Here is a 72,089-nt window from a genome sequence, read left to right on the forward strand (position 1 = left end):
GAGGTGTGATGGTGAAACTGTGGTTTATGTGGAAATGCAGGGACAGCTATTTTACCTAGTTGATAACCTCTATCTCTTTTGACCTTCTTATAGAGATATAGCTCAGAGATGAATGCCTGCTATTATCCCAGGGGAAGTTTAGATAATTGTCAAGATTTCCATCCCTAGCTGAAATTCGCAATACCCATACACATTTAATCCTTAAAGTATAATCCAAATGTCCTCTACAATTATTATATTTGGATCAGGATATCTAGGTGTTCCTCATATTACAGTTTTCAGGTATAACATGTCAGTACAGTTAAAAAGGAAAATATTAGTGCTATGGTTCTTCAGACATTTCAGTTTCTAATGGTGATGTAATGAGGTGCAATTACACTTCATTTGAATATATCATATAAGTTGTAAATGTGAACGATAATGTTTAAAATAGCAGATGTACTGTATGTACATATTAGTTACAGTAATGTGTCCACCTGCAACCTGACTCCACATTTTTGTTTTCAGAAAGGCTTGCTTTCAGACATATGTTAATTTATATCAATGTCACTTTACTGCCCCTGAATTAAAAAGTGATTTTAGAATTTATACCTGAAATGTATTTGTGGGGTTGATGGTCATAAAATTGGTTCTAAGATGCTGCCGGCTATAGTGGAACCTGCTCTTAAGGTTCTCAAAACTGTAAAAGATAACAATTATATATCATCCTGACATCCAAGTTTATTTGTGGCAACTACATATTTTTCCCACCTCCACTAATAGTGACAAATTACCGGAAAGTAATTGCTAATGATAACTGACAACCAGTAAATGATCCTGGACATCTCTCTATTTCAATATTGATATGATATACTTAAAACTGAGAGTCTGACTAGTGTTTATTATCTACCACCTGTTGGTCATTTGCACTTGACTGTTACCCAAATAGCTTTTATCTACCTGTCTAAAAATGACACAGTCACAATGATGGTAAGATTTACCTCGTTCTGAACTGAACAAAGGCACAGTCTGCTGAAATATCCAAATGAAACAGACTGAGGTTTCTTTAAGAAAACATCTTTGATCAAGCCCAAATAGACACCTTGCACAGAACACACCAACCAGGCAATGAGCTGTGGTGGGCTAAAGATGAGAAAAATTATTTAAATACATTTAAAAGCCGTACTGCAAGAGTTGGCATAGCAATTGATAATTCACAGCCAGTCCTGCTTAATGGGAATTATAACAGACATAACACATCTTTGACCAATGAGCCAGCTAAAAACTAAAACTTCATGTAGTGCAAAACTGTAGTGCTATCTGTGATTTTTGGTTTTGAATAACCCTGTCTCTACCCCATTGACCTTAGGTTAACTTAAAAGAACTGTTTAACTCATTAAAGTTTGATTTCCTTTTAAGATTCACATCGCTCATGTTCGCTTTAACAGAATGCATATATTATCTAATTCAATGCTGACTTTTGCTTGGCTTTTTGACACTGATGAGTGTTTAAATTTTAAAGACTGTGGCCAAAGTTCAGTCACTTTAATCATAGATTTATATAACTGTAGCTTAGAAACAAGCATATTACATTTAAGTTTTTCTCCATCATTAGAATTCTGGTCCTTAAAACCTTGTTTCTGAATTCTCTAAAATATTATTGGATCTGGAAATAATTAGTTTTGTCCTTACGTATATAAACAGACTCTATATATCTAATTAGTGTTCTTTTCAATTTTGTTGTCTAATTTATCAAACTTTGTATGATGATAACAATTTAGGACAAATGTTTCCATTAGATGTTAGTTACATCCATGGGTCTGCTCCCCTGTGCCATCTCTACATCTACTAGTGCTGAACAGCTAAGGGGAAAGCTACAGGAGAATGGTGAGAGACAGTCAGGATCCTGTCTCACCATCATGTCGTGATGAAGCAACATGGGAGAGAGAAAGGGATGGCTTTTGATTCGGGAATTAAAGCGAGCTTAGCTTGAGTGGAACAGCAGTCAAGGTTGGCTCAAGGGCAACATTTCCCAGCCAGGCAGTGAATGTGTTAGTGTACAAGCACACACATTTACGCACACACGTATACACCATCATATGTGGATTCACCCTCCTGACCTGGCGGCTCTGTTTCCCTCCAGTGGGAGATGGGGAATATCTTTCCTGGTGATGTGTTGCTTCTTAGCATCCGATAGATTGTATTCCTTCCTCCTGGAGGGAACAGTGATGGTGTCTCCATCACTCCAACCCCACCTGTCTCCTTCTGGATGTTTCTTTTCTCCTCTTTTTCTCTCCTCCCTCCTCCCTTCTTCCTGAGTGTGTGTGTGTGTCTCTCTCTCTCCATCTGCTACCCTTCCTGAGCTGACATTTGCTGTCAGGCAGCCTTATTATTTTGTTCTTCAGATTTCTGATTAGGATTCTCTCATTCCCTTTCTTTCTCTCCGTCTTCGTCCCCCTCTTTGTCTCTCTGTTCTTTCTCTGGCCCCACAAACAACACAGTCCAATAATGTTTCCTTCCCCACTCGTTCTCTCACTTTTTTTTGTTCTTTCTTTGTCGCATTCAATTGAGCATAATCTAATTCAGTCTATCTCCCACTACCCCATCTTCCATTACACCTCTCTCATCTCTCACCGTTTCTCTCTGTCTCACTCTGTTTTTAAAGGTCAGTTCTCCTTTTTTTCTCCCTTCTCCCCATAAAGTTCTTGCTGCAGTCGCTCCCAAGGACTCTGTGTCTCTGGCTTTTAATTATACTCTGTGGGCCCTCTACCCTGTCCCTGTAGAAACATGCACACATGCAGGTTTATGCACCCGCCCACATGCACGGACGTGGAGCAGACTTCCGCAGAGTAAATAAAGTAAGCTCAACCATGATTGTCCAGCTGTTAATGAAAGTAAAGTTTGCATATTCACCTTGTTCCTTCTAACACCCCTCTAGTTTGGAATTAGTTATTAAAAGGATGTTGGAGCTTGTTACCGCCAATTACTTAACCACAGATTGATCATCGGTCTGTGTTAGTAAGTGGATATTTGGTCCACACTTAGGTCCACTAAAGTAGCAGGAGTTCATCATGCATCTGGACAGCAAAGGAGACAGGAGAGGGTTGTCATGGTGATAAGAATCCCTTGAGGGCATATTTTCCCCCTCATTCTCTCCACAAGTCTGCATCCTGTCCACTTGCTGTATTTTTCTTTTTCTCTCTGGCTCTCTCTCTCATTGCATCTTTCTGTCTTTGTCTTCCTATCCCTCTTCTTTCTCTGCCCGTCACACTCTGCTCTCTGTTTGTTTCTTTGTTTCCATGTCTATCTTAGGCTTCTTCCTCTTTCTCTTAATGTCTTCTTTTGTTCCCATCTTTCTTTCTTGTTTCTCGTTCTCTCTCTCTCTCTCTCTCTCTCTCTCTCTCTCTCTCTCCTTTTCTTCGTCCCTGTGGTCCTCACCTCTTGTCCAGCCGTCGAGGGAGGGAGAAGCAGAGGAGGGAAAGGAATGCTAATTTTATCACCACAGCGACGGAGTGCAGAAGGAGAGACGCAAAGAGAGAGAGAGAAAATGTCACTCGTCTAAGGAAATGAGATGGCCATTGCAATGTGTGTGTGCGTGTGCGTGCGTGCGTGCCCATGTATCTCAACAGAAAAGATCAGGGTGACAGTCTGAGTGACATTTCGTGTATTTTTCCTCCGCTTTGCCTTGGTCCCCTGCCGAGTAAATGATATATACTGTATTTATATATAGGTGTGCGTTTTTGTGTGCAGGGGGCAAATGCTAATGTATGTATTTGTGTGTCTATGCATTTGTTTTGGGTTTTTTCTTTCCATCCAATGCAAGAGCTGTTTTCTACCCTCTCTTTGTTTTTCAAGTCAATCATCTGTCTCTCTCACTTTTTCTTCATTCCACTGCTCGCTCTCTTCACCCCTCACTCATGTCGGAAATGTAATCACGTTCGGGGGCTGCGGTGAGGGAAAGAGGGGGATCATGGTGGGAGGAAAAGGTGGGGAGGGGGGGGGGGACTTTGAAGAGAACGTGGGGAAGAGGAAGAAAAAGGCATTTGTATGTGTACCCAATTACCACTCCAGCCAGCCCAAAGTCACCTTCGAAGGGAACGGACGCACGCGCTCTCAAAATAGCTACTTCCATCCCGTCTCTCTCTCTCTCTCTCTCTGTGTGTGTGTGTGTGTGTGTGTGTGTGTGTGTGTGTTACAGTGGTGATGAGGTAGACTGAATAATGTGATGGCCTTCCTCTCGTCCGTGAGCTCAGGGCTTATTACGTGTGTGTCGTCCCTGTGTGTATGAATGAATGTGGGTGAGTGTGTGTTTGTGTGTGTCCTCTGTCTGATTGCACAAGCTGATTGAGTCCTAGCCCAGCAGATTTCAACCCAGGTCCTCAGCCTCTGATTAGGTGTTGTGATGTGTGAAAGTAGAGGAAATCGCGTGTGTGTGTGTGTATGTGGGACCGGAGCACAATGTTCACAATGTTTTTCTCTGCTGCTCCGTTTCTTTGTGAGCATGCACTGAGTGCCTGTTTACATGTGTGCATATTTTTGAGCTTTAGACCTTATGAGTCACGACATTGAGGCTCCTTCTCCGTTGTTTCAAGGTGCAGGTCAAGGGTTAGGACTTGGATTTAAGGTTTGAATCCGGTCTAGATCAGTGTCGGAGAGAATAGACTGATGTCCAGCATGTGGTGTTGATAGTTAACTTTAGTGCTGAGACCTGTAGATAATGCAGGCTTTACAAGTAAAGCAATGCAAATGTCTGTACCTGTGTGTCCTTGTTAACTGTGGCCTCGTTCCGCCTTGCTTCTTAATTAAGAGACCATAGGCCTCCCAGCACTGCCTGCTATCCCACACTCCACTGGGGCAGAAAAGGACAGGAACAGAAAGAGAGCAGTAGAAAAACAGGAGAGAGAGAGAGAACAAGGAAATGAAAAAGCTATGCGTCAAAAAATATTGAACGAAAGAGTGATAGATTTAGAAAGGAGAGGAAGGGAAACTAAAAGAAGGATTGTTTGTGAAGGAGTGAGAAGCCAGAGCTGATGAGGGAGAAAGTAATAGAAAGTGTGGAACTGTGGATTTAGAGAGGGAGGGATAGTGTAGACTAATAGGACGCAAGGCGCATACACATCCTCCGATTCCCCTGCTGAATTGATGCCACTCATTTCCACAGCCATCTATGCATCAGATGATGCATGCATCAGATGTGTGTGTGTGTGTGTGTGTGTGTGTGTGTGTGTGTGTGTGTGTGTGTGTGTGTGTGTCGTGTGTGTGTGTGTGTGTGTGTGTGTGTGTGTGTGTGTGTACGTGTGTGTGTACGTGTGTGTGTGTGTGTGTGTGTAGTGTGTGTGTGTGTGTACGTGTGTGTGTGTGTGTGTGTCGTACGTGTGGGTATGTGTGGTTTTTAAGCGGTAATCTGTTCCATCTTATTCTTTACTTTCCATCTGTATGGGATCTTTCGCTCCGCCGCTCCCCATCTCTTGCTATCACATCTAACTCACTCCTTGGGAATGAGCGTGTGTGCGTGCGTGCGTGCGTGCGTGTGTGTGTTGTGTGTGGTTGTGTATGTGCATATCTGTGGTTAGATACATGCCTGTATATCCTTGTATGCCTGCCTGGCTATCTCTGCCATTCTCTCTCTCTCTCTCTCTCTCTCTCTCTCTCTCTCGTCAGTGTGTGGTGAGTGGCGAGATAGTGGGTTAAATTTTAATGGTGCTGCCATCTCTCAGTAGCTTCTGAAAGAGGGCCGATGCAGACTGACGTACTCACTGAGCCGTGAGAAGAGACAAGACAGAGAGAGAAGTAATAGCTCGCTAGACATACACACACACACACATTAGGTCACAGGTCCACAGTGCAAACAACAGGTATAATAAAGAAAATACCACACAGTCTTGTGTGAGAGATTTTATTGACTTGCTGTCCAACCTGAAAGGCAAATTCTGGGATTTTTAAACTTCTCTTATTGTTGGGGTTTTGGCTAAGCATAACATGGCATTGAGCACTGTCTTATTGTTTTTAATAATAAAAGAAAAACAAGTCACATCCAGGTCCGCCTGCAGGTTGAACTACTTGGAAGTAGCTCTTCAGTGCAAAAGGTGATCCTTACATTACATTTTTTAATATTATTATTTTTTTTTTTTACGCTTTCATCCAAAGATACATGCACAGGATGTATGAGCAGTGCATTTTGCTGTGAATATGCCTTACCATCAATCATTTTTATTTACAGAAGACCCAGAAAATCTCTCCACACACAGTCACTCTAGGAATGCATTGAGCACAGAGGCTGATCTCCGGATGGCATTATGTGTGTATGAATCTGTGAACTCAATCACACAGGCACGCACACACATACACACCGTCAGTCACAGAAACACGTGCCAGTCTCGTAGCTATATTGTGTGTTGTTCCTTGATTGTTTTCATTCGCCCAACCTCACATAGCTGTCTGATTGGCAACACGTCCCCTGATGGCTCACTAAGCACATGGTGGGATTAGGTGTGTACCTCTGAATTTGTGTTTTTGTTTGTGTCTTTGTGTGCATGCATGTGTGTCTTTTTGTCTAGCCCCAGCTACAGCCAATTCCAGAGAGAGGCCAGCAGACAGATGTTCTAGGAGAGGATTTGCACGTCTGTCTCTTTGTTTAAATATCTATTTCTCTTGTTTAGTTTATTTTTTGGGGGTTGGGGGATTATTTTCTCTCATGGGGAGGGGGGAAAACTGATTTCACAAACTGGAAATCCTGCAGCACCCCCAATGGATCTTTGATGAGAGAGAGTTTTCCCCAGGTTCCCACGTAGAGGTGGAGGGTGCCAGATCATGGTTGTCATCCCCCTGCAGCTACTTAGTTTGACTATGATCCAGTGTTATTGATGTATTTCAAACACCTGCAGTAGTTCTCCCAAAGCATTTGCAACAAAGACAAAGGTTCACATACACAAATGAAAAATGTTCGCCGTGTTCTCGGTAGTATGGATTCTAGAATCATTATACTTGCTGGTTTTCCATTGATTCAAAGCTTTAAATAAAATACACTAAATTCTAGTACATATGTATGTTTGTATGTATGTATGTTTGTATGTATGTATGTATGTGGAGATGACGGTGTATCTGACGAGTGTGTTAATCATAACTGAGTCTTTCTGGAATTGGAATCTCATTTCCCTTTTCTTTTTTTCTTTCTTACTCTGTTGCATGTTCACACTGTCTTTCTCCTCATTCTTATCTCATCCTTTTTGCTCCACAGTGTCTTCCCCACAATACTGCCTCCACTCGCAATTGCTCCACTTTGTTACTCATCCCTTTTATCTCTCCTCCAGCATTGCTCTCAACATATCTCTTTTTCCCTTTTCCTTTTTTCCTGTCCTCTCTAGTTTCCTTGGCTTGGTCGTATTATCAAGTTGGCTGAGAAAAACCATTGTGACAAGCACCAGCAAACAGCCCAATATTTTTGCCTCCAGTCAGACACACTTTTTCAAGTGTATGTGTGTGTCCTGCGAGCGATGGCTGACATTAGAAAAGGCAAAACTCCCTCCTCCTCTCCAGCCCCCTCGTTGTCTCTGGGCTTTGCTCAAGGGGTAATTAGACCTAGCAAAACTGGTCCTTGCCTCCTCTTTGCCACATATGTGTGTGTACATGCTCCTGTGTGTGTTTGTGCATGTGTGCCAATCTTTCCACCATGCGGTCAAGTCACAATTGCTAATCAGGCCTGCGAGCCTTGCCTGAAGAGACCAAGAGAAGGAGAAAGAAGGGTGGGGGAACTGGGGAGGGGAGGGAGCAAATGAGTGAGTGCTTTCCTTTGTCCTCATCACTGAAGCAGAGATAAAGACGAGTGAAGGGATGGATGGTTGGAGACGAGAGGACAGAAACTGAGGGATTAACAGAGGATGAGTGTGTGCTCTAGCCCTGCGATGAGCTTTTAACTGTCCTCCATGGCATGACACCGTGTAGACCTCCATTTCTCTCTGTCCTCCTTTCATCTATTTTGCTTTGCATAAGTCAGAACTGCTTGTATTCATAAAGTGCTTCTCTATCACTTACTCATGCTCATTTTTTTGCACTCTCCCTTATTCTGGCTCCTTCTTGCTCCCATTTGCTCTCTGTCTGCTATCTTTCCATAAGGTAATAATGAATATTTGAGGGCTGGCAGGAGCGCAGCACCTAATCCTTTTTGCCCAGGGCAAAATGTGCCTCATGGGGTCCATGTGGGTTACAGTTCATCTAACTTTTTAATTGAGATAGAAACCCAATTTATAAGTTTTCATTTCTACCTCTGTGCTCATGTAAATGAGACTTTCTGCATGGTTGTGCATATGTCATAGAAGCTGTCAGGATGGACCGTACACTTCACATGCAGGAAAATGTCAGTACATTTAGCTGGCAGCGGCCACTGTACATAGAGAGAGTAATATTTAACTGCACAACCAAGACCAAGAGCTTGTGAACCCACACCCCGGTGAGTGAAGGTTAGGTGCGTGTGCAAACTGTATTTCCCTAATGGGAATGATGAAGTATCAAGTTTATTTGCAGTTCCCAATTGCTTATCTTAAAGGCTGTATTTGAATATGAGAAAGACCTTCTCAGAGAGCTGTCTGTATGAACTCTAATCTCCTTTGTCAGTCTCATACACACACACACACACACACACACACAGTATGTTAAGTGTCTCAAATGTTACTGCATGTCCATCCACAGCACTAGGAACAAGGATGAGGGTTGATTGATACCCAGCATAACAGTGAGCGAGCCTGCTTAATGATGTAATTCACTCTCCTCCCCGTAGAGGGAGCACTGTGCTGTGAAGGCCAGTTCAGCGTCAAGGACATTCACACTGTGAATAACAAACACCAAAGCACCACACAGACTACCAGAGTACCACAGAAAAACTACTTACATACTCAGTGAGTCACTCAGTTAGTCACTCAGTCATGCACACACATACACATACACAAACACAAACACACACAGCTGGTTTGTGAGTTTGAACACTGAACCTTTTGTGTTTTTCTGTTGTCTCCATGTACCTCATTCAAGGCGCAGGTGTTGTAGCTGGCTCAAGGTCACATCCTCATTGTCTTTGTCCTTTAAACCAACTTCTCTCTATCTCTCTCCCCTTTATTTGCTCTCTCATCGTCTCAGTTTTCACACCTTTATTTGCTCTCGCTTCTTTTGATTTGATTTCCTTCTCTCCTTTACACTCTGTAGCTCTCTCTCACTCCCTCTATCTCTCCTCCTTGTAATTAGCCAGTGTAATTGCTGTAGTAAATCTTTTCTGCTGTCCCAAGGAGACTGGCTGATATAGGACTGATTTAATAAGCACACCATAGCAGCTCACCTCTCCCCCTGTGTGTGTGTGTGTGTGTGTGTGTGTGTGTGTGTGTGTGTGTGTGTGTGTGTGTGTGTGTGTGTGTGTGTGTGTGTGTGTGTGTGTGTGTGTGTGTGTGTGTGTGTGTGTGTGTGTGTGTGTGTGTGTGTGTGTGGCAGGTGGGTGGGGGTCTGTCTCTGTCCTCTGTTATTTGCTATGGGGATTTATGGGCTGTTTGTGTGGTTTCAGCAAGTGCGAATTCGAGTTCAAGGTAGTGCTGTGTCGGTGTGTCGACTGTAGTGCACCTTATCAGCAATGCAGGCAGCATACTCCGTGTGTGTATGTGTGCCTCATCAGTGATGCCGTTACATGCCGTGTGTGCGTCATCGCTGAAGACCTTCATGGCCAGAAGAGCAGAGAGAGGTCAGAATGGCCCTGAGAGAACAACACTGGCACACACACACACACACACACACACACACACACACACAGTTTCCAAACGCGAAACACTTTCTTTCCAACTCTGTCTCTCCCCTTTCGTACCCTCCATACTGTCTATCTCACTCTCTCTCTCTCTCTCACTCTCTCACACACACACACACACACACACACACACACACACACAAAAAAAAAATCTAAAAGTCAGTTGGATGGTGAGTGAGATGGAGTGTGAAGGTAATAAACAGTGTATCCAGGTGTAGGGGTTTGCTTGCCACCTAGCAGCAGTACACCAGAATCACCAGTGGAGGGCACTGTGACTCCACACATAAACAGTAACCTCACTGAGGACCCACACTTTCTGCCTCCTATAGTCAATACATTTAAATAAAAAAGCTGTGTAACTCTATGGACACTATAATACCTTTTAACATATGGCAATGTAAAAATAACTCAAATTGTGATTTGACATATTTTTGAGTTCAATACAAATATAGAACATTTACTTTTCAAGGATTTAACATTGAAGGTCTATGGTAGGTTATTGTAAGACTAGAGTTTTTCAAGTTTAAAGTATATTGAAGTTGTAAACAAAATCATCAAAATTCAGAACACCACAAGATTAATTAACAAGCAATTTGATACAAAGGCAAAGAGGTAGGTCAAAATCCTCAAACATACCTATAATTTATATATTTAAACATTACTGATTCTCATTAAATTTAGGCAACATCTACTACTTGTTTAAGGTAAGGTTAAGACTAATGAATTTAATCGACTATAATATAAGTTACAAAACTTATTCCTATAGGCTTTATATTAAAAGAAATGTATTTGAAACCTCCTTGAAAAACAATATATTGTGGTGCCCTACAGTCTTTGTTGAAAGTGTGTTAGAGCCTAAAGTCTAATGAGAAGATGGTAAAGTAACATTTCAGATTCTTTATAAATGTCAAGCTATGAATGTTATATTTTTATGTTTATAAAGCAAATGTAGTGTGATAATATCCAACTTAGTTCAGTGCAGAAAATCTAAGTTGCAGTTACACTGTTCATGCACCAGGGGAGCGCAAGTGAGCACAGTCTTAACCCCTCCCACAATCCCTCCCACTGCATCCTGGCCCTCCCACATCCTGCCCCCGTCCCCCCTCCTCACTGCCCCACCCTGCCATCTGGTCCTTTTCACACAATCACACACTCTCTCACACACACACACACACACACACACACACACACACACACACACACACACAGTCAGGAATTTTTTCTCCTCATTTCCTTTCAGTGAAAAACAGGATGAAGGGGCTCTTTCAGACTCGAGGTTACCGTGGAAACCCCCTTATTCTTCTTCTGTCAAACTTGCTTACATTGTAACACACTCGCACGCACACACTCACACGCCACACACACACACACACACACACACACACACACACACACACACACACACACACACTTATACAGAGAGTGACAGAATGTTGGACATTTAAAGTTTAAAGGGACCAAGGCTACAGCTGTCCTTCTGTCTGCCATAGTTTTGCCCTTCTGTTGAGACAAAGACCTTTATGCCCCCCTCTTTTTCTTTTTCTTCTTTGTCTCATTCTGCTTTTAGTGCTAATGTTTTAGAATTCTTAAAGTAAATTATCTTAAACAAAAAACAAAATGTTCCTATTAAGTTTCCTTGAAATGTATTTAGTCTTTGTTCAACTGGCAAACGATTTGTTTGTGTCTCTGTGTGGTTCTTTCTCTTGTGCAACCTTAGCAACTTTTTCCAAAGAACTGCTCACCCCATAGATATTGATGTTGAAACTAGAAACCCTCTCCTCCATTCCAGTTTAGGCAATCTCCAGCCCTGGAATGCTGAATGGAAAAAAGTTAGTTTGAAGTTACATAAAGTTAATGTTATGCTTTTCTCTTCTCTTGCCGCCAGAGGGCCCATGAAAAACACTTTTGGGGCCACAGCTATACAATAGGGCACATCATCTGAAAGCTTTTAGTGGGTTAAAAATAAACTGCCACACTCCACAAGCAGGGAGTGGTGATGAGAGGATGAATAGGCCGCATAAAAGGAAGATATAGAAAAGAGGAGAGGCAATGCTTTCTGGGAGAGGGCTTAAACTGCTCTTTGTGTTGAGACTATAGAGTGGTCAGGCATGAAAGTGTACTATACATTTTTTCTTCTCTTTGTATTCTTTTTGCTTTCTTTCCATCCATCTTTTTCCATGTTTTTTTTTTCTTTCTCCAAGCCTGGCTACCCATCACCTTCTCCACCACACATTTTCTCCTTTTATGGAATGAGGGAACTAGAGAGGAAGGGAATAAGAGAAAGGAGGGGGGAGTGAAGGACACACTCAGGTCTGCTGACTGATAAACAGACTCCTCTTTGTGCAGATGGAGACAGACAGACACACACACACACACACACACACAGTTACATATTGACAGAGACCTCTGCATGACTTGGCTCCTCATGATTCTGTGCACCCCTCCTTTGTCTCCTCTCCCCCTCCATTGCTCTGTTTTTTCTCTCTTTCCACTTAATTGAAAACAGAAGTCAGAAATGGAAGAATTTAGTTTTTCTTTCACAACGCAAACATGCATGTCTGCGTGCACAGGCGCACACACACAGACATAACCCCCCCCCCCCCCCCCTTTTCTCATCATCTTGCCAAGCAGCTGTTGGTTAGACGAGGGGGAGGTGTTCCAGGAAAAGAGAGTGTGTGGTAGTAGTGGTGGTAGTGATTTGTTTCCACAAAAGGGGCCTTCTTTGTCTTACGGTATAACAAAAAAGGCAGCTGGGATGATAAAACATGTGGATGTTAAGATGTCAGCAACTCCACGAGTGTGTTCTAATGTGCTTGTGTGCGTGTGTGTGTGTCTAGCCACACATGTGTTCTGCCTCTGTCATCTCCTCTCCTCCCCCACAATGACTAAGTGTAACATGGTGCAGTGCTACATAACCACCACTAGAGGTGCCATTGACTCATAAATGAAACAAGCTCTCCATGTGGAAACCACACAGCAGCCATTTTACAATCTGCACACCAGACCCCATTTTATGAATCAGCCATGATGTCAACATAGCTAAGCCTGATTCCATTGGCTAGAGCAGCAGCTGGCACTGTAGCTATTAAAGCACGGATGCACACACACACAAATGCATGCTCCCTCACCGGCTCTCCATCTCTCTGAGATACACACACAGGCACACACTGACCTAGTGACATGATGCTGTCACTAGGTCACTACTCTTGTCCCAGACTAACTGGATTGTCGCTCCTTGAGATTATATGCGATCCAGATTAGATGTTCATCTGTGCTGTAACTTTGTACTTTATACAGGTCTGCTTGTGTTTAGAGGTATAATTCCGCCCCCCTTTCCCCTTCTAGCTGATATTTTAAGTCATTATCAGTCTTCCTCTGTGTGTGTGTGTTGTGTGTGTGTGTGTGTGTGTGTGTGTGTGTGTCTGTTCAAAGATGTTTATTTGTAGATTCTTGTCTCTTCCTTTGAGTTTCTTCCTAACCTTTCAGCTGTGACTTGCTGTGTTTATGTGTTTGTGCAGAGATATTTATGTTGTTTCCTGACAGATGTCCTGATGGATTTTCCTACCCTGTATTTGTGTAATGGTTGACTTCCTGCTATGGTTTCCTGTTCTCAGCAGGGACTATGGCTGGAGTGTTGGATACACAATAGTATCATTGATTCATGGTAGTGATACACACCCACGATTATAGTGATATAACGCAAAGTATATGCAAACAATAGAAGTACAGAGTTCAAACAAGTTTGAGTCAAACTTTAGTGCAATCTGTGAGTGATGGTTGATTCTTAGAGTGGAGTTTCAAAAAGCTGAAGCTGGTGCTGACTGAAACAATGGGACTTATTGAGGCCACAGTCCACTGACTGACTGTTTTGTGTGTTTTCTAAGTGGAGAGATGAGGAGCTCATTAAGAGCCTGGATTTGTTAACAGATTGTCTTTCACATAGAGACAAAGCACAGTTTGACAGGACATATGGAAGGATGGACAGATGGATGAATAAGTTGTTATGCTGTAGTAACTATCTCTGTGTCTGTGTGAAGAATACTTACAGTGTTGCTGGTTGAATGAGAGAGACAGTGTGGACAGATTGTGTAAAAAGATGGTGGAATGACTGTGAGGAAGTAAAGAAATTAGGCCACATATGCAGCACAGAGAGCTTGGGGGTTAGATAAACCTAAATTACAATGGATAATAAATATTACTAAGGTAAGGTAATTAAGCAGCTGTAAGTAGCTTTGTCTCCACAACATCTAGTCATTATTTTATAGTGGTTTCAGTAGTTTCAGTCCAGATAGCCTTGCCTGTTGTAGTGAAACCTAATTTTAGCTTCTGATGACATTACATGAGGTCATCACTGGGCAGTGGAAGCAGGTGGGCTACTCAGCACACCGGGCGGAATTTGATTTGTATTGTTTGTATGTGTGTTTCAGACTGAAAGAGAGACAACAGAGTCTCACTGTACATGCTATACCAGCTCTCTTGCTGGCTGTTTTCCAGACAGTGACTCTTGTTTCCTGTCACTGTCTGGTCTTTACACAGATACAAGGCCACATAGATAATTAGACCAAACCTAAAGAGAGGCTGGAACAAAAAGTGGGTGGTAGAAATGTTCCAGTTTTTACCAGATTTTAAACAAACTAAACTTTTTGGGGATTTTTTTCCTGTATTGGACAGAAAGAGGGAGGGAGGGGATGACACGCAGCAAAGAGCCTCAGGTCAGACTCGACCCATGGCCTTTGCAGCAAGGCTTTGTTTCAACTGGCGCTTGCTCTGACAGGTGAGCTACCAGGGAGCCCAGTTTCTTAGAATTTTAAAAGAATACTGGATGAAGAGGAATAGACGTGGTTTTGAGACTGAGACGTACTCCAAGACCTTTCCCATGACTTGTTCTGATACCTATTCCATTGTTATTTATAATACTAATGGCCTTACTTGTTTTAATCATCCATTCATGAGCTGAAAAGGCATTTAATTTATGAATGAGAATGACTAAACCGCTATTATCAATTATCAATGACAATTTTTTGTTGATCAGCTAATGATTTCAGCACAAATCATGCCATACAGTATTTGTGTTGCGCTTGCAGATGAATGTTAATTTGAGTATGAGTGGTAATACTGGCAGGAACAAGTGAACAGCTGTGACATCCATCACTCTGATGTACGCTGACCTTAGATCTGATGTGCCTGCGTACAGTGGGCTGTAATGTGGTCAAACACATGTGCTTGTTCATCTTTCACTCCTAATTCTCATCCAGAGCACATTCACCCCCACACTCTGACACATCCTTACAGTCACAATCCTGACCTTGTCAGAACATGTTAATGTTAAGTGTTTCTGTCGTCTGTGTGTGTGTGTGTGTGTGTGTGTGTGTGTGTGTGTGTGTGTGTGTGTGTGTGTGTGTGTGTGAGTGTGTGAGAGAGAGTGTGTGTGATAGAATGTACTGTATATGCATGTGTGTAAGCTGATTGCAAACTTTAAATCCCTTACAGCTAACAAATGTCCGACCATATTTACCAGGCCAACACACTTCCAGGGACATCTTTCCCCCAGTGTTACAGCCATTTCATAGCAGTTCCATTTCACCCAAGGCCATTGATACAATAATCCTAACACCTCCGTGACACCATGCAGTTGGGAGAGAGTGAAAAAAGTGAAGGCAGTGCAAAGTCTGTCAGTTTTTATAGCCATCACATAGGCCCTCTATTCATCCCTCATATCCACTTTTCTCCATTACCCACTAATTTTGTCCTGATGGACTTTCTTTCTTTCCAACATTATTTCTGTTCATATCCAGCTGTAAATAGTCAATAAATCTGATTTCTAACGGTCTGCTTTTTCTTCTGCCCATCTCTGAATATTACCACTACCGTCCCCGTCTTTCTATCCCCCCTCTCCAGCCAAAAAGAGCAGGATGGAGGAGACGAAAAGAAGCAGCTGCAAAAGAAGAAGGTGAAGGAGCTGAAGATTCTTGATGGAAAGTCTGCACAAAACCTTTGTAAGTCCACACATGCCCATGTTGGTTAATGTGCAATACACTGGCTTATTCTGCCATACTGTAATATTGCAATCTTTAAAGCTCACTACTATTACTCATTTAATTTCTGTCTGTCACATACTGTGGCATTTACTTCTGTCTATATTGTCATGTATTGTATATATAGTATTATAAGGTGCATACTCTTATTCTATTTCTACATACATATATATATATATATATATACTTTCTATTTCCATATATATTGTGTTAGATATTGTAATATAATTATTATTTCTATTCTTTAATGTTGTGTGAGCAGCTTGAGCAACTGTAACAAATAAATTTCCCCCCTGGGGGGATCAGTTAAGTATTTCTGATTCTGATCTGTTCATTGAAATGTCAACAATGAAGTGTTCAACTGAGTCATTACTGGATTTTCATGAATGCTGTTAATTGTGTTTACTCATACAGCCATTTTCCTGGGATCGTTCCGTCTCCCATATGAAGAGATCAAGAACGCCATCCTGGAGGTTAATGAGAAGATCCTCACAGATGCCATGGTTCAGGTACTGAGTTCAGATCTCCCCCAGTGTTGAAAATAAAAGGCTCTGTGTATTCATCCATTCATGTTCTAACAGTATAGTGCAGTGCGAACAGTTTTTGTTTTTTATTGTTCACTACTGCCTTCATTGGCTTCTAATAAAATTGAGAATCAATTATAAGATCTTACTGATTACATATAAGGCACTTCATGACCTTGCCCCCAGTTATATTTCAGATCTCCTTGTTCTCATTCCACTCCTCAGTCACTTCGCTCCTCAAATCTCTCCCTTGTATCCGTTCCACGCTCTAACTGTACATCTAAAGGTGACCGTGCCTTTGCAGTTTTAGCCCCAACATTGTGGAATAGTCTTCCCCATTCACTCAGATTCACTGAATCTGTGGACTGTTTTAAGCAGCTGCTCAAAACCCACCTCTACAGGCCTTCATATAGATCTCCTTGTTTGTTTTCTCTTCTGTCGTTTCTCTTTCAATCTATCCTTCCCTCTTGTTTTATCTTCCTTTGTTTTTATTTACATGCTCCCTATGTTTGTGTTTTTGTGTGTTGTTTGTAAAGCACTTTGGACCTCTGTGTCAAAAAGGTGCTATATAAAAACAGTTTTACATACTTACTGTGCCTTTCAGAGCAGTGTCCTTTAGTAAGATATTTTATTTAACATTTATTTAACCAGGAAGTCTCTTGAGATCCATTATCTCCAAAGTGGCAGCATTAGATGGGTATCACATTGTAACATAAGAACACAACATCTTAATCTTCAAGATTATTCACACATTGAATCTTCAAGGTTACTGCTCATTAGCTGTTTGTACTTTACAGTGGAATAACCCACAGGAGAATTTGCTTTCTGTCTTGTTGTGTGTACACCCATGTCTTGCTCAAGGAGTGGTTTTGGAGGCGGCACAGTCTCCAGATCATGTTAATTGTATATTTTTCTCTTATTGCCACATAGAACCTGATCAAACAACTGCCAGCACCAGAGCAACTGAGTGTCCTGGGAGAGATGAAGGATGAATACGATGACCTGGCTGAGTGTGAGCAGTTTGGAGTAGTGGTGAGGAAAAACACACAAAACAGACTATTTTGTTTTTGTAAAAACGGTGTAACTTCACTTCCCAGCTGACTTGGACATGACTAACCACAAACATAGCTGGGAAATTGGTGTAAATGCAAATGAGGCATAGAAATGTGCAAATACTGAGATAGAGTCATACCTCTACCAAAATCCTCATGCGGCCAAACACAGATTGCTTTGTTCAACTGTGGAAGATGTGAGTAATGGATCAAATCGCCTTCGGTCAGTCACAATTGTACGCATACACACACACTATGTGGCGACAAACATACTTGAAATGAGGTCTCAAATCTCTTTACCCTTTTTTTTCACTCCAGATGTCCAGTGTGAAGCGGCTGACACCACGGCTTCAGGCCATCGTGTTCAAGCTGCAGTTTGAGGAGCAGCTTAATAACATCAAGCCAGATGTGGTGTCTGTGACGGCAGCCTGCGAGGAGCTCAGGAAAAGCGAGTCCTTCTCCAAGCTGCTAGAGATCATTCTCCTTGTTGGGAACTATATGAATGCTGGCTCCCGCAATGGAAAGGCATTTGGCTTCTCCATATCATACCTGTGCAAGGTAAAATGATGTATAGACATAGTATACACACACACACACACACACTAAAAACTGAATTAACACAATGGCCTTCAGTCTTACCTGTTGTGCACTTCCTGGAGATCAAGTGTGGACATGGAGACGTACAGTAAATAACATGAAAACTGGGCCCCATAACAGAAAAACTTTCAACAGTTCTGCCTGCAGCATAATCACAGTGATCAATTCACTGCCCATGTCTTTCTTTATTTTTGCCACTGAATTTGAATCTCTTACTCAACAAAAACAAAAACAGAATCTATTCCCATTCCATATTATCCCATTTTATATAGTTGAGTGATGAGAGGGGTCTACATAATAACAGATGTAGATAGACAGTAACATGCAAAGGTTTCCAAGATTAAAACATGTCTTGATGGCCCTTATCAGAACAGTGGTGTCTTTTTTCATTTTATTGTATTTTTATCTGATTTTATGATGTGGAATTGGTGCACAGACAGAAGTGCATAAATGTTGGAATTTTGGAAACTCATAATCTGCACATACTTACTACTTGCACATATACACATGTAAGCACAAAGAGTGTGTAACACTGACTGCACATGCTGACATTAAATAACTTTCAGTTGATTTCACTGTTCCCTTTTAAATCAATCCTTTTTCTCGTCAGCTGCGTGACACCAAATCAGCTGATCTGAAGCAGACACTGCTCCATTTCCTGGCTGATGTGTGCCAGGAGCAGTATCCTGAGGTCATGACCTTTGCAGATGAACTTATCCATGTGGAAAAAGCCAGCAGAGGTACATCATGGGACATCTATCTGACCTCTACATCTCTGACCCTACATAGTGTCATCCTTATATTCCTTACATTCATCTTATTGATAGAGCGTGATCTCTTTATCATAGTCATATAAAAAACAACAGCAGTCCATCATAAGATATCTATGTAGGTGTTTGTATTTAGGTGCTCTGCATTATTAATGGTTCCCCTATGTCCCCCTGCAGTTTCTGCAGAGACTCTTCAGAAGAACCTTGAACTCATGGGCCGTCAGATCAAGAGCATGGAAAAAGATCTGGAGACCTTCCCTCCTCCACAAAATGACAAGGACCTGTTTGTGGAAAAGATGTCCATATCCTCTTTGTTCAGTCACATATTTAATAATATTAATATTATTCAGAAATTGCCTAAAACAGCCTGTTTCTATAAAATGTCTAACCATAGATCTTGTCATCATAAATTATAATTTTTATGTCTTGATAAAATCAAGAGGTACTTTTTCTGTTTTCCTTAACACAATGTCTTCACAGTTTCGTGGGTAGTGCCCATGAGCAATATGAGAAGCTGGATCTGTTGCATAAAAATATGGAGAAGCAATATAGCGACCTGGGAGACTACTTTGTCTTTGACCCAAGAAAAATCTCTGTAGAGGAATTCTTTGGCGACCTCAACACCTTTAAAAACATGTTCCAGGTGTGTTCTTGTGCATGTGAATTAGCTAACTCAAGTCCGATCTGTTTCAAAGGGCGCAGCTGTGGTTTTCAGTCTTTACTTACTACCCTCAAATAAAATGTGTACACATACAGTACAAAGACATGCACACAAGTGGAGTTGAAAAAGTTGAAAAAAATCAAGTAGATGAAAGATAAATATCAAACTAAGAGGAGAAAAATGGCTGTGCACCTGTTCATATTGACATAATAATGAATGAGAGTGACTTCATTATATTTTCCGTTTATACATCAACTGTAAATCTGCTGTTTGGGAGGGTTCCCACAGGAGGTAACTTGTTTTACCAGTTTCTTTGGGTAACCGCCATCCACTGGTTTTGAACTGATGTTTATATACACAGACATCCGTCAGATCCATCATACATCTGTCTGCTTGAATTTTGGTTTGGTTATCTGAAATTTAATTTGCCTGCATGCACTGTCTGATAAATAGTTTCTCCTTTTTTCTGTCTTCCCCCACCAGCAAGCGGTGAAGGAGAATCAGAAGAGGAAGGAGGCTGAAGAAAAGATCAAGAGGGCCAAGCTGGCCAGGGAAAAGGCAGAGAAAGAGAAGGAGGAGAAACTGAAGAAGAACCAGCTCCTTGACATCAACGCAGGTCACAATTTGATCATATCTGTTTACCTGCATGTGACTGAAAGAGGGAGAAACACTTCACATCTCTCAGTTTGTTGTTCCTTCACATTCCAGTTGGGGGCAGTCAGAGTCCACGCATCTGTGGGATATTTGTGTGTGTGTGTGTCTGTGTGAAAGAACAACCCATCAGTATTTATAGACCAGACTTAATCTAATGTTGATGACATGTGTTTTAAAGTAAGCAAATAACAATAAGCTCCAAAGAAAGTGAGGAGAAGGAAAACGTATACAAGGAACCACTTAACCTCTTTTCATTCCTTTGGTGAACAGGAGATTTGCCTCTATAAAAGAGAACCCAAAGAATGTCTCAATCTCTTTATCACCAAAACCATGTTCCAACTCTTTTATGACGCACTTTTATATATGCTGCTAGTATATTGTCCCGTGTAACACACACAGACACACACACACATTCTCACTCTCTCATCCTCACACTGAAATCATGCCTTGCAGACACATATTTATGCACAGGCACTTTTTCCCCCTTCTCTCAGACTGACCTAGTTTCAGTACATTCCTCCTCTCTCTGGCTCCAGTTGGGTTCTCCTGGGACTCCTCAGTTCCACAGTCAAAATTTGCTACAGCCTCAGTGCCCTCTGTGTATATGTGTATGTATGTGTGTTACACAATTACTGTGTCTTTTCTTTGTGAATGTTTCTGTTTTGCTGTTGCCTGTGTTTTGGAGAACCCTTGTTTTGGCCAAAGATTTTCTCAACTGTGTGTTTCTGAACTCTGTCTGTGTGGGTGTGTGTATAAGAATGTGTATCTGTGTGTCCTCTTTTACAAAAAGTCTTTCTGGCCTTTCTCCTCTTTCTCCATGTTCCAGCTGGCTTCTCCTCTCCTCGCTTTCTTGCTTTTGTTACATCACTCCCTCTTCTTTTTCCCTTTCCCTCCCCCTGTGTCTGCCGTTCATTTAAAGGGGCACTTAAAGACCCAGCAAGCACTGAGGCTCTACTTAGAATATTTTGTCTCTGTGTTAAAAGCATGGAGCAGACATTTTGTGGTAGAAAATAAGGTCAAATTTCATTATCAGCCTCTAAAGGCATGCGCGACTGGAACATAATAGTGCTTCAAAGACGACTGTGTGTATGTGCATTAGTGGGCTGGAGATCATTTACATACAGGTGGCATATTTGACTGCCCCTGAAACCAGGAGTCATTCAACACCCCCCTATTTAAATGCAACCACACACAAATCTGGCATACACACACCTGGTCTTTGTTCTGTATTTGTTTATAACCCTCATACTGGATGGATTTTAAACAAAGCTTGTTTTCAGCAACTACACTTTTGCACGCTCTCACTTTCTTGTTCCCTTTTTTCTTCTGGCATCTCACACCCACATAGGGTATGTGTGTACTATCTTTGAATGTTCTTCTTTCTCATGAATTCTCTGAATGTTCTTCTTTCTCAGTCTCTCTGTAAACATAATTTCCCAGTTATTGGTTAAACCCTAGAAGGTCAGTATGTGTTTGCAGTTTGTGGCCTTGCATTCCTATCTGAGTCAGACAGACAGCTCACTCAGTGGAGCTTCACATGTGCTCTGCATGTGATGCTAGTTATTGTGAGTGACTGATTGTCCTCACACTCTTATTAGATTGTTACTTATTTAATATTTTGATAATCTAATCATTTAGTGCTTTGACTTGGCTTTTATTTTGGCTCTAAGAAACCTGTAACTTCAGGATTCAGAGCACAAGACTGAAGAGTACTTTGCCACACCCAATAGTTCACATTCACCATCTGGGCTATAAGTAAGATCTTTGCTCTAATTTTATCTGCTAAATATTGTCCACTACTGTAATGAAATTTCCATCCCTGGCTGTCATTCACTCATCTTTGGACAAAAGCCAGACTACTTGGAAACAGATTTTTTCTTATTTCTACAGCTAGGTGTCAGTGCTGTCTATAAAAGATTGTGCGAGGGTGCTTTTTATGGATGTGGCCAAGGGTGTGTGCATGTGTGGTTTACACACCCACACTGATGCTGGTATGGGAACAGCCACTAGGAGTGCTCGTGCTCTACACAGAGAGTAAGTGAGGCAGTAGTGTGGGGGAGGGAGAGGGAAGGAGGAAGGTAGGGCAGCAGATGCTCTCTTGGGGATTAGACTGTGTTGTTGTCTCTTAGAAAAAAGGGCTAAGAGGAGGAGTGGAGAAAAGCACAGGGTGAGAGGGAGATGAGATGGGATGAGCCTGGGTAGCCTGATGTCTCACCCCAGGCAGCTGTGAAAGAAGTGCAGGATCAGGGCACATTATGAAAATATATATTATGTCTCCAAACTACTTAAACACTGTATTTCTTCCCATACTTATTTCCCATTTCTCTATTCATCCACTTCTTTTTCTGTTGTTACTGCTCTCTTCTTTGTAAATGTTTCCATTCATGTCCTCATCTGTCATTGTGTGAACATCCGTTAGGGGTGCTATTGCTCCACACAAGATAGTGTGTGTGTGTGTGTGTGTGTCTGTGTGTCTGTGTGTGTGTGTCCGTGTGTGCGCACGTCCGTGTGTGCGCGTGTCCGTGTGTGTGAGTGAGTGATCCAATATAGATCAGATCCGATACAGATCAGATCCAAAGAGACATCTTTAAGAGCTCATGATAAAATGCTATTATACTAATTTATCCGTCTTATGTTCTTACCCGCTTTAGGCAGTACCTTGCTCTTTGTGTGTGTGTGTGTGTGTGTGTGTTTTTGAGGCCATTTCAGAACTGATTTTGTATTGATTGTCAATAATAACACCATTATCAGATACCTCTTCCACAGACTCATGTACATTAACAAGAGCACATGATAATCAACAAGTCAATCAACCTGAGAAGTGTGTTTTCCCCAATTATCTTTCCTACTAATTGAACAAACAAACATTAGAGTCCCTTTGATGAAGAAGACTCATATATGGCTTTATTAAATAGTGCTGCCTTAGGCCAGACTCGCACAAAAACATTATAGAGCTATTTGTATAATGCTATACAGTGCACTGGCCCTAGGATGTTCTAGTTTTAGTTGGGAGATCACTCGGTCAACAATAAGCCTGTTTTATATACAGCTGGGTCATTGTGTGGTCCCTCTATTGCCTCCAGTATATACTCACAAATAGGTTTGTGTGTCTGTGTGCTTCCACCAGTGGTTTAAGCCAACCATGTGATTAGTGTGAGTGGAAATGTGCCAGATGTGTTCCCCCGTAAGGAGAAAAAACATGGCCTACATCATTCAGATCTGTCTGTGCAGTTCCAGGATGTGGACATTGAGGGGTGTATGTGAGCTGTGGAAGGCCTGATAAGTGTGTGAGAGAGACTTTCTCTGACGTGACAGGCGAGACCACAGGCCATCTGCTTCATGGCTTTCTGCAGGATTAAATAGTGTGTGTGTGTGTGTGTGTGTGTGTGTGTGTGTGTGTGTGTGTGTGTGTGAGTGTGAGTGCGAGCAGAGCTATGTGTTTGTGTTTGGGGGTTGGGGAGGTGACGACATAAACCTTTAACCCCCAATCTCACTGCCCCCTTTTCCAGACCCCTCTGTCTCTATTCAGGTTCAAATAGATATAATTAAAACCATCTGCTTATGCGCTGAGCTGTGCCACTGAATCCTGCCCACAAAACAATCACTCACACACTTGTAGACACAGCAGCATGCTATGGAGTCACCCCCATTGGTTTGCACCCCCTTCCCGGATTTAAGGCCACCAGAGTCTGTGCAGACAATGTGGATGTACACCATCAGCAAGGCCACCCGTACAAACTGTACTGTTCCTGTACACATACAGAGATACAAGGTCTCTTTCCTGTCAATACTCTGTTAACTATAAACCACCATTACTCATGAGTATTTTAATGTTTATGAGGAGGTTTGGTCTTGGTGGGTGTGTCTTTCAAATAAAACTGTGGTTGTGTGTCAGACTTATCTCTGTTAAAGTGCAGTATGTAGCTCTTAGCAGTGACAGTAACTTAACTAGGTCACTGCCTATCTGGGTTAATGTAGCTAATTTGCTAACATGGCCACGTGGCTGGTAAATAACCGCCCTGCCCACGTGTGTGTTAGCGTGTCTGTGTGTAACAGTGATAGATGGAGGGTTAAGAAAAACCACTAATCACTCCCCTGTTGTTGGGAAGGAAAATGAGTGTGTATGTCAGGGTTGTGTTGATTTAAAATAACATGGTTGTGATAACTGAGTGATGTGTGTGCGTGATATAAATAAAAGTTCAAATGTGACTCCACATATTGATTTCATCCAGCGTATTTGATGCATTGCTGATGTCATGTTTTGATGTTGTGTTTACAGAGGGTGATGAAACTGGTATCATGGATGGCCTGTTGGAGGCGCTGCAGTCGGGCGCTGCTTTCAGGAGAAAGAGAGGACCACGGCAAGCAGGTACAAACACAAGCAGAGCCTTAAATCTTTATGAAACATGCAAATGTTTTCAACATGTCATGTCTTGATTTACAGATTTCCCTTTCCTTTCACACACATTTGTGGTATGCATACAATACTGAAACACATATGTCCCGCTTCCTCTTTATGTTTCTGTCTACATACAACAACAGATTTATTTGTGCTCCCCTGTTTCTGTTCCATCTGTTGCATGGCTCAGAGACTGTGGGAGTATTCTCTGGCCCTGGTTACAGAGGGGCAAAGCCAATTTCACCAATGGGTGGCACAACAACAAAAGAAGAAGGAGGTTGCCATGGGTGGGTGTGGATACTTAAGAGAGGAACAACTGGTGAGGGTGTGGTTGTGGAATTGGAAAATATAAGAGGAATATGAATGTAGAGCTAAGGAGGGTAAACCAGAGTGTGGGTAGAAAGTTTAAGGAAGTGGGATCAGTGAGTGGGCAATAGGCAAAACATATTTGAACAACTGGCTAAAGTATGAAAGAAATACAAACTTTTTTTTCTTGTTACTTCACTCACAAGTTTGACTTTCACTGTGGAGTTCACATTCATCTGCTGAAGAAGAAACGTTTCTCTGCTCACCTTCAATCGGAGACACAGAGATGTGTACTTATGAATATGATTTTGACATTGACATTACACTAGTTGGGAAGCCAGTCGTGGCAATATGCTACTTGAACAAACCCTTGAGAATGGAAGAAGAAGACACCTGTCAATGTGTACACAAATTGATATCTATATAGTCTATATGGTATCAAATATCATTCATTTTTTCTTCCATTTTTATCTTGGAACAAAACAAATGGAACACTGTTTTTATAATTACTGGGCCAGCCAGAAGTCCATGTCCTGTTTGTGAGGGCATACTCACATAACTCCAATCTGTATTGATTTTCATTCAGGGCATGTTGTTCCATCTGTAAGCTCATAGAAACAGGCCAGTAATCTGGTTACCTACTTACTCTGCTGTCTGTCCCACTGCCCAATCCAGTTACATTCACTTACTGGAGACTAGAATATCCCCCCCTTTCTGGTTTCTGTACATGTAGCTCATTTTGTGGATAGCATGGTCTTGTAAAACCATGTAAATGAACATGAGGCAATGTGAGCTGTTAGGATAGTAACTTTGTAACATGATATCTGGTTGTAGGAACCTCGTGTGGAACCATGTGAGTGGGAAAGTGTCCAGTGCCCATTAACGAAGAGAGAGCCTGTGTGTGTGTGTGTGTGTGTGTGTGTGTGTGTGTGTGTGTGTGTGTGTGTGTGTGTGTGTGTGTGTGTGTGTGTGTGTGTGTGTGTGTGTGTGTGTGTGTGTGTGTGTGTGTGTGTGGGTGTGGGTGGGTGTGGGTGTGGGTGTGGGTGGGTGTGGGTGTGGGTGGGTGTGGGTGGGTGGGTGGGTGGGTTGAGTATTCACACATAACAGAGGCTGGGGAAGAGTGTGTGCAACCCAATCCCTCCCTCAATAGAAGCCAGATGTGAAGCGGTGCTCCAGAGTGGAAAAGCTCAGAGCCAGAGAGTAGACTCCGTCTTTCTTTCTTACTTTCTTTCTTTCTTTCTTTTGTTCTTTCCTTAATTTCTTTCTTTTCTTTCTTTCGTTCTTTCTTTCGTTCTTCCTTTCTGTTCATTCTCTCTTTCTATAATTGTGCATAAAAGTTAAACAGGGGTTGTGATAAGTGGTCCTCAGTGGTCCACTAAGTCACACTGAGAAAATCTCTTAAGTGCAACAAACTCTTTAATCACAAACAGCTCAGGCTCATCACCACTAAACTGACTGAGACGACAGTGAAAGGGGGAAATGGAGGGAGAGGTAGGAGCACTGTCTGACTGAGCCCTCAAGTGGGCCCCATTTTTTTCTCAGTCACCCATAATACTGTTTGGCCACCTCACACTGCTAACAGGAAATACCTTAACATGTGTGTTCGAGAGAGAGCCTTCCACACTTGTCTGTGGTTGGAAAGAGAAGGAAAAATATAAGTGGCTGTATGTATCACATCTCTGCTCAGTGCCTCCTCCCTGTCTGCTCTTTTCCCTTACCGTTTTGTCATTTTTGTTTTCTTTTGCCAAAGTTCAGAGTTTTCCATGGCTGATGTGGAGAGGGTGTAAAGCCTGTGGTTTTTAGGCAATCTCAGTGATGTTAGGAGTTTATATTTTTCTTCTCCCATGTTTAAAGGCTGCTTCTTTCCAGTTATCCACTTGGTTTCTTCCTTCACCCACACAATAGGAGTGTGTCTTTTGGTTGAGACAGAGGTCTTAATTTAGTAGAGTTGAAGTAGGAGGAGACACATCCTGTCTCCGGCTCAACTGATACATATCTGGTACCACTGGGGCCACAGGCACCTTGTACGAGCAGGCAAAAAACCCTCCTCTATCCATCTCATTTATGCATGGAGAGTATTTTTAGTACACATTATTGCAACATTTGCTGCATACAGGACAGACTGACTGAATTTGTTTTGTGCATGTTGTCTAGTAACACAACACATCATCAAGGAACCACAGCTATAGGAAAAAGTGATTCTTGTTGTTGAATCTTTTAGGTCAAAAATGCGACATAATGATGAAAGATTGCTATCTCTAAATAAGCGTAGATAGCTGTAAGGTGTCATAAAAGTGGCATTATTATGGTGAGATGTTTTCTCATCTCCCCCTCACTGATTGTGTGATATAATATGCCATTAGCCCTGAGGACCAGTGGAACCAGTTGCTCATCTTACCTTATTCTAATTACTTACTACTCCATGCGGTTAAATTACAATTAATTTCAACTCTGTTGAATAGTATTGCAGATCAGGTGTCACCTAATGAGTTCTCAAACAAAAAGCAAAGGTTCATCCCTTTGAATTATCTGTAAATACAGAAAGGAGTGGAGGAGGAGCCATGGTTGAATGAACTCATCCATTCAAACTACTTACCCTCATTTGAGTGAACACACCATTACAGTTACATGTCCCATTTCACTGTTTTTGTCTGAGCTTAATAATACAACTCAAGTCACAACAAACATGTAATTCTTCATTCCAGAAATGTAAAAATATGCATAAACTAATTTCAGACAAGTGTTAGACAATCTAGTGGCAAGTGTTATCACCCTCTGTCCTATTTTTAATCTGGTAGAAGAATATTGTTGTCTTAAGGTGTTGCTTATAGAGTTTGAAAGTCTTATTGTATACTTAAGTACTTTTTCTTAGTCAGAAACAACAAAATAAAGACAAACCAAAAAAATAAGTGATAAGAGCTAAGCCGCAATGGCTGAATGAAAAGGAGAGATACAATGACCATTTTGGTGAAGTTCTTTAAGTATGCCTTACTTGTATACTGTATAAATAAGGTAGATCTGTCTGATTGTGCTATCAAATGTCTCTTAACTCACATTTCTAACTTTTCACTTTTTAAAGGAAATGTCTTTAGCCACTACTGTGGCTAACATGGGGTTTTCCTAGTAGATGTTGTAGTTTATGTAAATCATAGTTACAAATCACATTTTCTTCAATCAGATCACACATTCTCACAACAACCTGTGTTACTTATTCCTTAAAATGTCATGAATCAAGCTACTGCACCATTCAACATCTAGTCAGATCAGCTACCTCTACAGGCAGAAGCCCAGACGTTGTTTCATCAGAGGGCGTCTCGCTTTACCGTCTGTACCAACATACATAATGTCTCAACAGTTAGAATTCAGCTTGTTCAATTGCTAAAAGATCATTAAAGGAAGGAACAAGCAATGTTTGACAACAATTGGCATGTGCTAGATGAGGTCAGGAGGGTAATTAAATGAGGACACACCAATTCTCTCACAGCAGAGTGGTGGGTGAAAATAGCCTGACCTAAATACTTTGAATCTTTAAGTCTTTGGGTGACTTTGAAGTATCCTGCAGCTATAAAGTTTGTGAGGCAGCCTGTTGTGCCAACAGTGTACATCTATACATAATGTGACAAAATAGAAACATGAAACAAATATCACAAATGAAAATCACAATGTTATGTGATTTTAAAAGCGTTGTATTAGTATGCTATGAATGTGTATCCTTAAAATATATGCAACATTTTTATATCTACTATATTTTGATATATAACAGCACTTAATATTGTTTTAAGGATCTTCATTGCGTGAAGTGTGTCCTTCCTTTCCCCTCCTTTTTATTTCCTCCCCTCACAGCCGGGGTGACTGCAAACGTCACCAACTCTGTGTTAAAGGACTACTGAGGGCCTATTGAGTGTGTTGTCATGCTTATTGTGTCACAGTGTGACTGAATGGAAAGCCACGAGGCTTCGGAGGTTATATACCCCTTCACCTTTGACCTGTACCTCAGCTCACTATGTTTGTGCTGGTTGTGTAGAAGCAGCAGATACAGCTGTCTATCCCCGTCTGTCTACCCCCTCCTTTAAACACATACAGACAAAGCACACACACCAGATGCTTGCATGCCAATACAAAGACACGCATGGATGTTTGCATACCAATACATACACCCAAACACACGTCACGTTCCAGAAGACAGACAACCTTGCATACTTTCAAACACTATCACACTCTGGCTCTCTGCTTTAGATAAGTAAGTTATGGTCTGTCTACGTTCTTTTGTGTGACTACTGACTTGTCGGCTTGGCTACGTTAGGCTAATTTGTGTGTGTACGTGTTTAAAGCTATTTGAGGGCATTCGTGTGCAGGGGAATGATGCGTCTAAACACTCACTATAGACCCATCTGCTGGGTCATGACCCTTTCCAGAGCAACCAATCACAGTAGCAACTAATTGACAAAGCACCAATCACAACAGAGATAAAGGGGATAGCAACAATAGGCACACGCTGGCTCTGCTGACAGTCTGCTCAGACAAAAAGAAAAAGACCCCTACAAAGAAGTGTGCTTTCACAGATGTTCACACACACACACACACACGCGCACACAAACACAAACACACAACAGGAGATATAATCTAGACCAATAGGAGAACACTCATCAATCAAGCCATTACTGAAGCAGTGGTGATGCCACATGCATACTGAACACTGAGTGGGATAATAGAGGCCAGCAAGCCCCCCCCATATGCACCAGTTGAGCCCATTCTGTGACATAACATGGGTGCTTGCACATCAATGCTAACCCACAAACACAAGCCAGTAATGGTGCTAGATGACGTCACCATTTCCCACAGTCCTCTAGTGCAGAGCAGCAGTGTGTTACGCAGTGTAGCCTGAAGAGGGAGATATAAGTCCCTGCTAAGATGGAGACACTGATGGAGGTCCAGCCTACATCTGCAAACACAACATCATGCTAGTCGTGGCACTGTTGCCATGCTGTCACATGACCGTGGCTTTGCTGCAGCTGCTGTACCGACAATAAACTCAGATTATTTTCCTTTTTCAACCTCTGGCACCACACCACACAGAATTTATCTTGCTTGGGTTGCAGGGTAGGTAAAATGTGTGTTAAGAGGGGAGGTGGTACTGTATCTGTCTACCTTAACAAAGCCACTGAGCTAGTTCTTGTTGCCTTCTCTTCTCAAGCCGCCCCTACACCTTCATGTCTGCAGATTCTCTCCTCACTCTTCTCCCTGTTTCTGTATTTTCCACTCATAAGGGCAGCACACATACAATACTGTACAACAAAGCGTTCTTTCCCTCATCAGGCAGTCATTATTGAGTCTCCTGCAGTGTAATGTCTTACAGATGATCTTTTCACTACACTCTTTGTGCCACTGATCACCCCTCAGTGTGCAAACACACTTATTCAATCTCTCTCCCACCAGTAAACAGACCTAAAAACAGTCTTTGTTGTGGGTCCCGACGTCTCATTTCCTACTGCTGCACACACCAGGCTTCAGGCCAAGGGCATGGATCATTTAGACAACATCACAGCTAGATTCTGCATACGACACACACACACTGAGCATTTCCTATGTTTGTAGTGCCACGTGTTAAAGGGCTAATTCAGCTGTTTCTGTAGTGCAATTCCACAAGATCAAGAGGTTTGAAAAAGAATAAAGAAGAGTAAAGGAGTGGTCAAAATTGAAGACAGTGATATTCTGACTTTTAGTCTCCAAAAACACTGCATCCTTCCTTCCAGAGCCACATTTTAAAAACTGTTGTATGTATTAAGTTTGGAAAGTTTAGAGGGATGGACTAACACATTGACATGGGATTTGTTGACAATAACAAACATCCTTTTTAGCCATTTTTATTTCTATGATGTGTTATCTATGTAATGTGATAATTGAATATAACTTGATGTGCTCATTTAAACCTTTTTTATCAGGTGATGTATTTGCTCTTGAGGCTGTTTGAGTTCATGTATTTGAACTATATTTAAATACAGAGAAGATTTGCACGACTTCTCTGAGAATTTTCCTCTCATTACTTGAATATGCAGGTGTCTGTATAAATTCATCTTTTTCCCATGCTGCTTCCAATGCAACAACCCACTGATCTTGACTCTTATCCCCCTCTCTCTTCCTCATCTCTCTGTCTTCTCTCTCAAGAGGGAGTGGAGGAGGATGAGAGATGAGAAGAGCTGGGTAGACGGCCTTTGAAGAGCTTTTCTCTGCGGGTTGGATTTTTTAGGACAAGCTTGTCACAGTACGCATAGACATAGAATAACACCCACACTGACGCACACTCTTTCTCTCGTTTTTTTTTTTTTAGGTACTTTGCATAATTTCTAATTAGTAAGTTTATGAGTAAGGGAGAGATTTGGAAAGGGACAAAAATAGATATGGAGGACGGATGTGAGAGTAGACTGAGAAAGAGAGAAAGTGTTCCCGTGTATTGGTGTTCATAAGAGATGAGTGATGATGAGTTTGTGTGCTTTCCAAGGAAAGTGTGCGAGGTGATTATTTGACACCCCAGCTGCTGTCTGTGCTGATCAGTCCAGCTGAGGCTCACGTACAAATAAGGCAAGTGAACTGTGAAGATTACTCTAAATCTCCCAATCCTCCTTCTCCTTTTTCTCCCCAGACTCAATTGTGTCTTTGTCACAGCTAGTTCTGGAGACCTGTTTGGTAACTCATGTTTTTGTGTGTGTTTTTTTTTTTTTGCTCCATCAGAACCATGTGTCCCGTCTTGGTTTGTTGTTTGCGTTTCTATGGTTCATTTGCATGTGTATTTTTATTGGTTTGCATTGTGATGATTTTATTCTTTTTCCTTCTCATCAGTAGCACGGCAACGCATTACATCAACGGGTGTCTGTTTATGATAACAAATGTGTCCTGTACTGATGTTAACCTGTTATTCATAGCCTCGTTTGCTTGAGGAACAAAGAGCACTGAACATACATAACAGCAAACACACAAACACAATCTCCCACTGACCCATATAATTCAAAATGGCCGCTTCTGCACAGCTGTCCTCCCACACAGGAGAATGAAGAGTGGTAAAGGAGAGGGTGGGAATGAGAGATAAAGGCAAGGCTGCTGCTGGTGTGTGTGTGGGAGGAGGAGGAGATGAAATAACAGAGTAAGCAGGTAGAATAATAAAAACGACAGCATCCTCAGGGCTCAATCTGTCACACTCGCTCTGTTTCTCTGTCTGTCCCTATGCAGTTCATATCTTTTCCTCACTGCATCCTCTATTTGTCTGTGATCTATTTCACTACTTCCTTCTGTCATTCCTTACATTCCTCCTCTTTCTCAGTCTCTCCATCCATGTTCCTCTTAATTTCATTCATCCCTGCCTCTTTAATCTTCCCACAGCATGAATCATCTTGCTCTTCGTGGTCTCTCACCCTCCGTCTTCTACACACTCACATCTCCAGTCCTTCCTTCCTCTCCCACTTCCTCTAAATATCTCTTTTTTTCCCCCTTTTCCACGTTTTCTACATTTTTTCCACTTCTTCAGGATCATGTTGAGTCTAATCTGACATTAGCAGCGAGTTTGCTCCAGATGTCACACTAATCCACACATCCACAGCCACACCATTAAGCCATTTGTGTGTTTGTGTGTCATGGTAATGCACTTGTGTGTATGTTGGGAAGAGACGAAGCATCCATTTTGTGTTTTATCATTTAAAACACAAGCCTCTGATACTGTGAGGTTCTTGGAGGCACATGCTTGTGACTGGGTGTTCAGCCCAGTAGTCAGTGTGGTAACTAAGTGAACTGGTTGTCTCTAATCATTTGCAGTGAAAAATGTTAAGTATCTGCCTGCTCATGGGGTGTTGTTATTTTTACATCTCTTTTCATGGCATGCACTGACATATCTGCATGGACTTGTTATGATATAAAAACGGTTTATTTATTTTCTCTTTATTTGTTTATCTCACCTACTAACTCCCTCTTTCTCTTTCTTAGCCAACCACCGACGAGCTGGTCATGCAGTGACCAACATCCTGGCCAAAGAGCTGATGCAGGAAGACACGCCTTCGTCCAGCAAAGTGCCCGCAAAGAAGAAAAAGTCAGAGGAGACGGAGGAGCCTAAAGCAGAAGGAGCAGAGTCATTAGAGGAGTTACTGGATGCTGCTCCCTCTCGGTCCAATTAGGCACCCTAGGGAGTTTTTTTTTTTTTTCAGTGATGTCCAGACACAGATGTATTTCATAGCCATTCCAGAGGCCAATATCCATCTGAGATTAGATTACTGAAAAAAGGGCCTGCGTTTCTCTGACCTTTATCTTAACAGGAACGTCTTTTAGGGTTAGCATTGACTGTGTCTTCTTGGAGGGCAGGGAGAGGCGGAGGATGAGGGCTGGGCTCTCACTTCAGCCACGACCCCTTGATGTCCCTCTTCAACCTTTGGATCTTTGCCAATGTCATAAAGATATAATTGCTTTCCTCAGCATGTGCACATATCTGTTTATGTATTCTTGTCTGTTTCTCTGTGTTTCTAAATCACTTTATTTTCACCTGTCATTCATCAAAGGGCATCTTGAGCAATTCCAAAGACGTACTCAGGAGGGATCCACGCTGTTTTTTTGCGGTTGTTTCCAAATCACAAATTTAGACTGGGGTGTCTAGAATTTGGCACATCCTGCAGGTGCTTCATAGAGTTTTCTTTGGATACTTGAGGCCAAGACCACTTTGCGCTTTTTCACATTGTGTTTTTTTTTAACCTATAAAACATATGAATTTGTAATTGTCTGATATACTGTATGTTACTGTTTGTACATGTTAATCATTTCGCTGTGTTATTGAAGAAAGTGCCAACCCATAGAAATTCAATCGTTTTCATTTCACCCCCAGGTTTGTCCAGTCACAGTTTGCACTGGGCTGGTGTTTGGACCAGTCATCACCTGGGTGTACGTTTCAGTGTGTGTTTTGTTTATTTTACTGAGAAGGGATTTAGTTCACTGGTGTGCATGCATTAGATAGATGTCACATAAAAATTGGGGATCATTTACATATACTTGTTTACCACACGTGCCCACAACAGTTTTATGAAGAAAACCTGCTTACTTACATGAACATTCCCATAATCCTCAGAGGGAAATAGGGTTAGATTGGAGGAGAAAGTTCTTCCACAGTCAGTTAAACCAAAAATAAATTGCTCTTTAAAAGGGTTTTCATAAAAAACCTAGCCTGAGCAGTTTACATGCCTGTGTGTTTATGTGTATGAGAATGTCTGCGTGTGTGAAGTAAGCCGCCTATATTTAGTCCTGTGTGCATATTCAACTTCCTCTGTGTGTATGTGTGTGTTTGTGCATGTAGGTTTGAATGCGTGCATGTGTGTTGCCATCTGTAATTACTGTACGGTACCGACCATGCTGTCATAAATGCTAGGGTTCATAAACAGCTTTGTGGTCTTTCTGCTGAGGATATAGCACACTGGATAACTGCCCGAAAACTGCTGAGACAAGTACTTGTGTTCAGTTGTCTGTGTGTGTTTGTGTTGCTCACCCACTTTCCCTCCCACTGAACTGCAACAGTAGTTGCAGAATGTCTGGCCTTGCTCTCATTTGTATTCAGTAGCCATCAGCATACATGTTGCCATGATGTTGTGGTGTAATATCTGACAGGAATCCTGCGAGGTGATGTCAGCTGCTCCATGCAATATTTATTTCTATGCAAACACAATACTGTAGCTAGCCTCAGGATGTAAAAGATTCAAGACGACTCAAGCGGTTCCGCTGACTCAAGATCAGTGCTTCATATCGCTGGTGATTTAGCTCCAAAAATTCAGTTCTTCAGGAATAAAAAACAATTTTTTTTTTTTCTCAACAACAGCGTTTATTTGACATCTTCCATAAAATGTTAATGTTTTTTGGAGGAACACGGAGGAACTGGCCCTTAAAATAAAGGCTCTTCAAGTACAAGTAGGTGTAGAAATCCTTGTTCTGATCGAGTGCTGGTGCTTCATTTTAATCCACTAACACTGAGTATAATTGGGTGTAAAGACTGCCCCGCCTGCTCTCCAGTACAAAAATTTGTAATAGCTGCATTTAAACCAGAGACATGACTGCTGTTTAATGTCTGCTATATTGTGCCCATCTCTTCATGTGGACAGTGCCAGGTCATTGTATGCGCCAGATACTGAAAAGTTACTGTTCTCAGCATAAAGGAGAGATAGATTTTAAAAAATGAAAAACCTGTCAGAACATCACTGGAATATTTGTCGTTTTCTAATTTGAGTCATTCCTTTTGTTCATTATTTTTAAAGAAATAGTTTTCTATGTGAAATTTTTACGGTTGATTATTTTAATGTATTTGAATGGAGACAAGATTTTTTTTCCAGAGATTGCTCTATGTATACAGAATAATGCACATAGTCATTCTGTTTGCTACATAGAACTATTAAAACTGTCTTAAGTGTTTTAATGATGTGACTGGCTCATTCTTTGGTCATGTCAGATTTTATGTAACCAAGTGTGCGTCATCTGTTGATGTGTTAATGTGATAAAATGTCAGAGTGTGTGTGTGATTTCTAGCGCAGTTGTATTCTTGTATTTTTGCCAAAGTGAATCCCTTTCTAAACATATTTCTTCATACTTCTCATTCCCCCCCTTGCCCTCTCTCATGTAAACACACAGTGCAGTAAAATACCAGATAGTTTCTGCACTCTGTGATACTATAATTTTATTGCCAAAAGCCTGCAGAACAATGAATAAACAGTGGAATAAATTGTTTCTACAGATAAATAGTTTCCATGGCTCCATGGTTTCCAGAGACAATTTCCAACAATGTTCAACATGATCCCTGATATTAAACGGTGTTTATGTAAGGGGAGAATGGTCACCATTTGTGTCCCCTTTCCATTTATGTCACAAATACTCCAGTATCTCTTTCTCTACCAATCCAATCACTAACATATAAACTGGGATACAAGTCAAATACAGTTGACCTTTTTATTTCTGAGGTTTCAACAAACAAACCTTCAGTCAACCTAAGAAATAAAATGGTTAACTGAGTATTCAGATTTCCTGTAACTTTAGAGCTGCTAGCCTACTTTAGATGTTGTGACCAGAGCACCCAGTTCAGTCAGAGGAAGCACACCTGTCTTCAATCTGACAGTCACTAAGATCATCATCATGTTTCACCATCTCCTCTTCTGGTCAGCAGCACTGACTCAAAAAACCTTTCTAACAAACTATGTCATGACTTCATCACTAATCTCATCTCTGTAGTGGTCACCCTAGCCACTACTGGCCTGTTCTGGAAATGCCCTGCTGTGTCATACCATCTATGGGGATGCAAGACTAGCAAAACTGCTGGAGAAGATTCTCTGGCCTCAGCTTTGTTCTGTAAGGTGAGTTGATTCCTCCTTTCCATCCACATCTCCTAAATCTTTTACAGTTTCTGACAGGATGTTCTCACTCTCGCTGCAGCTTGTTCGGACTGAAACCTTTGCATGTGCTTTTAATTTAAAATGGAAACAGCAAAACATCAATCATATCGTTTATGCTCTGATGGTACCGTTAAGTTACATCCACCTGAAAAGTGAACTCCCTTTTACTCTCCCTAGCTACTCCGTCTATGTTAGTGAAAATGATAAACTTCACCGACAGTTAAGAGTCAAGAAAGCTGTTTATTGGGCTGTGAAACTTTACAGGGAAATCTGAAAGGAGCCTTCAGTTTGTGCATAATGGTCCTCAGTATGAGCATGGTTCATTTCAAACCTTTTTACCTGATGTTCATGCCGTGTGTAGTAATACGATATTAAATGTGACTTTCTTTCAAGTATATTGTTTTATTTTCATGCCAGTAATAAGTTTAATTAGGTGTCTAACATAGTTTTAGTGCACAAAATCTGCTTCCTCCTCACATTAAATGGAGCATTTACTAGTGTTGTATCTGACATCACAGAGAGATTGAGAAAATAATGAGTTCTGTTTTTGGAAGTCATTTCTTGTCAAAAACCTGGAGAATAAGGAATCCATTTTCCACCAGCTCTCCTGTGCACTGAGAATGAAGGCCTCTGCTCTTTAGTGAACCTGAGCTGTGACTGCCATCCTTTCACCTCATTAACTGCCCTGTTAATTTAACCAGAAAGCCCTGACTTCCTTTCATCATTTTACGACCGTTGGAACTTGGGCACACATGTAGGCCATAGGGCAGTAATCACTCTGGCTCGACACTAAAGAAGATGGTGAATCAAAATGTCTTTGCACATTTATTTTGTACACATGTGTGTCTTTGTCACCCTTCCTGTCTCTTTGAAGACAGAAATAGGCAACCATACTCCAGCATCTGATCCTAATCCAAGTAAAACTGTAATAGAGCCAGTAGCTCTTTGCTTTTCACTGCTGTGTGTGTGTGTGTGTGTGTGTGTGTGTGTGTGTGTGTGTGTGTGTGTGTGTGTGTGTGTGTGTGTGTGTGTGTGTGTGTGTGTGTGTGTGTGTGTGTGTGTGTGTGTTCCTTTTGTTATCCACATGAGGCTTTCGGAAATGATTCCTGTGTCCCTCTTTGTGGTAGAACTGCACTGAGGATGACCCAGTCAGTCGTGTTAGGGAATGGAGAAAGTTTCTGTTGACTATATTGCAACTGCACAAATATTAGTAATAATAACAAATAAGTTAATAAAATCTTAAACCTTTTTTAATTAAATTTTCAAAATATTCTTATCCATGCATGCCTTTAAAAAGTTTAATTAGATTTTAAGGTAGATAGACAAATGCTTTTGTCACTTTGTGTTGATTGCACTACTACTACTATTTCCAAGATATTGCTTGTGCTTCCATGAAATTACCTTTAGGTGTTTTAACATTTAATAAGGTGTGTGTGTGTGTGTTGTGTGTGTGTGTGTGTGTGTGTGTGTGTGTGTGTGTGGTAAATAAACACAAATGCTATATGATAATACCAACCAGTAAAAGAGAATTATGTCAGCAGTTAAAATGACACTTTAAGCAGTAATTTAATTTCATTAATTCTCAACTGCACAAGTTGCTTTCTTTTAGGGGTATTCACTTTGTAGACTCTGCCACAGTTAAATTACTGGATACATGTAACCAGAAACAGTTTTAATATCTGTATTCAGGTTCATAATTTTTTCTCCCTTTTAACCTCATGACACAATAATTTGTGGTTTATAGTTATTTGTATTTTTTCTCCACTCAGTGTCTCCCCTCTCTACATTGGGGGAAATGGGTAAGATAAGGGGGAGGATGATGTGGCTTTTGAAAGCAAGCTTTCAACAAGCATGATTTACACTAAACGGAAGCAGTAACTTAAAAAGGTCTCCTTAATTCTGAAGAAGAGAGCTTGAGTGACTACAAGAGTTTGGAACAGAGGGAGAGAGAGAGGGTGAGAGTTGCAATTAAAACCAATGGGGAGCTTTGAGAATGAATGAAATGAATGTATAGTAGAGCAGATGAAAGAGGTTGGGGGACTGAAATAGTGGTTTATAGTTATTTGTAGGATGGGAGGGAAGGCTGGCTGTGATGAAGTGATTAGCTGACAAACAAAAGTGTAAGTCTCTGGATTAAAAAGCTGTGGACTTCAGCAGCACTGTGGGAGCGGCTGAGAACAGGCAACTTGGCTGTGTTTTTGTGTGTGTGTGTGTGTGTGTGTGTGTGTGTGTGTGTGTGTGTGTGTGTGTGTGTGTGTGTGTGTTCTGGACTTATGCCTGCAGTGTATGCATCCTCTTTTTTGAGTTTGTTTGGCACCTTTGCATCCTTGAGTGGATGTAGCCTAGGTGTTCTTATAGGGGTGTGTCTGTTTATTAGATTCTGCATGCCTGTGACTGTTTACACACCACACGTGGCTGTGCAAACATGTGAGCACATCCTGCTCATGTTAGCTGCAGGGGAGCTTAAGAAGACAGAAAGCAAACTGTTATTAACTTAAGTTTGACATTTTATCGCACACAAGAGTTAATGTCAGCCTCTGAAAACAAGACAGGACAAAGTTATCTGAGACACAATAGATTGAGCTGCATGTCTTCTTAGTCAATAACTGTTCTTCAATATCCGTCTAAAGGTCCTTCACGTTATTATGGCTGATTCGACCCCATTAGTTTACTCACCCATGTTGCTTGTTAAATATGCTGTGTCATCCTGCTAGTTTCAACAGGGCCAATTGTTTGTAAAAGTCACATAAGTCGTAAGTGGTAAAAGTCAGGCCGACAGACTACAGAGGTCATCTTGTAGACTACAGCGACGCAAGCCTGTTAACTGCAACAGGTCCAGCACCACATGCTCGTTCCACGGATGTTTTCAGCCATCTTCAGCCTTCCTTTATTTCGCGAGATGGTTGAACATTTGGTGAATAAAGCATGATGTACTGGAGGAGAGATGTGAATGTATTTTGATGGCCAGCTCACACTGGTCTGCACCCGACTGCGTGTGCATTCTCAAAATTAGAAATTGTATTACTTTGGATTAGCAAGAGATGGGACTGTAATACTCCCTCACTATGATGTTGACATTTTTGGTTTTAGTTGTCATTGTAATAACAGATTTCCTGTCTTTTCATCCAGCATCATTATCAGGTCAAAAATGTAATCTGTGTTTAGTGCTACCTGGCAAATGCTAATATGCTAACATGCTAAAGTAAGATGATAAACATTAGCACTAGACATCAGCCTGTTGGCACTGCCATTATGAACACGCCTCATATAGCTGCTCTATTGCCACTAATATGACTATAGGCTTTTGTTCTTCAAAATATTACACAGAATGTTCCCGTTTATTGGTTGGGAGCCAGTGTTGGTCATCTTACTTTAAAAAAGTAATTAGTTATAATTACAAATTACTTCTCCCAAAAAGTAATTGAGTTAGTAACTCAGTTACCACGTTGTAAAAGTAATTAGTTACTCAGCAAAGTAACTGTGACGTTGTTGTTTTTTTAATGTTCTATAACGCTGTTACATTCTATAACATCTATCATGTCAAATGTTTATAATCACTGAATAAAGAATAAAACACTATATACAGTATTTTAGAACATTTGGTATTTATTTGAAGTCAATAGATTGCAGCCGGCCATATGCATAGAAATAAAAATATATAAAAAATAAATATTGAAAATAAAATTCGCATACGTTGCATAAACATTCTTGTCTTTAACCTCAGTAAGAGAGAAGTAGTGTCGGTACTTCAGTTTGAAAACGCTACCTTTGAATTTCCCTGGCTCGTCGCCATTGTCTCTGTCTTGTGTTTATAGTAGTAGTTACCGTGCAGTGAGACAGCGTGCAGTGAGACAGCGTGAGCAGCTCATCCGCCCACCCAGCCAATCATCATCGCATTTGCAACGGCGTCATCATCACCACCCCTGCTCTCTCCCGGCAGCTGATGTGTGGCTGTCAGAAAGCCTGACACCGCTGCGCTTCATTCAACCACATTGTAGTAACGCTAGTAACGCGCCACTTTACATTCTCAGTAACGGTAACGGCGTTGCAACGATGGGAAAAGTACTTAATTAGATTACTCCGTTACTGAAAAAACTGTTGGCAGCAATAATCTCTGTGAAATAACTAATTATTATCATCAAAGAAATCATCAGTAACACTTTTTTTTATTTTTACAATATCTGCTTGTGGAAAATAGAGGTATGGTTTGACAATGAAATTCTTGGTCTAAAATCAAAAGCAGAGGATTAAATGATAAATTAAAAAAAAGTCAATGCTTGCAATACAGTAGGAAGCAGGCAACAGGTGCTGAAAGCAAAATGTCTCAGCCCCTACACCTGTACTTTCCATTGCACTATACAAACTTACATATTTTTTGCTAAATGTTGCAGCTGCACAAATATCACTATAAACATAATTGGTACAGTAGACAGGGTTGCATAGATACCACCTTGACTACCTGTAGCAGAATTATGCAAATGGTTAAGTTTGTCAGAAGAGTTAAAAATCAATATGTTTAGGTTTTTGTTCAGTTTACAGTAAACAGTTTTTTATAATTGTGGGTTTATTCTGGTTAAGGTCAGCTCACGTATATATGGTTGACTGTGATCTATAATGATGTCTCATTACTATGACTTTCAGGTCCTCTGATTCCCAGACTCCCCCAGTCTCTTGTTGTGACATTCTGGGGAGTCGGGGGAGATTTGTATGTGTGTGTGTGTGTGTGTGTGTGTGTGTCGATGCCCTTATATGCGTGAAGGGGGTCTGCTGGAGAAAAGAGGTCTGAACAAAGAAAGGGGGCAGTATAATTGGTTTCAGCACTGCCAGACGACACAATGACACGGCCATTGATAGTGGAATGAGTTCCCGGGAGCGGAGGACCAATGAAAGAGCAGGAGTCTGTTTTTCACAGCCTCTGATTGGTTGGCCGAGGGAGGCTGTCGGTCTCCAGGTAGCAAAGTGAACCTCGGAGCATATCTGCCACCCCTCCGCCTCCTGGAGGAGACAGGGAGGGAGGGAGGGAGGGAGGGTGTGTTAGATGTGGAAGAGATGTGACCTCAGCTGTGGAGAGAAGAAAACAATGGATTTACATGCACACAGCATATTATTTCTTATATTCTGTATGTTTCCTCTCTCCTGCTATTTCCTCATCTTTTCCATGGCAATCTCTTTCTTTTCTTTTCCTCTGACCTAGGCGTTTTGTGTGTGTGTGTGTGTGTGTGTGTGTGTGTGTGTGTGTGTGTGTGTGTGTGTGTGTGTGTGTGTGTGTGTGTGTGTGTGTGTGTGTGTGTGTGTGTGTGTGTGTGTGTGTGTGTGTGTGCGTGTTTCTCTGGCTGCCATTGGCATCCACATTGCCAGGGCTCTGAAATATATTTGTTTCATTTGTCTTTAACTTGGCTGTACACTCTACTGCTTCTCTCTCTTTCTCTCAGTCTCCATTTCTGAGAACTGTGGATTAAAGCCTCACTTCATTTGTTTAGATTGGCCATTTCTCAACTTTCCTGCTGTTTCAGGAAAGAAACACACACTACTGTGACATTTAAACCTCAGAGAAACAGGGTTTGAGTGACTGCTGAAGGATGTAAAAAGAAAAAAGGGGGCGGGGGCTTCAACTTATGTATTTGAATGGCTGTACTGAGTACTCGTATGACTGTGTGTATATATATATATATATATATTTGAATATGTGCTGAATGTGTGTCTGTGCATTTGTGTGCTTATTTGCATCATTTTGCATTTGCCTGCATAAATTCACATGCCTGCAACTTAGTGTGTAAATGTCTCTGCCTGTTTCATTCAGTCTCCCTGTATTGGTCATCATATCTTGATAATATCCCCTTGATCAAATTACTCGGCTGCTTGTATAACACTCTCCATGTGACACACAATTAGCAGACAATTAACATGGGCCAGTGAGTGTCAACCGATTGGCTGTGCCATCACACCGCTGAGTGACATCTCCATCATCACAGCGCTGCCCAGCATCACCCTGACACAACAGGGTGCAGGATAAAAACACTGTCTGCCTGTCTCATGCAAAAATGTGTGTCAGTCTGTCTGTCTCTCTGTCTCCATATACATTCCTACCGGTTGAGTTCCTTCAATGCACAACTCTGCTTCTCCTTAAATGTCCATGCATTCCTCACTGCTCACAAACATTTTGTCTCTACTTCATTTTCTGTCTCGCTTGCACTACGCTCTCTTCCTCCTGGCTTTCTCCAACCCTTTGTTTCTATCTCTCCATCCCATGTCTGGCTGAGTTTTCTGCCTATTTGTCCTCAGTTTGTGTCTTGTTTGTGTGTCTGTTCATCTGGAAGTGAAGCATGTCTTGCACTAAAACAATATGATGTGTCTGCTGAGAAAACAGTCAGCATGTCCTGCACATCAGCATGAACTAATGTGACTGGCATCATGCTGTGAAAAGGACTTTGATGTGTGTGTGTGTGTGTATGTGTGTGTGCGTGTGTGTTGGTGTGCTGTGTGCATCAGATCTGAAGACGCCCAACATATAGAGACAACTTAAGCATTAAATCCTATTAAAGAGCAGATGGGGCTTTTGTAAAGACAATTGTGTGTTATCTGAAACAGGCGTCTGTGTGGCTTTTTGAGGAAATGTTTCACAGTGGTTCATATATTACCAGGAGAGGGCCCCTTCTTGTTTTCTGCCTTGATCTCCTTAATTTTTCTCTTCTACTCATCATCCATTGCCTTGTTTCCCCTCATAATTAACAATAGCAGTCTCAAGGAAGCAAAATGCTTTTTCTTCTGCAGTCAACCGACGTGGTGAAAACTGTGAGATGCAACATGTTTTTATGCATTAACAGGCTTGTTTATGTCGCCTTTTTTAAGGCATGCTGCTCTCCCTCTGCCCAAATTCACCATGGACCCCACAATCCATAAACCGCTTCAACCCACATAAATACACATGAATCCTGCTACCACCCACAATTTTCATTTTTGAGCATTTTCTTCCCCTAATCTGCAATGTCATGGATCATCCCAGCGGATCATCGTCTCTCTCCGGGGACAGATTTCTCCCCTAAATTTGAGAGAGACTTAGAGAGAGGATGGTCTGTCTGCTCTGCAGGCTGTACTGAAGGCTGATGCCAACAGAATATCAATAGGCATCAGGGGTCACACAGCCACATGCATAACCATGGTTCTCTCCTTCTCTCTTCACCCCCCACGCCCCTCCCTTTTTTCTCTCTTTCACATGCACACAGGCGGTCAGGAATACCTACACAGAGTCCTCACGTGTCTAGTAAATAAATGGTCCTAATGGTAGAGGAACAAGTAGCTTGTTTGTCTTGACAAAATGCTCCCGTGGGGGTGTCAGTATCAGTGGCAGTACAGGCAGTATCACTGTGGACACACAAAACCTGACATGTCATATCACACACAGCTTATAGTGACATGTTGACAACCTATAGTCATGTTTAGTGTCATATTCCTACACTTCAGTGGAGTCCTGTGTGAACCATGGCTCCTAATGTTGTTGATAGTTGTGACAATTTGTTTATAGGACCACAGCTGACCTTCTGTCTTTCTGATTGAGAACATAATGTGAATTAAAGAGTTCAGGCTTAAAACCCCAAGACATGCAGTCACATCTGTCTGTCTCCATTAATATTAATTTATATTAATAATATAATGCAGGTGAATTCTTTATCATAAGGGCGTTATTATCTGCACTTTATAGCAGGCTGTGGAGGTAAAAAAAAAACCTTCTAAATCTAACAGAAGACAACAGAACAACAGATATGTTTGTGTGGCTGATACTAAAAGTTTGTGGTTTATAAAAAAAAGACTATCCCTGCATACACTCAGAGAAAATAAGTAGTGTTCTTCAAGATCCAGAAATCATAATGCCACCTTGTTTGTGGGCTCGATCACTGCCCCTTAAGGTGCTTTGTTGTGGTGGGATAAACCACATGTTCTCTCAGGGCTGAGATAATCCTGAATTGAGTCTTTATAGATTTACAGATAAACAATTATCCTGTCTTGATGTTTAGATATTCTGGACCTCAGCGTGAGGAAGATGGGGTGTGGTGATGCAGTGGATGGTGACTGATGTTGAAGTGTCACATGGACCCCTTGAGGCTGTTGTGTCTGTCTGGAGTAGTCAGGCTGTAATCACAAGGGTCTGAACCCCTGACCCATTTGATGAGATCATCCTGTTTGTTTACTGTATGTTTATGTGCATGTTGTTAATGTATGGCTCACTTTGTTGTCAATTGTTACATTTCCATGTCACTGTGGAAGGAAGGATGGAAATTAAGAGTTTGTTTTTCTTATGTGTGTGTTTTTAAATGTGCCAATCCCTCCCTATTCTTCCTTATTTGTCCACGTTGATGGAGGTAGGGCAGTTGTCTGTCAATTGACCTACATTAGCTGAGCCTGCAGCAGTCTGAGATCCTCTGGGGGCAGTACACTTCTGGGTGTGGTCTATATATATATATGTGTGTGTGTATGACGATGTGCGTGCATGCATGTCTTGCAAGCATGTCTACATTTGTGTGTGTACGTATGTGCGTGTGTGTCCTATATAATGTTTAAGCTCATCTCAGAAGGGTGAATATGAGGTGAAGATAACAAGCTTACATCCACAGTGACATTTATAGGTTAAACAGAGCAGATTCTAACAGAGACAGACATTTAAACCTCACAAAATGCTTTTTTAGTGGAGATGAATCTGAGTAGTGATTGTCTCAAGTACTAAGTATTTCGTATTCTCTGACTCTTGCTGATTAGTGAAGATATTTGTGGTCAACATGAACACATACACATACATGCTGCTAAAAGTATGATGTTGATTAATCAACAGAACCATCTATCTGCCTCTCAAATTTGGGGATTTGTTGCTTTTCTGTTTTATATTTTACAATAACTTACAAAACCAGCTATTTAAAAATGTGATTGAAAGATTAATAATTTGTTAAGGACTACATAATTAATTGGCTACGAAAATAATAAACCAATTGATAATGATATATACACTTTTTCAGTATGTGAGGGATAAGAAACAACCTTGAAGGAAACAATTCAGAAAAGGGGTTTAGGGGAAACTGCAAGGTAATGATGAAGCTGGCACACACTGGGAATGTCTGGTGCTTTGCCAGTGCACATCTTTTATTATCTGCAAAGACTAAATGAAACTCAGAATTCCCAAAGACATATTTTTCTCCTGATATGCAACAATAAACTGCTGTGGGTGAAGAACAGACTTCGCTCTGCCAAACCCCAAAAATACCCCAACATGCCAAGCACCTATTAGAGGCGATGACATCACTCCTTTGCCTGGTAACCATGGTTACACTCACCTCCTGCTGGCAAAAATCAGCACCCATACCCGACTTTCCTTGATTTTTCTTTTTTTTTCCCTCCCCGCCTGTCTCGTCTGCTTCCCTCACCTCTCTCTCTAACTCACGTTGTTTCCTCTTTCATGTCTCTTTCTCTTCTCTCATCTTTTCCCTTTTTATTTATTTTCTTTTTCAGCTCCACTCCTCTATTTCCCTCCCTCTTTCATGTCACACCGTCTCTTCCCTACTGCTTGTTGTTTCTCTCAACAGACTGTATTCTAGTCTTCAAGGTTTTCTCTGGTTTTACACTAAAATGCAGGCAGAGGTAGCATTACCAGAGGAACGAGAGGGAATTAAAACAAAGACAAATGCAGAGACAGAGATGACCTACATAGACAAAGGAAACACAGATGTGACCATACTATAGATGCAGCTTTAAAGACAGTGCATCTTAAACAGAGGGTAATAAAACTGTGGATGTTATTCAGTCAGGCATAAAATAGGCATTGCAGCAGAGGTGATGAGAAGAAAACATCAGGCCTGCAAAGAATGACTAAACTGAGATTGGTTGACATTATTACTGGAGCATGCCGGCAGAATGCGTCATCGCTCCATATTGATAACCTAAAGGACAGATGGGTCAAGTGCTGCATTAAAATCCATTCTCGAGACGTAGTTCTGCAGAAAGGAAGGTTAAAGTGCTGCGACTTCCTGTTCAGAAAAGCTACACCCCAGAAGCAGCCACTGTAAGAAGTACATGAGGATAGGGGGCAGTGCGCTGCATTACAATCCATTTTGCAGACAGGCAGAGTGGGTTGGTGGGTGGGGGGTAAAAGAGGAGTATTAAAAGGCATTGTGTTGCTGTATTATAGTAAGCAGCTTACAGTCCCTGTGCCGGGCTGAAAGGACAAAGAGCCGTCACAGAGGAGGAGACCAGGAGAGGCTAGAGCTGGAAGGGAGGGCAGGAGGATGGGGAGACTCGTCTTGGTGTCCTTCCCTGTTGAGACATGTTTGTTTTTGTTTTTTCTTTCAGTGCCAATCAACAAACATCTTTCCTTTTTTCCCTTTATGTCTTCTGCTTCTCTTTAATCAACATTAATTATGTGTAGTTTTCCCTTTATCCTCCCCCTCTTCCCATCATTCTCTGACTTCCTAGTGATCTACTCCATGTGATGCTAACATGTCTTCCCCCTTTTGCTACATGTTGTCAGGGAGGTAATCACTGCCGCCACCATCCCTCTCTACCACCCAACTGAGTCAGAAAGAGGAGGGGAGGTAGAAGAGGGATGGTGGAGGTTGCCATGGAAACTGTGAGTCTGTCGCCGGCCGACATCATCTGTTGTTGCACGGCGCGGAGCGGGCACATGAATATTTGAGCTTTATGGACACCGACAGACGAATGATACAAACTGATCTCTGGACCTCCACTGCCACCTCGGATGGAGATATAGAGAGGTCACTGAAGGGGGAGAGGAGGGAAGGCAGAGAAGGAATAGATGGATGAAGGGATAGAGGAAAGGCGGGGTCACAGAGGGAGAATGACAGACCTCCATTTTATCTAGGGCAGAGAGTGTCTGGTTATCTGAGTTAGCAAGAGATAGATAAGGAAATGGATGTAGGGACAGTAATAGAAAAGAATGCAAGAAGAATTTAAACAGTTTTGACCACTTAAATGAGTTACGTGTGCTGAGAGAAATGCAGAGGAGATGATGGGAGCGGGAGAACAAAGAGAGAGAGATAGAGGGAGGGCGGGTGACGTGCCATGAGAGCAGTAAATTAGGGCACTGGAGCTTGTTTTTTCCTCTCTTCCCTCCTCCTTTTTTCTCCTCATTTCTCAGAACGTCCTGCGGTATTTTCTAATTAATCCTCTCGGAGGGTTGTTTCCTCTGCCTGCTGTTGATACACACACTTACACACACACTCATGCAAACAAACATAGTCATGATTCATGCAGATTTCAAAATGAGACGCTGCATTGACTTGGGAAGTTTAATTGTGCACCGTCTGACTGCACTGCGTCAAAAAGCACAGAAACTAGAACAAATATGGCTCGAGTTTTTGTATCCTCTTCGGCTTACAGCTCTGTGTCATAAGGTTTCTTATGGATTTTCTTGCACTCTTTAGTTTACATAATGGATGCTAGAATGGGCCTTGTGCAGTAGGAATGTGTGTATCTTTCCTTCTACATCTTTCTTTGTTATAACGATCATTTTAAAGATTCTGGTATGTCTTGTATTTGAGTATTTCCCTTGGTCCAAGAGTAAATTCCCAGCTTTGTGAGTGTGCTGCACTGCTGATGGGTTTAACACCTGTCCCAGAGGTCCTGGCGTGCAGCGAAGTCCTTCGTATCCCTCCAACACCGCTGACATTTTGACCACTGTCAGAATGTGAGACATAGCTCTTGAAATATTCCCATGGTCCCCCATGTTGATTTCAGATATGTTTACTTCCAGATTGCTATTCCCTGGTGCTTCACAAATATTTGCAACTTTCTCATATAATTTCTATTTGTGTGTGTGTGTGTGTGTGTGTGTGTGTGTGTGTGTGTGTGTGTGTGTGTGTTTGTGTTCTGTCTGGATCATTACTGCTCAACTCTCTTTCTTCTTCATTGTTGAATTTAAATCTTGATTGTGGTTAGATGCCTTTCAATTCTAGACATGTGTGGAGTTTCTAATACTACTAATAATAAGCATAATACCTAATCAGTTGCTTCATATTACAAGACAAAAAATACTGTCACATCGCAATCTCATTCCCAGTTCTTCTTTAACTCAGCATGAGCATAGAAATGTGTTGACCACTGCACAAATGATCTTTCTCACATTGTCATGACCATGTACAACTAAAGAACAATGAGATATGTGTGTCATCTTTTTGTCCAGGTCATTGTTGCCAAAGAATTTATACATGTGAAGACATATTTTCTCTATGAGCTTCTCACTATGAGCAATGAGATGTTACGTGAACATATAGTAGAACAATACAGTCTTTTGGTCTGTGCTCTTCTCACTTGTTTCAGGTGGACGTGAGAGAAAAGAGAATTTAACAGTCAGGGTCTGTTGACATTTGTGGGGTTTGCTTATGTTGCCATGGAGACGTTGCTGTCAGTCAAATGTGATTAAACCACACCTGCACAGTCCTGATGAATAGCTTCACTCTTAATGAATAATAAATACTAACTTTAACTTTAGTATTTTACTATTCCTCACTACCATTTAATGTGTAGGAATATTTCAGTATTTTGGGAAATACTCTTATTTGCTGGTTGCCAAGCCAGGATGAGAAGATCAATACCACTTTCATGTTTGTACATTGAGTATGGAGCTAGATCTGGGATGTGATTAGCTTAGCTTAGCATAAAGACTGGAAGCATGGGGGATACAGTTAGCTTGACTCTGTCCATATTAATTACAAAATCTGCCTATGAGCACCTCTAAAACTCAAGTAACACATTGTCTCTCATTTGTTGGATCTGTATACAGACATAAAAAAAAAAAAACATGTTGTTTTAGTGTAGATTACATGCTATTTCTTGGTGGGAAGGGACTTCCAGGACTCTTGTCACCATGAGGTTGCCAGATACCAACTGTTCACCAACACATAATTACAGCACATAACTCCCTGTAAAACCACAACTTCTTTTTTGAACATCACTGTTTGTGAACAGATTAAACAAACAAGGTAGGTTGTGTTCATTTGTGAACTTTACAGGTGCTTGTAGGGGGATTTTTAAACTTTGGACACCTGTTTCCCCATGCTTCCAGTCTTTATGCTAAGCTAGGCTAACTGGCAGCTCCATACTTAAAGATCCCCTCCACTCAAAAATGTGCTTTTCTTATGTTTATGTCCCCTAAAATGTCAGACCCTAACAAGAAAGAAAAAAAAATCCTCTACTAAAGGGGAGATGTCTTTTATACTTCCTGAAAGCCTGAGATTCAAACGTAACCCGGGCAAGCTAGATTTAGCACGCAACAAATTCGAACTACAGTTAGCATTCTGACACTGTGTTTTGAATTCTAGGCCTTGAGCTTGTACATTTTTTTTCATGGCAACAGTTACTGAAGATTTTTCAAATGATAAACATCTTGTTTAGAAAATCTTCATTATCTCAACCTCTGCATCTTGTTCCTCTTTATCAAGCAGCCAGCTGAATACGTAATAATGTTCAAGATGGACTCCCCCTCAGAGTTTGCATTCCAGTCTCCAATATCAGGCAGGGGTGTGTTGGTTCGGGGAATATAGAGGAGCAGTAGGGAGGGGAGGGGAGGGGAGCAGAGCTTGATGGTGCATGCTTATTAGCCTGAAATATCCATGCAACAGCTGCACCATTTCCGCGGCAACACCTGTCGCCATGGCGCTGAGTTGTCGACATGCCTCTGTGTCAGTGTCTGAATGTCTGAGGCGCTGCACATTCACAGTGTGTCCGACCTCTGAGAACACACACACACACACACACAGAGCACACACTTACTTCCCTAACTAATGCCCCGGCATGTTCAAAATCTCATACATGCAGCACAGCTTCCTTTATCAGTGGTGCCAACATGTAGACACTCCACACACACACACACACACACACACACACACACACACACACACACACACACACACACACACACACACACACACACCTCTATGGCAGCAGTGTTGAAGAAGCAGAAAGAGAATGTTTAGCTTATAGGTTTCTTTGTTGCATCCTTACATATTTAATTCTCTGCTTTCCTCCCTGCTCCCTCCTCGCTCCATTCCTACTCTCGTCACTCAGATGGGGAATTTTGCGTTTCCATGACAACCACAGTGGTGGAGGAAATGGATTAGATACTCTGCACTGTCTGTGGTGGGGGTGTGGTAGCTGCTGGATGGGGGAAGGTTATGGGCTTATGGGGTGTATAGCTTGTAAAGAGGGATTGGGTTTATGGTTGAGTGTAGTTTGAGTGTGTGTGTGTGTGTGTGTGTGTGTGTGTGTGTGTGTGTGTTTTGGAGAGTGTGGAGTGTGGGGGCAGAAGATGCCCTCAAACCACAGTGCACCAGATGGAGGCTTTTGATCCCCTCAAAACACATCCACATTGTTGTATCTTGTGATGGAATGGAAGCCAAACTGAAGTCTATTCGATTACTCTTCATTTTGTGTTCTATTACTTGTGAGCAGATCACACGACTTTACTGCTTTGCTTTGCACACTTGACCCTTGACTTGTGACCTAGTAAAGTGACACCTGATTGCAAGCATGGGGGGACACTTCTTCCTCTCATCTTCTCTCTCCAACCTTACTGCAGCAAAATCATAACGAGGCAATTAACCCTGCTTCTCTCACCCTAAATCCAACTCTCATCATCCCTCTCTCTGTCTGTCTTTCCCCCCTTCCCCCTTGTCTCCCTGTCTCCCCTCTGTCTGATTTCCATCCTCCCAGCTGAGAAAACAGGCGCGAGAGCTCTTGGCAGAGGAGATGAAGTGAGAGAGGGAGAGCAAGAGAGAAAAAGAGCAGAGAGGGGGCTTTTCAGATGAAGAGAAAAAAGGGTTTGCTGATTTGAAAGGGAGCATTGTGTTCTTCTTCCACATTGCTACAGCTCCATCTCTGTAATTTAGTCGAGCTAGCAGCCAGCACATTACTGTGTCTCTTTAAATCAGGGTAGTGTTAGCCTTAGCAACGTTCAGGCTCCAGTGCTCCAATGCTCCTGCTCAATGGCCTCCTCCTCCTCTCTCAGCCAAAGACCACTGAGCTCACAGTCAACTGTGCCTGATGGGCACATTCCTCTCTAGTGAAATGATAAATGAAAACAGGCTTTTTGGAAAACATGTAAGAAATATGGTAAATATAGTGTGTTTAGCAAAGCCTAGATAGGATGATTAAAGATGTAAGACATTGCATGTATGGAATGTTTCTTTATACTCATCCAATGAGTGGCTATTACTTGATATTTGCTGTGGTGGAGAGTCGGGGTGTATTTTTGGAGCAGGCTGACTTTGCCAAAAGAAAAAAAAGATTCCATTCCTTTCTCTCCCTGTTAATTTTTTATTAGAAACATCCATTAAAAAAACAGCAGAGTCTCTTTCTCTCTATCTCTGCATGAGAAGAAATCACATTAACCCACTGCTGTCTGTTCCTGGGTCTCTGAAACTTTCATATGCATATATCCACAAAGTGGGTCATTTGGATTTAGGCCATGCTCAGCATGACTGTGGCACTGCAAATATATACATTTCATCCCGGAGTCATTCCCGGGTAATGTCCAGATTAAGCTGGTCTTTATCCCTGCTGTGTTTCCACAGAGCAGTGCTCTGTCCTGCAACATGTGGTGACCCAACACACTGCACAGACAGCTGCAGGATCGGAGGAAGGAGGGTGTGAGGGGGGGCAGGGAAGGAAGAAGAGAGGAAGTCAGTGGGAGAGGATAAGGGGGAGGGTTCCTTCCTTTTGCTGGACTACTGAAGGAGAGGGGGAGTAAAAGAGGCGCGTAAACTCACTTCCTGTCCCGCCATAAGCAGCCATTACGTCATGTCCTACTCTTTCCGCACATGGGTCAGATGTGATCCTCCTCTGCCTGAAATGAGATCCTGGTTTCCTCTCCCTGGACCTTCCTGGCAGCTCACACACTGTGAGAGAGGAGGTGCAGCTCTGCTCTACTTTCTGCTCCAATCTAGACAAATTAGAATGAATTTGATTACTAGACTATTCAAGAAATGTGCTTTTCCATTCTTTTGTTTGTGAGAGTGTTTGAATGTCTGACTTCTTCATTGACTCATTGACTGACCACAGTGTGTAAGTGTGTCTGTGAGCCCCCACATGTCTGCTTATGTGTACTTGTGTCACATTCAGGATGTGATGATGCCTGTTATTCAGGCCTTCTGACTAATGTTATTACCGTACACAGGCAGTCCATTGTGAAGTTCCAGTCCACTACTGCTTCTCCTCTTTGGACAACCCTGCTATACATGCTATGGTTTGAAGATTTTTTTTGTGTGTGACTGTGTGTGTCACTCTATTGTGTATATGTCTGTGTGTGTATAATCAGTAGGAATGTGCTTAATTAAGCAAGATAGGGTGGAGGGGACCTAAAGGGGGCAATAACAGAACAATCTCTCCATTCTGCTGGATCTCCCCTCCGGGAAATGGATGACACATGGGGACACTGAGGACAGCAGGAGTCTCTATGAGTCATAGGATGACAAGCATCAGCTGACAAAATAACTCTAAAGCTTCTCTAAAGCTAAATAGTATACCGGTATCCATATTGTACCCATATGAATAATACTTCAGTTTCCTTTGATTGAAACCCCAAATTAGAATAGCTCTCAAATGGAAGCCCATACTGTAGATCTCCAGTGACTCAAACTGGGACAAACCCACAGTGTCATTACCTCTGACTCATCCACTTGTGTTTGTGTGTAGGATATTCTCTGCTCCTGTCTTCCATGTTTCCCTACATATGTCTCTGTCAGAGTTGCCCGGTTTGACTAATGGCTGAATATGTTTGTCTTCCTGCAGGTCATTCAGCTCAGCTGGGCCCTGAGTGGAGCCAATAATGGTCCGCTGCATAGATCTGTCATGAAGATGTGGAGAACAGAGAAAAGCATCCAGCCGCTGGGGCTGACAGTTACCGTGGCAACCACATAACACAATGAAAGAAGGGTGAGAGGAGTCGCCATTTTGGGTATGTGGATCTGTACTGTTTGATGTGGGAATGCTGCTATGTGAATAATTAGATTGTCACATTAAAATGATGATTTAATCTAAAATGAATGCTCAATAAGAAAAATGTATGTGAAAACCAGCAGATGGGGATTTTTAAAAGAATTAAAATATCTTTTATTACTTCAAATGTCTCTTAGTTTTTGGTTTTATGTAATCTTCAGGCGGTTACCTTAACTTGGGAAAATTGCATTAGCTGGCATTAGAGAGGATGTCTCGCCTGATTCATGAACATTCACATCATCTCCATTCTTCCTTCCATCCCCCAACATCTGCAGCAGAGCCTGCTCCTTTTGTTTTGCTCAGTGACGTCCCATGGGCTATTTATAGGGACGTATGTTATTGTGTAAGACCTTGTGAAGGCACAAAGAGCCTGAACATGCTACCATGTTCCCCATAGTGGCCCCAGGATCTCTGAGAGGTTAACAGAGGAACATGTGGCTCTGGTATGATGAGCTGAACAAGGAGACAGTGAGTTTAGGTGGAATAAGCTTCATGAATATAGACGTGTGTGGTTTTTACATTGTTAGTCTCCTCGAAGTGTTGCTACCATTCATCTATTTTCTGTTTTTAGACAGTAGCAGACATCAAACAATATACAGTCAATCAACTGCAACTGTTTTAACCATTTGATGATTTGTTATATCCATTGTAATAATCATCAATCTGAGAACAAATTGGCTATCATATATGAATACTGAGGGTCAGTATCATCTGTTCTACCATGTTTTTCATCACCACCAAATGAAAAATATAAAAGAAAATATATAAAATACTAAGATAACCAGCTAAAATAAAATTATATTTTTTTTCCTGCTCAAGGTAATGCTTTTACTGAAATCATTTCTTGCTGCCATAACTTTTAAAATGTTAATACCAGTCAGTTTAATAATGACGTCCAACTTACAAGTTACAATTTGGTACATTTGATGGATATGAATTATCTTATCAACAGAAGTAGCGTGGCAATAAAACGCCCACATTTATTACTCCAATTTAACATGTGACAACAGAACAGCAGTTAAAAAGGGTGCATGTTAAATTTGAACTGTCACACACACTGAAAATAATTTTGTGGCCTCATATTTTGTATTTTTGGACCCTTTATCTGCCACATAGAAAACCTGAAATGGACCACGGATACAGCAAAGCTTCTTGGGAAACATTAAAAGTGCTGCAGTCCTGCTAAATGTAGGTCACACACACAAAAAGCCCTAAGCAACATTTTTACTGCACAGCACACTGCATCTTACAGCATTAAATGCTTTTCACAAAGTGAGTCTCACAAATAAATAGGATTAGTAGTGTAAATGATGCACAAAGTTAACTCACTCAAACTGCAGTATGTATGATAATTACACATAACATAAAACAAACCACACACACAAATATTTCTTAAATGATTTCAGAATCTTTTATTTGAAATGTCAGTGTTCAAGAGAAAATAAAACAGCAATATAAATATTAGCATAAAAATAAGAGTAACACAGGGGTAAAGCGTGGGGGCTAAGCATTTGATAAGAAAGATAATACAGCAGGATAGAGTAGTATTAATTCAGCAGCGGACGGACTTACACATATATAATATTTATAATCATTTGTTCATATGGACAGAAAGAGAATGAGAGGCATTCTTTCACAAATGCACAAGATAAAATCACCGCAAAAGAACATTAAGAGGTTACAGAAGGATAGAAACATTTTCATATTTTTTTTTTTTTGTTTCTTTACAGGGTGAAAAAAGATAGAGAGAAAATGAACACAAAAATATGCGCAACACATATCACAAGTTAACTAGTCTACGTGTGTCACTTTGTTTACTTATCTAAAGTTATCTTTAATTCATTTATTTACACTGAAGAGTTAGTTGGCTTCCATGGTGCTTAGTTACTACATTGCAACACAAACTGTTGAAGAACATCTCAGATTTTTATTCATTATTGATTTTTTTTTTTTAACCGTGATTTTCTTATTTTTCTTGAAAAACAAAATGCAACACATTCCAGTAGTAAGCCACGCCTTGTGGAGAGGGACTTTTATTTTGAAAATGTTGGACGTGGTCCCTACTTTACAAACAACTGGCTCATACCATCGACAGGACTTGTGTTTATTTACAGTGGGGAAGAGCCTCACAGGACCAGGGAGTGGAGGGGAGAGGTGAGTGGTAGAGAGGCTAAGGTTTTCCATTGATTTCAATGGAGGAGGGATATTTCAAAGGGCTCTTGAGTGGTATCTTCTCACCAACAGGGACAGATGTGCTTGGCTCTGTTGACCTCTACCTGGGTCAGTGCATTAGAGAAGGTTTAAGGGGTGGGCAGGTCAACAGTGGTTCCTCTGTACATTCAGTGGGTAGAGCCAAGGTTGTTTCCCCACCCCTCTGGTTGATGTAATGGTGATGCCTCAGTCTGTGTACCCCTCACCACATCCCCTCCACTCCCCCTGACCCAGCCTGCAAGCTGCCTTTTCTCATGCAGTTGTATCTGGCCAGAGGCCTGACAGACAGATGGACGGCAAAGTAAAGACTTCATATCTTATACAAACAATTCCTCTATGCTATCGAATCATTATCTCCCAAAGAAAAAAAACATGTTACTGTGTCACATCAAGAAGTTTCTTCAACACTTCAGGATAGTGAGGGCAAATACTCTAGCGGCTTGCAAGTGTCTAGAAACTCCTAAGCACTTAAGTTTACCACATCTATGCGTTTCCCTAAAGACTGAAGTGATTACTACCCCTACATCATCAGAATACGAACAGTGCATTTCTCTTTGTTTGGCTCTCAACGTGGGGTAGTGAGTGAGGGGGAGGGACACGAGTTGGGTGTGAAGAGGGGAGGGTAGAGGGTGCAGGACATGTTTGTGCCCATCTGGAGGTGTTATACAAGATGCCAGTCCCTGCTGCTATACCACCTGCATGGACAGCATGGCTTGTGACTGCATGACACAATATCACGCCACCTGACCCTCTGCCAGCCCTTCCTCTGAATGCATGCTCAGGTCATAAAAATATCAGGAGATTGAAGTTGTATTTTTTTTTTAAACTATGATTACAAAAGTAATTTTAATTTTGTGTCAAGTAAATGCTACATGTGCATTATGTTGACCTGCGATTGGAGCGAGGATAACAGATTCAGGATGTCCTCCTCTTTGCTTTTGCAATGCATAGTTTGCAACTCTAAACTAGTATATGTGGTTTGAACCTTTAAAGAGCATGCAGAAAAGTTTGTAATACCTGTCAAACAATAGCCTTATATCCACAGGACTTACTTCAAGACCCTGCAAGGCTGACCCTATATTGGAATCTAATGGATGGCAACTAGCGTACTTTACAATAGCTGACTTTCCACCTCAGGGAAAGTGCACAATAAATCCAACATGAAAGACACTAACATTTCACCTGTGAATACATCACTGCGTACAGCCTTGTCATCCCAGCAAGGTTCGTTACACTGAATCTCTTTGTCAAAGTTTATTTGATTTTGCCAAAAGAAAAAAACAAAACAAAAATCACTATAACCCCCCATACCCTGCCAATATTATCCACCGACAATGATTACGTGAGAAATACTTGACCTTTAGCACAGCATGAGTTATCAACACCAGTAACAGCCTTCAGCACATTCTGATTCTTCAAGACACTCTTCCAAAGAACCATCAACAACGTCCATGTGGTCAAAAGTGATTTGCTGTCATTATTTAGACCGTGGTTATGAGAGACAGCGGAGCAGTAAGATACCTAATGTGAAGGGTATGGGGGGTTGATTTTCTTATCAGATCAGGCCGGGTTTATCATTCCTCCACCTCTCTCCGTCCAGCTCTACTTCTTCTCCTTCTTGGTGGACTTCTTCTTGGAGGCAGGTGTCTGGGCGGCCTTCGGGGGCTCAGGCTGGGCCGAGGCCTGGGGTGGAGGCAGCGCCTGCTGGGTGGCCTGCTGGGCCGTGGCCTGCTGTTGCTGGGGGTTGGAAGTGAGGGTGGCCGTGCTGCCGGGGATGTAGACGTTCTGGCGATAGTCGGGCACATGCTGCAGGGTGAACTGTGGGCTGTAGCGGGTGCTCAGGCCCATGGTGCCAGGTCCCAGGGTGGCTGTAGCCTCGCTCACTTCTGGGGGGAAGAGAGACAGAGTGGGGGAATGACGGGTGAGGAGGGAGAGGAGGGAGGGATGAAACTTGTTAGACAACAAGAAATTGAAAGTTTTAGTATGACAGTGTTATTCAAGTAGTGAAATGAAAATAGTGCATAAAATGAGGTTAAACTAATTACTTTTAAAGCTTCTAAAAGAGATACGGTACTTGAGTGAAGGTAGATTCTGTGTGAACATCAAATTTGATTTAAACACATTCCGCTGCTTGGGCAATGAGGTTGGAGTGAGCTAAACTTAAAAACTGAGCCCATAAGAAAATGACAAATGAGGCGGAGAAAGTATTACACAATCGTTGATTGTGTGTAGATGTTTTTTTTTAAAACCAAGAAAAAAAACAAACAAGGATCATGATCTCCCCAGCATACCCCTCTGTGATTCTGGTTTTCTACCACGCCTGCCCTGAGTGTGTGTGTGTGTGTGTGTACGTGCACGCATGACGTAGCTGCTCAGCTCATAATTCTCCCACAGCCCCTGCATTGCAGAGCCAGAGACACAAACTCTCCCTCCCCCATCCTGTAGTTCCTCTCAGCCTATATAAACGCACATATGCACACGAAAACATCATGCTAACTGCACTGGAGTAGAAAACTGAAAGCTACATTTCTTTATACATATTATGCTCTCACACATTGCTTTTTTATTGATTCCTTCTGTGTTGTGTTTAACAACACAGTGAGATTGAAGTGTCGAGGAGAGACGACCTTCAGTATTTATCACATGCACTGTTTGTTCTTTCCTTCCTGATGGCACTAACTGTTCTTTCTGTCTAACTTTGTGCTGACACGCAAGTTACCACTATGGCCAAGACAGAGCCTTTTCTCTTTCCATCTCTCTGTTCACTCCAATGGAAAAATTTCACACCACGTCCGGTGCAGTGTCCAAGAGGGGGGAGGGTGTGGGTGTGTGTGTGTGTGTGTGTGTGTGTGTGTGTGCGTGTGTGCGTGTGTGCGTGTGTGTTGTGTGTGTTGTGTGTGTGTGTGTGTGTGTGTGTGTAGAGGGAGGGAGATGTGATGTGTCAATGGTTAAAATAACAGTGGAAACAATGACTTGACTCTATTTGGGAATTGTCCTGTGTATGTCGTAATTTTTGACTGTCACTGTGTTGCTTAGAACGCTTTCAAAGCCAAATTTATGTGTGTTTTTCCAGGTTATTACTAAGGCTTCCACACAACAGCCCAAAGATGAATGACTGTATGTGTCCTCTCAGTGCTGGTTAGGCAGTCACAGTAGGAACGGAGAAATAAGGTAGAACATATGTTGTGTAATATGGGAATCTTTGGTTTTTCACAAACCTGGAGGTTGTATATTACATAACTGTTCATGTAGCTCTATAGCCTTCTGCTTATGACAAAACACTGTGCATGTGATCATTGTGTACAGTGGAAACATGCATCTCTGTCATGTTGTCGAATTCAACACATCAACTGTACTACGTAGGTAGTTACGTCTGAACATCATCTGAGCCTTTCTCCGAATGCTTATTAGCACACAACCACTACATGGAAACATCAATGTGGGCACAGAGAGGTTTATCAATGAGCGAGTCTGGCTAGTTGCCCTACAACCAAACACAAACCTAAATAAACCGCCCCTGCCCACGCACCCTCAACAAGCTATTGGCTTGGAAAAGAGAAGATGAAGAGATAGAAAGGGAGGAAAAAGATGAGGTATGGGACTCACCGTTAGCTGCAGCCATCAGGGCCTGGAGCTGCTCAGCCTCAGTTGGGGGCTGGGGCCAGGGGCCAGTTCCCATGGCAACCTCAGGTCCTCCAGTTGCCCTGTGGCGAAAACGAGGAAAGAACAACAGTAAATAACTGGTGGTCTGTCCTCCTCTCTCTGTGTGTGTGTGTGTGTGTGTGTTTAGCTCACTGGTTTGACAGTTGGTGGTTTATGATGTAAAGGCAAAGCAGCTGACGGCAAAGTACACAGCCTGAGGAGACCTCAGCAAGGATAACAAAGATGATGTATAGTTTACAAAACAGGGTGTGTCGCAAACAAACGCACACTCTTAAACACACTTTTGTTAAGGCATGTACAAATTGTGCCTGCACACAGACACAAAGTAGCAAGCGTGTTCGCGCATTCACACACAGTAAACATTGTACAACATTCGCTCTTTCTCCCGTATGACCACGAGCATTGCACCGTCTAGTAAATCTGATTAAATATTTAATGATCCCACCTTTAAAGGAAATAGCTGTCTGCATAGTCACACATGCAGCGCTCAGTGAGCGCTGAACATTTCCATCTGGGCAAACTTCACCTTCAAAGGCTTGTTTATTTAAACTCTGCAATTTGCATGTGGGGGCAACAGAGGAGAAAGCAGACCTGCGATCTATTATGCTCACCTACTTATTTCCATTCCCACACTGGTAACACCAACACAAGCTCTGACAAATAGGTCACAATGCTTTAATCCCAGCTCTGTTCCTGTTTCCAAAGTGCTAATAAACTAAAAACTAATAAAGCCACATCACTTCATTAGAAGACCAGCAGTCTCAAAAAACATGTAAAACCATGATGGATGCTGCCCCTAGTTCCTGAGCAAAAACAATATGGATTTTAGCTACTCTCACAACCTCCTGAATTGTGTCTGTGTATGTAAGTACATTGCTTATTTGACTGTTTTGGGTAATAACAAACCACCTGAGGGCATTTGGTGGAGGATCATTAGCCCACAGGGACATGGGTAAAAGGTTCTGGTGGAGTGTAAAGCTCCAAGGAGGAGAGACACATATCGGGGATTAAAAGGCCACAAAGGTTTCAGGTAATACTTTCTGACAAAAATAGGGTGGAGTAATACATTAGGGATGTGGGACTGCATATATATATATGGTATATATATATATATATATATATATATATATAGTGTGTCAAATACATGGGATGTAAAGAGGAATGCTATCTTTTCTCTTGGACAAATTGGTCTGCTTCAGGGACTTAAGAGAAAGTAAAGGACACAAGGGGGGAAAGAGTGAAAAAGGAATTCTAACATAAAAACAGGGATTTGTTTAAGAGCAGGTTGCCAGATCTCACTGCCAAAACTCTGAAGTGGTTTTCAGTTCAGTGCCAGAGAGAGACTGAGGGAGAGAAACATGTACGTCCTGTGCCAGGCAGCCAATGAGAAACAGGCTTAGTAAGAGCACGATCAGTAAAGCCAGGGCAGCCATTTTGTGCCTATTCACAGCATTTAAGATAAAAGGGAATGCTTCATTTGCGCTAAATTGGCATCTCTCTGTACTTATCACATCCTGTGGTTGTGTTAAGCGCTTCCTGTGGTCAGGATTATCACTTCCTGTGGGCAAGATTGTGAACTGTGGTCCAGAGGGATGTCCTTGCTTAGCCAGAGAGGACTATCGTTTTTTTCCTCTGCAACCTTACATGACATGTTTTTTCTTTAAGGATGGCTCTTCTTGTTGTTTTGCAGAGAACCTTCTAGTGATTAACTTCAAACTTTAACTTAAGCCCAATCAGCTAGTCACATGGTGTACATCATGACTTCTGTCTCATCTGCACGTTGACCACGAGAGTTTAATGTGGAGAGCTGTTTATTTCACTGAGGAACTTTTTAACCTCTAACAGGCGTTTTATGGAAATCAATCATGAGGCAGCTGCCCGCAGTGTCCCTTTCTTCTAGTTGTTCAGTGGATAAATCACATGAAAAAGCCACATGTGGTGATGTTGAGCTACAACCATCACAGACATACACCAAAGGCAACACTGTATGGTAAGCCAGTCTTCTAGAAGGTCTTCTATAATGACTATATGTATAGCACACATACATGAAATAACAAATCTACAAAACACTGCACGCAAACTCAAAAGTTTCACAATCCTTTCTACGCCACAGCAGGCATTGTGGCCTATGCACATCGATCAACAAACCCCATCAGACTTTTAGGGAGACTAACAGAAGCTATGGGTTAGGTACATCTACACACAGCACAGCACTCAACTGCAGTGCACTACCTAAAAGATTTTAGCCCCTCTCTGCCCTTACCAGCTGATATGTGATCAGGTCCCTCTACCACCGAACAGTTAGTGAACAAAACTGAACACTGATCAGCTGCTAAGGACAGAAAGTGACCATATAGTGTCTATGTCTAAATTAGTACCTTGTCCCACTCTTCGGCGTCCATCGTATGTGTGTACCGTACGGCATGTGGGGACTAAAAACACAACAAGTTATACAGCCTGAAAGAACCATTGTGTATTTAAGGGAAAGTTTGAGTTAGTGTAACAAATAGGAAAATGCTGAGATATTGTGGTCTAGATCTCAGTGGAAAATATGTTGAGTCTGTTATATCTATTTAAAATACCAGAGATGGGGAGTTAGTTTTCTTTCTCCTCTGAATTACATCCAGAATCCCAGTGGTATTCTAGAACGACAGTGGCGTGTGTTTGTGTGTCTAACATTTTCCTGACTTGGCTCAAAAGAGCTTTCTGCCCTGGCTGGTATGTTTCAGGGAGAAGCCTTGACTCATAGAATGTGTTGTGCAATCATTGTTGTGAAAACTGTTACTGCACGCACTCCATTTTAGCCCACACATTATGGGCAAATAGCAATCATCAACCATCAACACAAAACACTCACTAAAACACACAACTGAAACAGAGAAACACAATGCATATAATGTCATTTAATAGGCGAGTCACTGGTGTTAAAATTTCAAGTAACCAGTCAGTACGATTTCTCAGATGGCAGTGCAAGAGGGATAAATACACTGTCCCATCCCCCCACTAGCTCTGGTCACCGTCCCTCATCAGTAGTACTGAGTGATGGCGCACAGGCGAGGAGAGAGCGCAGAGAGGAGAGGAACAGGAGGGGGAGGGGGAGTGGAAGCTGCAGCAGCCATTTTATAAAGCAGCCTGGAACCAGGCAGAGATGCTCAGTCAAGAATCTGTATTCACTGAGCACGAATCATGCATTAAAATGCAACCATACAATTTTAACAACAATAGTGTTTGTGCTACAATGTCATTCAAGGTCAGATTCAGATGGTTGCATTGTGACTTTGATGTCATCTATACTTTATAATCAGCACCCTGCAGGCAGTCAGTTCTTATGGTTGCAGCACCCACTATCCACGTTCCCCCTCTTTTTGTTATTCGTCATCCTTTATCACTCCCTCTGTCTTTATGATGAGCTCTTTGTGCAGTACACTAACATGTCCTTCATGTTACTGGGAATGTTTATCAGTGTGTGTGTGTGTGTCTCAGTTTACTCACCCGCTAGGTCCGGGTCTCTGTCCCTGTGTGAAGCGCCAGTCATTGTTGGGAGGCTTTTGCTGTGAAGAGAACAGAAGATGCAATATGAATTGTATGTTTCAATGCACCAACAACAACGAGGTGTAACTTTCGGTTTAAAAGGTGTTGCTTTGTGGACATCTGCGTGATGGTGTATGTCTGTGTGTCTGTCTGTGATTTAGAAAACCATTTTGTTTTTCAATAAAGCTCAACAAAGGATTACAGATGGCAACAAATCTGTATGCTCAGGCATCCATGTTGTTCCAAAAGTTGTGGAGCATAAAATGCTGCAGAGGAGCGCACACACACAAACACGCACACAAACTGGGACTCAAAACTAAAAACAAACGGCTAATAAAAAAAAAAAAATATGATCACATAACTGAGAAATCAGCACAAAAAGCACCAGAATAAGTCGGGAATTTGTCACTGGATGACCACACAAACAAAGATTAACCTAAAATACAGAATTTAACAGATTAGGCAAAACAAAACTATAACACTTCCTGCTAGCGCTGATAAGACTTTTGATAAGGTTTTTTATGGACAGATATCTTATAAAAATCTTTTAAATAGACTCAGAGGGCCAAGAATCGTTGGAAGATAATGTTGTAAGTTATTTTGATACCAAAACATCAGCTACGATGGTGGCTCTGCAGTGATAAGCCTCTCTCATCTCTGTGTCCCTGCTACTCTCTATTAATGTCTTCAAGCCCATTGCACTCTTGTCCATCTCTACATCACTGTCCATGCCACCATGTCTTTTCCATCTCTCTAGCTCTTTCCCTCTCTCTCAGGCTCTCTTGTTGTGCAGTGATGCGGTGAATAGACCTCTTGGCTTGGCTCCAGATTCTGCCGCCTAATCGACACAAGAGCTCCCCGGAGAGAGAGGCCAGCAGGATGATGTGCTGCATTATTAAAAGAGCTGTTCTACTCGAGGGAATGAAGCGAGAGAGCAGGAGAGAAGACAGAGAGAGAAAATCCCTAAAAACATACCTACACAAAAAGATCCATATTGGAGTATGAACTGGTGACTATCATGACTGGAGCATCTAATAGAATATGGATAATAAAGAACCGTAACAGAAAGATTCAATAGGGGAGAACATTGTCTGGTCTACTAAGGACCTGTGAAGGACACTACAAAGGGAGAGGGAGTGTGAATGATAACAAAGTGATGAAATTGTATAGGATCCTGTTTGTTCAATAATACAACGCAATTATTTAACAACCCTAGAAAACATATAGTGTTAGCGGTCAGTGGATTCAATTTCAGCGTAGTCTACAAAAGGCTCTGTTTCACCTTGGTGGTAACTCAACACAGTGAGTCGAGTCTACTACACTTGGGAAAACGGAAAATAGAGTTAAATCAAGAGAAGACAAGTCTGCTTGGTTACGTCCTCATAACAAACTGCAATGCCAGAACTCACAAGTTGTCGTTATTCCAACATAAAACCATAGTGGATGAGGATGAGTAGAGGAGGGCATATTTGAACTCTTATCCTCCTTCAGAGCAGAGCTTGGTCAATGTTTATCTAAAAATGGACTCAGAGATGAGTGTATGTGCGTGGGCATGCAGTCTGTTTGAGCTTTGGTAGGGAGAGAATAAGAGCACTGAGTGGAGGCAAACATCCACAGAGAGGCCCAGCATTCCAGCTGTGTGACTCGTTCTCACCACACAAACACTCACAGACACACGCTTGTCATTTCCAAGGTCAAACCCCACTGCAGGCATGTGTAATAAAGGGTAACAGACTGGGCCGCACTGCTAGCTTAAGGCAAACATGTACTGTCATTCTGTATCCTTCATTATGAAAAATGTGGCTATGCATACAAATTCCAAGCAGACAGGTAATATCCATGAGAATGCAACCTTCTTCTGTTCAAGAAGAAAGTCAGACTGAGGGACTTAATCCTTTCACTCAACCACAAACTGGTAAGAGTTGCTGAGTTCCTAAGAGGTTCAAACAACAGTTGCCAGGGAAAACAAACCCCAAGCCAGGTTTAATGGCATGCAGACAGGGTTCAAAATCTAATTGAGTTTAGCTACAATTATCTGAGCATCTTCAAATGTGCTTGTTTTTCTTTGTCTCTGAAGTAAGTGGACCCCTTAAGATACATATGAGAGGAACATATTAAAAGTGTACAAGACGTTTTCCAGAGTGCAAGTTAAATTTAAAGGCAGGAGCTCCTCAGGCCAGTGGAAAGGCATGAAGGGATTAGTTCTGTGGGGCTGAAATCCAGTTGAACGACTTTCATATCAGCCTGGAAGCTTTAAATACTGTCAGTCAGCTTCCCTTACATCTGTAAGTTGAAGCCAAAGAGCTTTGAGGGCTCTGAAGGTGAATTACAACCTGAATGAGTTCCTTAGCTACCGCGACAGTATGTCAGTCAGTCAAAGTACTATCATCTTAAGAGATGAGATGGATATTCATTATGTGAGCACTGGATTCACCAGGGGCTATATGCTGGACTGATCAGCACATGGGCACATCTGGACTTCATCCACCATGTTTTAAAATACATGACTGTGAACTTTGCACAAACATCTGGTTTAATGGTTGACCACTCCATCATGATACACAAAGCTTCAGCCAGGTGTACAAAAAAATCAATCTCATCCCTTTCTGTCTGTTTCTGTCTGTCTGACAGGGGTGGAAAATATGCAGTACATGCAAACACTTCCTTCACACATACAGGTCCATCTGGCACTCTTTGTGGAATATTAAATTTCCTTCACACAAACTTATTAACGTATTGGTGTTAAAAGATCTGTGGCTGGACTGCACCTGGTGCTCTGTCTGTTCTGTTCTATTGCTCTGATATTATTCAGTGTACACACACTCATACACACCGTATCATATAAACCATCATAGGCATACACATATTATGCCGGTATAAATGTGGAAAAATATATAGAAAAATAGGATGTGTAGCCATTAAAATGCTGGATTCATTACACTGCTAATTCATTATAAGGGAAAAGCTGAGCACTGAGACAAAGCACAATGTGTGGTGCTTGATTTTAATATTCCTGTCCCTTAAACAAACATTATGACTCAACTGATAAAACCCTTGAGGACAGTTTTCCTGAACCACATGAGCCAGTTGTCGCATGTGCAGCTTTTTCATCCATAAAAAAGTATATTTACTAAACACTCAACCTGTGCACGTGCCAACCCTCATAAACTCTCACAGACACAGTGTGGAAAAACACATGGTCATGGCAATATTCATATCCTGTTTTAAATCGCAGATTTTACAGGGATTTTACAAGCTAGGGGAATAACTGCAAAGATAGATGGAAGAGACAAGTGATAACAGGCAACTTAGTAAGTGAGTCAAACGCATGACATGATGCAGTCCATTGTAAAGCAAATTAAGCTTTTAATTTAGTTTCCAATATTTCAGAGAAGAAAAGCCTTTAATATAAGTTTCCCCCAAACTTTCTGTGCTAGCACCTGGTGTGTGTGCCAAAACAGCACACTGTAAATGAAAAGAGGACACAAAGAAGGGGAGTGGGAAGTGACAGACAATCAGGCACTAAGGCCCCAGGGTCCAGCTAAAATTACACACTGCTGGAGGGCTCCTCGTGCCTGATGCTTTGTACACACAATCTCACACGCAAGCATATATACACCAACAATGAGGGCTGCTGCACTAAAGCTATTATAGCTTGTGCAGTGGTGTGGTGTGGTGTGTGCGCTGTGGCACACGTGCGTGAAGCCATCCTTCCTTTCCCTTTATCCATCCCTCTATCTCTTTTCCTCTGTTGTCCTCAGTGCACACGTGTCACTAGAGCAGGGGGACAGATGGTACTCTGCTGACCTCAGAGACAACCTAATTCAGCACAGAGAGAGTGTCTATGTAATACAGACTCAAGAGAAACCAGAGAATCTTATGGATATCAAACAGACTCTAGGGTAGACCCCCTGTTGTGTGGAGAAGGGATAGTTATCACCAATCTATTTTCCTTCCTCCTATCTTCAATCATCAACTCTACATTAAACATCCCATGACTGAGGATGAAACATTACTCATACTTTCTCTTTCATTTCATTTCCCTAAAATAAATCATCCTGGTGAAAGCACTGTCAGCCATTTTCTATCCCTGACAGCACCCCATTGCATCAAAACACTAAGGGGGTTGTCTGTGTCCTGTGCATGTGATTAATCTTTGGTTAGCCTTCCTTCACACCCTTCTCTGAGCACATGGAAGAAATGTGGCCTTTCTGACCAAGGATTTAGCCAGAGAAGCCTCACTATGTGATGTTGAGTTCTGGAACCAATCACCAAAAGTTCAGAGGACAACAGGAAGTCAGGGTCAGGCCACTGACCCCATGAATTCCTGTTTTTCAGCTACTGCTTTATTCTTTGACTCTCCACCCCTCTTACCATTTTCTTTCCTTGGCCCTTTTCCTCTCCACCCTCCCCATCTCTCCCTCTGTCATCCTGTTGCCCTCTGTCTCCCAGCCATTCCACTGAGCCAACACTGCAGGACCTATTTTCATCTGTTTGTCTCCTCCTCTCCATCTGTTAGGAGCACTTATGTTTCCCCCTTTTCCCTTCCTTTTGACATTTCTTTAACTATCTCCAACTACGTTCTTTATGCCTAACTAAGCAGTTCCTCTCTGCCAGTTTTAGTTACTGGAAGTCAGAGATAGTAACCACATTTCCTAGCCTGGGGTCATATTAAATATTTAGCCCAAACCTGTTTAGTAGGACAGCAAAGCTCTAAGAGCTTTTTCACCATGAGGAGAGAGAGATCATCCTCCTAAAACAAGTGGAGTTTCAGATAAAATACTGCAGAGCTACGTGACTGAAGAAATCTAGGTTAGCACTCTACTGCTAAGAGTCAAAGCATCAAAGTTATGGTTTTAACCCATTCATTGTATAAATATACCTTCACAATGTCAAAACTACGTGTGAAAGACAATTGTTGAGTTACTTAATGCATTTCTCAAACCTGCCTATAGATACTGAATCACCTATATTGGTCTTAGGAAACCACACCATATCCCACCGGTGCCATGCCTGCTCTCCCATTTAATCCCTCACCTCACTGGCTGAGTTCATAAGGTGCTTCCTGCTGAGTGTCATGTTGAGTGTGTTGTTGTGACTCAGCATGGGTGTCTTCATGAATACAAAGTCACTCCGGCTGGATAAGGTGGAGTAGCAGGGCCTGTAGGTGCGTGTGTGTGGGTCCTGAGAGCCTCCCACAACCTCCATATAGCGTATGGGTCCATCAGTATTGAGCTGCAGGTGCAGGTCTTTGCTGGGCCTCTGATGGTAGCGGCTGGGCCTGTGGCGACCGTAGCAGCAGCAGTCAGAATCTCCCAGCCCTGGGCCACGGTGCCTTAGGCAGCGTACCATGAGGATGACAAAGGTGATGAAGGACACAGCTGACACACAAGCTAGGGAGATGATGAGGTACAGGGTGATGTCCGACATCCCAGTGCGATTGGAGAAAGGTGTGTGACGAGGCCTTGTTGGAGCATCGTTGTCTGCACCCTTTTCATCCACAGTGACTGTAATGTTCACAGAACTGGACTTTGGTGGGTCACCATTGTCCTGAATGATGATCACAATGTCATAAGTTGAGCCCGCTTCCTCCTCAGCCCACTTGCGGGCTGTGCGGAGCTCACCGGTGTGTGCCCCAATACGGAACATGCCAGCATTTGGTCCAGGGGCGATGGAGTAAAACAACCATGCATTGTGCCCACTGTCTGGATCCACCCCTACAAGTTTATTTATGTAGTGCCCTGGGCCGGCAGATGGAGGCACAGTGAGCTGTAATCTTTTGTCTTTTGGGAAGGAGGGGTGTACAACCACTGGTGCATTGTCATTCACATCCACCACAAACACATGCACAGTGACGTTAGCTGTCCGTGGGGGCACCCCAGCATCCCGGGCCTGCACCTCAATACGGAAAGCCTTAAGCTGTTCATGATCTAGAGAGCGCATGCTGTAGATGTGGCCACTCTCTGGGTTAATGTAGACATAAGAAGAGATGGGTGAACCCTGGACCATGCTGTGAAGTATGGAGTAGGAAATGCGAGCATTGTCACCAAGGTCTGGATCAGTGGCTGACACTGCAGTGATTGGGGCACTGGGAGCATTGTTCTCTGGGATGTCCACAGAGTATGAAGGCTGAGAGAAAATGGGGGCGTTGTCATTTACATCAGAAAGCTCCACCACAAAGGTGGTTTGTGATGACAGGGGAGGGGAACCAGCATCAGTGGCCTTGATGACCACTGTGTACTCTGGGACAGTCTCACGGTCCAGGTTCCCAGTAGTGATGAGACTGTAATGCATGCCAAAAGCTGAATTAAGTTTGAATGGCAAACCTGGTTGGACAGTTAATGTAACCTTCCCATTCACACCAGAGTCCAGGTCCCGGGCACTTATAAGCGCTATCACAGTCTCTGGTGCTGAGTCCTCTTGGATGGGACTCGTCAGTGACGTCAGTGTCACCTCTGGTGCGTTGTCATTTGCATCAATGATGTCTATTATGACGTTACAGGAGCCCTCCATAGCTGGAGAGCCACCATCTCTGGCCTGCACTGTGATGTGGTATGCAGCGGCTTTCTCATAATCCACATCACCCTTCACGCGAATCTCCCCGCTTTTAGAATCCACACTGAAAAGACTGACAACGCGTTCCGGTGTGTATTTACTAAATAGAAAAGATATGTCTCCGTTGTTACCCGAATCCGCATCAGTCGCGTTCAGTTTTGTTACTAAAGTGCCCCGTGCAACATTTTCTAATAGTTTAACTTTCTTAACCGGCTCGTCAAAGACGGGCGCATTGTCATTTACATCCAAAATTTTAATGAGCAGAAGTGTTGAGCCAGATCTTTCCGTCTGTCCCCCATCTACAGCAGTGAGCAACAAGCGAAACGAGGCCTGCGTCTCCCTGTCCAAAGCTTTATCCACCACTAGCTCTGGAAACTTACTGCCGTCACTTTTAGATTCCACATTCAATATAAAGAAGTCATTTGCTGCGAGATGGTAAGTGCGTAAAGAGTTGGTCCCCACGTCTGGATCATGTGCGCTCTCCAAACGGAACCTGGTCCCCGGCGCCGCCGCCTCTGATATTTCCAGAGAAATGTTGCTGGTTGAAAACTGCGGCGCATTGTCATTCACATCCAGAATGTCCACCACGACGCGTTGAATGTCTAAAGGATTCTCCAGAAGTATTTGAAGGTGTAGTGAACACGATGAACTTAATTCGCACATTTGCTCTCTGTCTATTCTTTGTTTAATAACCAAATCTCCGGTCGCCTGCTTTACCTCAAAATACTGCGTTGTGGATTCCGAGACCACCCGCAACTTCCTTTGAACAATCCCCTCAGCAGTGAGGCTCAAATCTTTAGCGATATTCCCAACGACAGAGCCCGGGCTTAGTTCCTCCGATACAGAATAGCTGAGCTGGGCGGTCGCACAGGAGAGGCAAGCTAGATAAACGCAGAGCCTCCACAGCCTCCCTCCTCCGGAGCGCTTCCTCTGTCCGGAGTCCATTGTGCTGCGCTCCGAGGATCGGAGAATGGGAAAGTTTTTAACTTCTTCTTTCACCGTAATGTATCCATAGTAGTGTTAAAACGACGCGGCCATTCTTGATGATAAACATTTCCGCTTTAAAAATAGATCTATGGGAAGTTTTGATGTGATCATGACGGCCGTCTTTTAAGAGAAAACGAGGACGAAAATCAGAGTATTTTCTGTCTCCAGTGAAACTCTGCTCCGTCTCCTCCGACTCACTCCCCTCGTGGGCGGGGAGAGGCCACAGAGGCCTTCCCTCTCATTGGAAGACAGGGCTGGACCAGCTCACTCACACACATCACACACTTCACACACACAGAGTGAAAACTTTTCACTGACTCCACTTCCCCTGACAGGCAAGTATCAACTTAGTTCTCACTGTATAAGTTTGAGAGGAACAACAAAAGCAGGAATATATCACGACTGTGGAAAGTGCAAGTTTACATAATCCAAGAAAATATATGTTTCTTTTTTCTTGTCATACCGTTGAAAAACTGAGTCACGTGCTCTCATTGAGACCTACTAATAGTCAAAACACACCAGCCTACCAAGCAGCTGTTATTTATAGCAATGCTATTTGTATCCGCAGGGGGGCATGGTTTCCAAACTGGTATTTCCTCTATCTACATCCTTAATCTGTATCAAAGGGAAGTTAAAATATATAGCTACAAAATATTAAAGATTTTATGGAAGCTATGGAAACGCAATGCAGCAGACAATTTGAAGATACAGGAAATGTAGATATGACGAGCATTTTTTTTTTGTTTTCAGAAGAAACACAAATTAAGCTAAATTAAGTATGTTGCGAACAATACAAAATAATGTATAAATTCGCCAATGAAAGAATGTTGGCCAGACAAATAGTGATGAAACCCTATTGTTTTTCCTTTAGTCTGAAAATTCTCTTTTTTTTATTTTATAATAATGTATCTGTAATGTATGTTTGTATGTAGGAAAGTGGCGATATTATGTTTTAGCTAAGGTATAGTCATTCCCTGAAATAAAACATCACATTGTTATTATAGCATATTAGCAAAGCCAAAGTAGCATATATGTATGTATGTCTGTTTATATTGTACAATACCTGAAAACAAACATATATGAAGCACAAAATGTGCTCTGTAATGTGTATTTATACAGAGTTTGTAAGATATGGTTTCCATGACGTAGAAACAGTTGCCTACACACCTATCACCCATAGTCAAGCAAAGGAAAACAGAAAGGAATCGCGAAATACCAAACGGGACAAGGGGAACTCTGTTCCGACCACGTTTGTAGATACAATATCACACAATACCATGTGGATTTCTGCTCACCTGCTGGCTCTCAAAGGTCCAGGTGCTGTCGGGTAAAGACGCATCCAGGACACTGATCACCTCCTTAAAGTCAGTGGTGCTGCTGGGTTTAATCAAAGTGAAATCACTGTACTCTGACATCGGAGACATACAGGACCTGAAGGACTGACTCTGAGACATCATGTCTCCTCCCAGGACCTCCACGTACTTTATAGGTCCATCAGTATTGAGCTGAATCTGCAGGTTTCTGGGGTTCTTGTAATCATCACAGTCGGTCCGTCTCATGCAGCAACTACCGCTGCTTCTGCTGTTCCTCATGCATTTAACCGCTAAGATGAAAAAAGTCACCAGAGACAGCACGGACACCGAGGCCAGAGAGAGAATCAAATAAAGGGTGATTCTCCCAGTTTTCTTGCTGGGCTCGGCCGCTTTATGTCGGAGGTCTAAGATGGGCTCATGGAGGCCGTCCTCCAACAGGATGGACACTGTGACGGTGGCGGACTGGACCGGTTCCCCGTCGTCCTTGACCTCTATAAGCAGCCTCTGAGAGGAGTCGTCCTGCTCGGACACAGCGCGTTTAGTCCTCACCTCCCCTGTGTACAGATTGACAGTGAACAGAGAGGCGTCTGTGGCCTCCGCCAGTTTGTAGGAGATCCAGGCGTTATGGCCCGAGTCAGCGTCCACGGCCGTCACCTTAGTAACCAGGTGACCCGCTTTAGCGGAGC

The 72,089-nt window shown here is 42.1% G+C and overlaps 2 protein-coding genes across 51 annotated transcripts in view; one reads left to right on the forward strand and one right to left on the reverse strand.

Moving 5' to 3' along the window:
* Positions 1-9,500: 9,500 nt before the first annotated feature.
* Positions 9,501-35,184, forward strand: LOC127375109 (protein diaphanous homolog 1). The gene is made up of 12 exons (XM_051420945.1): positions 9,501-9,559; positions 9,632-9,697; positions 15,656-15,753; positions 16,207-16,301; positions 17,247-17,348; positions 17,687-17,926; positions 18,576-18,705; positions 18,913-19,036; positions 19,213-19,378; positions 19,880-20,012; positions 24,330-24,419; positions 32,727-35,184. Exons 1-12 carry the CDS (start codon positions 9,501-9,503, stop codon positions 32,912-32,914), a joined length of 1,491 nt encoding a protein of 496 aa, XP_051276905.1. The 3' UTR covers positions 32,915-35,184.
* A 19,347-nt stretch (positions 35,185-54,531) lies between these two features.
* LOC127374227 (protocadherin gamma-C5) overlaps positions 54,532-72,089 on the reverse strand; it is a 145,348-nt gene continuing 127,790 nt past the window's right edge. For 36 of the 50 annotated variants that reach the window (XM_051419324.1, XM_051419325.1, XM_051419330.1 and 33 more), the window contains 4 exons: positions 62,510-62,568; positions 61,396-61,449; positions 58,961-59,058; positions 54,532-57,240 (listed from right to left, as the gene is read on the reverse strand). In XM_051419324.1, coding sequence (XP_051275284.1) covers positions 56,957-57,240; positions 58,961-59,058; positions 61,396-61,449; positions 62,510-62,568 — 495 coding nt within the window. In that variant the 3' untranslated portion in view covers positions 54,532-56,956. Of the gene's footprint in view, positions 57,241-58,960; positions 59,059-61,395; positions 61,450-62,509; positions 62,569-67,585; positions 70,328-71,385 lie in introns of those variants that run through there. The other 14 variants (XM_051419371.1, XM_051419365.1, XM_051419363.1 and 11 more) reach the window with 7 other exon arrangements.

This window comes from Dicentrarchus labrax, unplaced genomic scaffold (genome assembly GCF_905237075.1).
Source record: "Dicentrarchus labrax unplaced genomic scaffold, dlabrax2021, whole genome shotgun sequence".
In the NCBI taxonomy this organism is placed as follows: domain Eukaryota; kingdom Metazoa; phylum Chordata; class Actinopteri; family Moronidae; genus Dicentrarchus; species Dicentrarchus labrax.

Excerpts from the sequence above, each read along its gene's own strand:
- LOC127375109 (XM_051420945.1), top strand. The coding sequence starts at position 9,501 with ATGGGCTGTTTGTGTGGTTTCAGCAAGTGCGAATTCGAGTTCAAGGTA. Across the intron at positions 18,706-18,912 it reads TGTGGAAAAAGCCAGCAGAG|TTTCTGCAGAGACTCTTCAG; the intron begins GTACATCATGGG and ends GTCCCCCTGCAG. Across the intron at positions 19,037-19,212 it reads CTGTTTGTGGAAAAGATGTC|CAGTTTCGTGGGTAGTGCCC; the intron begins CATATCCTCTTT and ends ACAATGTCTTCA.